At 42.6% G+C, this 57,001-nt stretch overlaps 1 protein-coding gene across 2 annotated transcripts; it reads right to left on the bottom strand.

Annotated features, from left to right (window-relative positions):
• Window positions 1-13,260: 13,260 nt before the first annotated feature.
• LOC148003315 (putative sperm motility kinase W) lies at window positions 13,261-31,110 on the bottom strand. 2 transcript variants are annotated; one of them, XM_087567994.1, is made up of 7 exons: window positions 30,996-31,110; window positions 21,246-22,820; window positions 20,319-20,811; window positions 18,671-19,065; window positions 17,539-17,673; window positions 14,122-14,359; window positions 13,261-13,575 (listed from the first exon to the last, which is right to left on the bottom strand). In XM_087567994.1, the coding sequence occupies exons 2-3, from the start codon at window positions 22,760-22,762 to the stop codon at window positions 20,790-20,792; spliced, it is 1,539 nt and encodes a 512-aa protein (XP_087424120.1). In that variant the 5' UTR covers window positions 22,763-22,820; window positions 30,996-31,110; the 3' UTR covers window positions 13,261-13,575; window positions 14,122-14,359; window positions 17,539-17,673; window positions 18,671-19,065; window positions 20,319-20,789. The 2 variants fall into 2 exon arrangements, with proteins under 2 accessions (XP_087424120.1, XP_087424119.1); XM_087567993.1 differs by having other exon boundaries at window positions 17,539-19,065; window positions 30,996-31,067.
• Between the last annotated feature and the right edge of the window lie 25,891 nt (window positions 31,111-57,001).

Below are 57,001 nucleotides of genomic sequence, written 5' to 3'. Positions count from 1 at the left end.
GTGGCCCATACATATACAGCCACCAAACTAGATAAGATGGATGAAGTAAAGAAGTGCAGGCCTACAGGGACAGGATGTAGATCTCTCCTGAGAGACGCACCCCGAATACAGCAAATACATAGGCGAATGCCAGCAGCAAATCACTGACTGAGAACAGGACCCCCGTTGAAGGAATCAGAGAAAGGACTGGAAGAGCTTGAAGGGGCTCGAGACCCCATATGTACAACAATGCCAAGCAACCAGAGCTTCCAGGGACTAAGCCACTACCTAAAGACTATACATGGACTGACCCTGGACTCTGACCTCATAGGTAGCAATGAATAGCCTAGTAAGATCACCAGTGGAAGGGGAAGCCCTGGGTCCTGCCAAGACTGAACCCCCAGTGAACATGATTATTGCGGGGAAGGTGGTAATGGAGGGAGGATGGGGAGGGGAAACCCATATAGAAGAGAAGGGGGAGGGGTTAGGGGACGTTGGCCCGGAAACCAGGAAGGGGAATAACAATCGAAATGTAGATAAGAAATACTCAAGTTAATAAAGATTTTTTAAAAAAAGGAAGGTAGAAGTAAGCAAATAAAATATGATGCATTGATGGATTTTCACATCCAAAAAAAAATGACCTTGATTCAACATCATGACACAGAAAACGTCCGAAGATGCATTTGAATTTGTTTTGTCTTGTTTGTTTTTTGTTGACCATCTATAACTAAGCACTGGGATTGCAGTGAGACTCTCATGAAGAAAACTAGATTTCTATTATTAAGAGACTATCGATCAGAGTCAAGAATGTGTTCACTTCTCTCAGCTCTAGGACCCCTCCTAATACAGATGAATGCCAGCCCTGTGCGTGCTGTCGCAATCCCTGTGAGTTCATATGTGTTCTAGTCCTGCTGTGTCTAGAATGTCGTGACTGTTCGGGGTCCTCCGTCCCCTCTGGTTTGTACAGTCTTTCTGTCTCCTCTTCTGCAGTGTACCCTGAGTCCTGAGGGGAGGCATTTGATGCTTGCCTCTCCTTCTTTATCCTGCTTCTTATCTCAAATGATCATGTCCTTTGCTCTTCTTGTTCAGAAGATTTTCAATTTCATTTTGTTCCATTTATTAATTTTTAGTTTTAATGTTTGTGTGACAAAGGTCTTCTTCAGAAAGTTCTTTCCTGTACCAGAAGATTCAAGATTTTCTATTATTTCTTCCATTGGGTTCATGTTCTTAAATCATTTATTATTTAGATTGGTACAGGGTGGGAGATAAGAGTCACATGACATTCTTCTACATGTGGACACAGATTAACCAGCACCATTTGTTGAAGATGCTGTTTTGTGACAATGTATATTATTGGCTTCACCATATAAAATTATGTGTCATATAGGAGGGTGGATTTACATATAGAAAATCAGTTACGGTCCGTCAGTCAGTGAGTTCCTTTTTATGGCCACACCGTGCTGTTCTTATTACTATATCTCTGTAGTATAATTTGAAATCTGAGATGGTTATACATTGAGCGATTTCCTTTTTACTGGTTAGAATGGTTTTGGTGTTACTGGGTCTTTTGTGTTTCCACTTGATATCCAAAGATTTTTTTCAATTTCTGTGAAGAATTCCATTGCTGTTTCAATGACAATTTCCTTGAATCTATATATTGCTTTTGCTAGAATGGCTATTTTCACCATCTTAATTATACCAGTCCATGAGCATAGAAAGGTCCATCTTCTGGTGTCTTTAATTCTATTTGAGAGTCTTAAAGTTTGCATTGCACAAGTCTGTTATTTCCTTAATTAGATATATTCTAGATTGGTATTTATTGTTTCCCTGCTTTCTTCCCTGGTATGTTTGCCATTTATATACAGGAAAGTGTGCTCACTAGTTTATGTCAATGTTACACCAGCTACAGTTATTTGAAAAGGGAAAGACTCAATTATTGCAATTTCATATTTACATATCTATATGTTTACACATTTATATATAATTAATTTATATATAGTATAATTTCTATATTTGATATATAATTATATATAATATAACATACATATAATTTAACGTGTGTGGTTTATTTACAGGGGTACTTATACATTTAAGAATATATATATACATACACACATTTATGTGTATGAGTGTGCATGTTTGTATGTATGTACAAATTGGGATGGAAAAAAATCAAAGTATCACAATTTGCAGATGATATGATAGTGTGTATATGCAACCCCGAAAATTCTACCAGAGAACTTTTACAGGTGATAAACACGCTGTAAAACATTTCAGAAATATTGCTGAAAAAATTAACTCAAAAAAATCAGTAGCCCTTGTTTCTATGAATGATAAGCTTTTCACTCAAGTGATTTTCATAGAATTGAACTTTCACAAACTGTTGGACCTTGACATAAAGTTAGTTTCCCAGGTTTTCAATTTAGCTTTTGGTGTTTGATATCTATTGACTGGATTTCTTGACAATATTGGTTTTAGTTTTGAAATATGGCTGTACGTTCTATCCCTTCATTGACTAAGACTTTCCAGTTATCAGTCTCACAGCTTTGTGAGAGTTGGCTTTGTAATTACTTACTTTAAACTGGTAAGGTATGTATGTCCAGACAGGAATTTGATCATGATTTCAAGATCCAGCCTTCCCAATCCCAGCACTGTAGTCATATTCACCTGATCTGTTGTGTTTCCCAACCCATTTCTTTTTTTTTTTTTTTTTTGGTTCTTTTTTTTTTTTTTTTCCGGAGCTGGGGACCGAACCCAGGGCCTTGCGCTTCCTAGGTAAGCGCTCTACCACTGAGCTAAATCCCCAGCCCCCCAACCCATTTCATATGACCATTTGTCCCTAAGCGTAAATATGGACACAGGTAAGCCAAAGTGATAATTGTGTTTGTGGAAAGGCCTGGCTGCAGTAAAACTTTCTATACTGCCATGTTTGTCCTTGGCCATGACATTTAATTCCTTGGCATCCCTCAATGCTGTGTGTATGCTATGCTTTTTGCCAATTTGGCCCATGGAATGATCCTTGTGTTCCCAGTGAAGACCCCTGGACCATAAAGAATGCTCTTCTTTACCATATCATTGGCTATGGGGTAAAGCATCTATTACCCTCATTAAGGATTTTATCATCTTGGTAATCAAATGTGTTGTCAGATACTTGGAGGTTTTCAGTGTGTAGTGTGTTTACTTGGTTAGACAGTAAGGGTAACACTTGTTTGATTAAGAGTGTGAAAAACAATGCCAACAAACCAGAGCTTCCAGAGACTAAGTCACTACCCAAAGACTATACATGCACTGGCCCTGGGCTCCAACCTCATAGGTAGCAATGAATAGCCTAGTAAGAGCACCAGTGGAAGGGGAAGTTCTTGGTCTTGCCAAGACTGAACCCCCAGTGAACGTGATTGTGGGGGGAGGGTGGTAATGGGGGGAGGATGGGGAGGAGAAGTCCATATAGAGAGGGAGGGGTTAGGGGGATGTTGGCCTGGAAACCGGGAAAGGGAATAACAATTGAAATGTAAATAAGAAATACTCAAGTTAATAAAGATTTTTAAAAAAGAAAAAAGAAAATAAATAAAAGAGTGTTAAAGCGCTTCTTTCCTTAGGTTTATGGACTACTGGAATATTTGTGGATCACTGCTATTAGCTCTTTAATTTCCCTGTTAATTTCCCTGGCTATAATACAAGACTATTTTGATGCATTAGTTCTTTTAGAATCTGTTGCCTGGTTTTATTATTCAGATTGTAAGTGTTCCACTGATTCTTTTCTCTCTCAGTGTTGTGTGAATTTGTTTCTATTCTGGGTGAGCAGGATAAAGAAGATAGATACACAGGGACAGTGATGCTAGGAAAGATCTCCTTTCAGGCAAAGAGTCTTCAGTAATGAGGCTCACTCTGCGGCAGTCTGAAGGAGACAATTTCTGATTATTTTTGCTCTCATCAAATAAAATAGGTCTCTGTAGACTGAATGTTTCTGATGGAATAAGAATTCCTGTGCTACTAGGTTCACATGAGACCTATGCTACATGACAGAGGATGAGGCTAGAATTGAGGCTACTTTGTAGGGCTGCTTGTGTCTCTGGAAGGGTTGTGTAACTGTGTGACAGCAATGAATCTGCCTTGAATTCTAGGCAATATAGATAGAGTGGAGATGAGCAGTAGCTCTCTTGTCTAAGGGTGGATATATTGATGACTATTCTGTTTTGTGTGTGTGATAAAAGTTCATGAACATGAGGTAGAAGCATGGCAGTTAGCTGGAGCAGCCATCTGGGAGCATCACAAATAAAGACTAGGCTTGGCTCCCTCAAGGAGACTCCAAGTGATGAGCTTCTGCTGCCATGGCTACACAATATAATGTTCCATAAACTGTTTAACAACTGGTGTACATGTGTCCAAATGCACTAGATAGTGGGAGAAATTACACATTCAAAACCACACTGGTTGTTTTCAATCATCTCAGATGTTTAAACATTTGATTTCTAGTGTGTGTTTTTGTGGAACAGAGGGAGATGGAGTTCCTTAGCTAAAGGAACTGCGTCATTAGGTGATAGAGAATATCTAATGCAGTGTTACTTTGACCAGATAACTACATCATGTATAGTACAAGATGCTGACAGCAGTATGGCTTCCTTGTCTCTTCAAAGCCAATGCACAACCAAAACCTTCCTTCTTAGAGGTGATTCTGGCCAGGGATTTGGTACAGCCATGAGAAAAATAACCAGGGCACCGGGTGTAGCACAGAACCTGAGGAAAAACACTGTCAGCTCTGACAAGCCATCATTGGTTGGTTGCTTGAGATGTCATAACAAGAAGGAATAATGAAGAATGCTAGCAACAAGTCAATACTAGGCACTGCCTGCATATTCCTCCTCTCCTTGTATCCTGGAGTAGCTCCTGATGCCTACAGAGCAGTTGGACTTAAAATTCATCCTTATGGCTTGGAATCTCCAGTCTACTGAGTTTGTTCCTCGGATTGTTGGTTTTGTGTCCAGGGTTTAACTATGGTATTCCATGTTTTCTAATTTATATTATTAGGTTTTGTCTGAGTTTTGATTTGTCTATGTCTTATCTCTTGATTATTAGGCAAATTCTGCTTTAAAAACTCATTTGGTTACTCTTTTTAATTTGGTTTCTATTTCCTCCTCTAAAAACATGTAGAAGTTATGTCTGGTTCTACTTCCTAGCCCCATGTTCTCAGAAATAAAACTCAGACTTAAATACTTTGTCCATACAGCTAGTCTCAACTCTGAATAGATCATAACTAAAATATCCTATATATTTTATACTACATTCTGCCACATGACTGGTTACGTGGACTCAGGCACCATGCATCCATCTCCTCACATCTTTCTGGCAAATCTAACAGGCCTAGCTTTATCCCTGAATATTTTCTCCTCCATGATGGATGTCCTTCCATTTCCTGACTAAGTCATAGGTCACAGGCTATTTGGTAAGTGATACATACATATAATACATAAGACATTCTATACATATGTGTTGCTAAAATACTGACAAATTGATTTCCAGAGTGGTTGCACAAGTTTTCACTCCAATATAAAACCACATACACAAAATTTAATAGAACACAAAGTGGGGGAAAGCCCTGAACAAAATGATACAGGAGACAACTTCCTGAACAGAACATCCATGGTTAAGGCACGAAGATCAACAATAAGTGGGACTTCATGAAACTGAAAAACTTCAATAAGACAAAGGACATGGTCAAAAGGGTAAAATATCAGGCTACAGAATGGGAAAATATTGCCCTAAATCCCATATCTAATAGAGGGCTGCTGTCCAAAATATATAAGTAAATCAAGAAATGTAACATCACAAAACCAAATAATGTAGGTAAAAATAAGGTGCGGATCTAAATAGACAATTCTCAGCGAAGGAATCTCTAATGGCATGGCTGCAAAGCACTTAAAGAAATGTTCAACACCTGAAGATATCAGGTAAATGCAAATCAAAACAACTCAGAGATTTTATACAATATTTGTCAGAATTGGTAGGATCAAAGACACAAATGACAGTGAAAGGAAAATTATACAGATTTAAGGTTTAAAAATATGAAATTAAAAGAGTAAGTTTCAAAATTCACAGACTCAGGCCTAAACATTGTGAAAAGCAAGTTCTGGCAGCCCCGCCCTGCCACTAGGACTAACAGACGATAAAGATAAAGAAAAGGAATGCAGGAACCAGCCCAAGTTATCAGGACTGACCCAAACCATCTGGCAGAAAGGCACCTCCCCCAGCTTACTCAGAGTCACACCTTAACCAGATGTCCTTCAAACCCTGATACGCCCCTAGCTTCTAAAATTCTGTACGCTCCAGTCAATACGTACTCTCCTGCTGTGCTGTAATCTCACTGCCATGTTTAAATGAGCCAATTACTTATAGCCGCACCAGAAATTAGCCAATTGTGTGTAACCACGCCAAAACCCCTAGCCTTCCCTATATAAACCCCTGACTTTTGAGTTTCTGGGTCGACACCTCTGTCTCCTGCACAGGATACGTGTCGACCCGGAGATCCCCGTAATAGATCTCCGTAATAAACCTCGTCTTTGCTTATTACATCCAAAATGGTCTTTCTGTGTCTGGGGTCCGTGATTTCCCGCGACTTTAGAGAGGGTCTCTCTTCGGGGATCTTTCAACAGCTCATGCTACCGAGGATGTGGACCAAGGGAAACACTCCATTACTGCTAAATAGATTGAAAAGTTATATAGTCACTTTGGGAATAAATACGGCAGATTCTCAGAAAACATGCAATCGGTCTACGTCAAGAACCAAGTGTAGTAATCCTGGGCATATATCCAAAGGACACCAAACCTCAAGGACACTTGTTCAAGTATATTCATTGCATTTTTTATTCATAAGCCAGGAACTGGAAACAACTTAGATTTCCTCAACTAAAGAATGGATAAAGAAAATGTGGTGCATTTATAAAATGGAGTATTACTCAGCTGGTAAAAATGATAACATCATGAAGTCTATCAACAAAAGGATGTGAGTAAAAGGATGTAAGTGCAGTACCCCAGATACAGAGAGCCAAAAATTGTATGTATTCACCTGTAAATGGATATTTTCTGTACATAAAGGATAACCATGCTATGACCCACAGACCTTAAATGCTAATCAGCACAGAGGACTCAGTGGAGGACAAGCATATCTCACTGTGAAAGAGAAACCAAACAGATGATGTCAGTGTTGGAGATGTCACAGGTGAATGGAGAGGGGCCTGGATAGGATTGGGGGTTAAGGATGGGACCAGGAGGGATCAGGTTTAGGTCACACAAAGGGAGAGAGTACTGAGAGGAACAACAGGAATGGAAGAGAGACACATCTCCAGGACAAACTAGAAAGCTAGGGCAATGGAAACTTTGAGGAATCAATGATGGTGACTCTAGCAAGACTATTAGCAATAAGGGAATATCAAGACTGAACTGACCATCTCCTGTAGCCAAGGAAGACTTCCAGTGGAGATACTGGGACACCAACCCTGCCACTACATCTCCAACCTACAATTTATCTTGCCTAATAAATGTGCTGGGGTAATGGTGGTTTACAAAAATGTGGAACTGGCCAACAAATGAGACCCATGCCATGAGAAGGAGTCCATCCCTGACATTGCCTGGAAAGCCAGGAACCTGCCTTGGCAGACTGATACCCACAGGAGGCTCGCCCTTTTTTTGAAGAAAAACAGAGGAGGAGTGAAACGAGGACCAAGAGGGGAAACTTTAATCATGACATAAAAGAGAGAGAGAGAGAGACAGAGACAGAGACAGAGAGAGAGAGAGAGAGAGAGAGAGAGAGAGAGAGAGAACCCTCACGCTGTCTTTGTTTGCCAAGAAATTGACTTGCAATTATTTTCCATCATTACATTATCTCAAGATTTCTATTTATCTATTCAGTATTATGCTAAATACCTGTATCCTAGCACTCAGGAGGTAAGGCAGTAGGATTCAAACACTGAGATTTCTCTTAGGATAGTCCTAGTATAATTTGTATTTCTTATAGACACCAATTAATGTGGGGTAAACGATTTTATTTGGCTTACTTGTTTTGATCAAAGTCCATCATTTATGGAGGTTGGGAGAGGAATTTATACAGCAAGAGAGCCAGAAAACAATGAGGAAACCAGTCTACAGTCTTGTTCTTTACGCCTTCCACGCATACACACACACACACACACACACACACACACACACACACACACACAACTCAGGACCAACTTAAAGAGGTGGAATCACCAACAGTAGGCTGGCCCCTCCACATCATTAATCAAAAACAATGGGTTTGTAGCCTTCTACCAATTGTAAATTCAAGCCTAGTTTCAGATGTTCAACTCCTTAAAGCTCTTTGTTTCTGAGCCATATTTTTGGGTAAAAGGATGGATAAAGGAAACATATTGAGTCTGGGAACACATATCTAGATAGACAATTACCAGAACGTTTGTTTTAAATACACACCAACTTTATTAGAATAACAGAAACTTCCAATTTACAAGACAGAAAACACCATGAACCCAGCACTGCCTGGGAAGTGTCATATCATATTACTATTCTGATGGCACCTGGTCACACTGAGGGTCACAGGAAAACCCCATCATAGCTGCTGCAAGACCACACTTCTAAGTGACAGTCAGGGCTGCACACAGACTTGTTTTGAAGCTTGGGCCGTGGAAAGGATGAATGAGGAGAGCACAGATTTCCTTTTCCATTTAATTACAAACAGAGTCCGCGAGAGAGTTGTATGGGAACTCGCTTCCATTTCTGCAACACGGGGAGGGAAAGAAGGGATGACAGGGGTCCAGGACACTAGCACTAGCAGGCTGCTCTGGTGACACTCTGAGCTCCCTTCTCGTTCTGGAGGTGGTAATAGGTGTCTTTCCTGGCAGCTGCAGCAGCTTGATGGGGGAAGACAGGGCCACCCAAGCACTACCTTTCTTGAAGCCGTATTTTTTTAACTTATTTTTACAATACAGATTTATTCCTGTCCCAGTCCAACCCCAATTCCCCAACTGTTCCACATCCCATACCATCTCACCACCCTACCCCATGTCTCCACAAGGATGTCCTCACCCCACCCACCCCACCAGACCTCTAAACTTCCTGGGGCCTCCACTCTCTCAAGGATTAGGTGAATTTTCTCTGACTGAACCCAGACCTGGGGGGCCTCCGCTGTATATGTGTTGGCGTCCTCAACTCGGCTGTTGGAGGCTGCCTGGATGATGATCCACTGTCTGAGAGATGGGTGTATAGGTTAATGGAGACTGCTGATCCTCCTACATGGTGGTCCTCCTCCTCAGCTTCCTCCAGCTTCTCCCTAATTCAACAACAGGGATCAGCAGCTTCTGTTCATTGGTTGGGTGCACATATCTGCATTTGACTCTCTCAGCTGTTTCTTAGGTCTTTCGGAGGGCAGTCAAGATAAGTCCCTTTTTGTGAAAGCCCCATAGCCTCAGGAACGGTGTTAGGTCTTGGGCACTCCCCTTGAGCTGCATCCCGCTTTGGGCCTGTATCGTTTGTGCTCATAGAACAGGGCTCGCTTAGAGCTCCCCAAATTGACAAATTTTGGGCAACAATCTCTATCTTTCTCCAGAATGATACACTGTTTACAAGAGTAGGCATCAAAGAATTCGGAACCTTCAATGATCACACAACAGCCTGGTTAGATCCAAAGTCACACTCATCACATATGCAAACGAGGGTGCAGGGCTACACATAGGAATCACAGATCACACATTTGCCATCCTATTTTTCACACAGTCTTCTGAAAGCTACACAAGCCTGCTTGTAGCAGAAAAATCTGGATGTTTAGCCATAACTCTATTCCAAGCTTGTGGCCCCAGAAGATCTTTATATCCTCTGTTCCTAATCCTGAGATGTGAATATAAGACATGGAGGGAGACACAGTTAAGGGGTTAACTAGAAGGACTTGACACCTATTCTTATTTTTGAGCTTTTGCTGGAGGGAAAAGGTTACCAAGCAGGACTCAATACCTAGGTTCCTGTTTGCTTTGGGACTTTAACTGTAGGGAAGAAGGCTCTTAGCAAGAGCTGAAACTTAACTCTATGTGTATTGTGGCTTTGGCTGCATGTGAATGCCATGTAGAACCAGACAAAGCCATGTATTGTATGAGGCTTTTAGTTACAGGTAGGAGACACATAATTGAACCTACATCTAAACATGTGTGGAGAATTAGTTGATTGGGAAGATATCAGTAACTGAAACCCAGCTCATGTGTATGTGTATTCATACCTAACAGGCCAAAAAATGTAGCCATGTGTATATCTGTGTGCATACATGGACCTTTGTCCATAGCACAACCCAACTGGTTGCCATGACAGCATGCTTGCCTCTGTATAGGAATCTATGTATCTGTGCTTCTGTTCTATTTCTGTCTCCCTCCCTCCCACGCCATCTCTTTTCAATCTCCTGGGGTGTGTGTGTGTGTGTGTGTGTGTGTGTGTGTGTGTGTGTGTGTGTGTACATGAATGCATGTGTGCATGTTCCTAGTGTGGCTCTAGGGACAGGTATACATGTATCTGAACATGTGAGGATTTGTAAAAGAAGATGTTACTGTGAGGATCTGAACCATAGCTGTGTAAGAGAGCCTTTGGTTGTAGGGAGGTATACCCAGCAGACCCTAGCACCAGGGGTGTGTGTGTGCATGCATGGATGTGACTTTGACTATAGGGAATAAGAACTTACCAGGACCCTATACCTAGAAGTGTTATGGAGATCTTTGTCTATAGGGCAATATCTTGAATGACATGAAAGTCAATTTAGGGCTCTGAATGGGGTTAGATACCTAGCAGAACCAGCTACCTAGCCATGTGTTCAGAGACCTAAATTGACTTTCACATTATTCAAGATATCGCCATGTACACAAACATCCACATCCCTAGGTATGGGGTCCTGGTAAGTTCTTATTACCTACAGTAAAAGTGATATACGCTCATGTACACACACACACACACACACACACACACACACACACCCATAGTGCAAGGATCTGCTGGGTATACCTCCCTAAAGTCACAGGTTCTCTACACACACTGGCTAACATCCATTTCACTGCTTTCCAAGGATCGATGTCTTCCATGATATCAGGTTCCAAGGAAAACTGACTAAATCACCTCACATTCACAGATGTAATCCAAAGTGCATTACAATCCACAACAACAGATTTTAGGTTCATATTCACTGCAGGTGAAAACACCACACCAAACTTTATAACCCCTCACAATACACACACACACATACACACACACTCACACACACACACACACACACACACACACACACACACACACACACACTGTTCCATATAACATCATAATTACCACCTGTGCTCCATACATACTATTGATAAGTTACTGCTGGACAGCACCCTGGTCCCCTGCACAGACCAGTATATCTCAGGTCCCTACTGCTGGAACTCAATACACATTACTGTGTTCATAAGACATTACAGAACATCTTGCTAATGCTCTGGAAATCAATCATTTCAGTATCAGGAGCTTCTACCACTATCTTACTAGATACCCTCAATCCTACTGCCAAACCCACTCAGGCACTGCTATTTATCAGGTCCACAAGATAATCCATCCCCTGCCACCGTAGCTTGGTTTCAGGTTTCACTGGACACCTTGTTGAGCCCTTATGCACTACTGTGTATCAAATTGTTCAATCCTGCAGTCTTGAGACTTATGTATGACATAGTTGGTATCAGCAACGCTAGACACAGAGGATAGATAGTACATGGGGCTTTGTACTGGAGGTGTCCTGATGACTCTAGTACATTTGGGGGTGTCATGGGTGGGGACATCTGGCTAGCACAATTACTTGCATGGGTGTTGGAGCACAGCAGCTGAGGACAACATATCTGGCACGTCCTGAATCCTACTGGTGTGTGTTGACTAGAGTGGTAGGAGAGGGTCATATAGAACAGGCACCTAGTAGTGGATGTGGAGTGGCTATGTCAGAGGACAAGTGTGAGGGCAAGGCCAAATATATAGAAGTATATGTGATACGGGGGAAGCAAGTGTTCCCAGGTCCTGACACCTAGCAATGCAGAGGCATGTGGAATGGACAGCACAGGTTGGTCCCTGGCATGGATTGAGCAGCAGCAGCTGGCTGAGATGTTTCATGTGGGTGATATGTAGCAGCATATCTGAATCAGTGGACACTTGCAGCTCTGGCCTTCCTGTTCTCCATGAGCAACAGCAAGACACACCAGGTCCAAAGAGTCCTATATGTCTCCCATCTTAAACCTCTTCCCTCTATTGGCTTCGGGTATTTGGGAGCCAAAATGGTGCTGACTGTCAGAGCTGGAATTAATCACCAAGGCTTGAATAGTGATCATTTTCGACCTCTACCCCTTCTGCTTATGCAGTAATTATTAGAGTTGCATGGATGGAAGAGAGTGTATGTTAAAGCACTTCTACTTGTTAATCTCTAGGTAGTACAGGGATGTGTTGTCTCCTGGGGTGTGTTAGGAGTCAGGTTCCTTGTAGGTGCCCTAGGGAGGCTTTTGCTCCAGCCATTGTCTGGTTCTTGATTTTCTTAAGGATTTCGTTTGCACAGTTCATCTTCTACATTTTCTCTGATCATCCTACTTATGAGACAAATTCATATATGCCTCTTCTTTAACATGTATATAAAAATTATATCGTGTGCATTTGGAGACACAAGTAACTTTGTTGACTGTGTTCTGTTTTTCAATGGATTTTCTAATATTTGCTTTAACACAATTCAACATTTTTTGACGGCAGCTCACTTTTTTGTGCCTTGATTTCCCTGGTTGCCTTTGACAAAATTAGCTGGCCTGATTTAGGTGGGTCTATTGCTAGACTATGTGCTCAGTCATATCTGTCCAGTCTCTGTTCTTTTTCTGGAGCACTTCCTCTAACTCTGAGACAATGTGGGAAGGGATGGAATGAGAAGGGCCGGGTAGGGAGGAATCTCGTCTTCATTCTGTCAGATCTTCTAGGTTTAGGACCAGCTGTTTGCTCCATTTGGTGTTTGGCCATCGAAGTGGTTTTGCTGAGCATATAGATGATGTATAAAAAGGATGTATGCAGTGCTGCTGAGACTACATGTCTCAGGGTGGAGTGGTGCCCAAAGGAGGCTCCCTCTTTCTCTGAAAAGAAGGTAGATGGGGCAATGAGAGGAATGATATGTAAGGCCCTGACTGGGAGCACAGGAAAGAAGGTGGCTGTGATCAAAGTGTAAAGTGTATAAAAAATGAACTGTTGAAGAAAAGAACAGTGACTAGGCAGGCATAAGGGTTCAGGTCAATTTGTATTTCTCTCAGCCATGTGTGAAAGTGTTCTGAATACCAATTCAAAGCTGATTTTGGAATTGTACTGAAACACTTTAGTACTTTTTGACTGTGAATATTATCTACCCAACACCACTAAGACATGGCCCAACAGAACGCCCTCAATTTCACCATCTTCCTGTAAGTGGTCCTTGGGTCCATGGCCACTGGCCTTCTCAGGAGATCCAGTCTAGACAACAGACATGGAGGCACATTCACTTGCTCAGGCTCTGCGGAGACACATACTTCATCTGCTCAGGAGTGATTCCTTGAATATCTGTGAGAATAGAGAAGCATAGGTGAGAGTTGTTCACAGCCAAAATGCAAACTATCTAAGATGGGCAGTGAATCGGCTATATCTACCCAGTGGGTGGTTTCACGAAGAGATCCTCCTGTAGAGTGCCCAGATATGGTTGGAAATGTGGAGTGGTTGTGTGTAGTTGGATGGTAGAAGGGCATTTCATTGTCTTCCACAGCATGTCCTCCTGGTGTTGTGTGAAGCCTCTGAGCTCCTCTAGATCTCAGGCAATGACATGATACTCATTCATGAGACGTGTAGGTGGGAGATGCTCTCCACAGCCAGTGTCATAGTAATGTGTGCCACATCCTGAGGCAGGAATTTTCTGGGTACATGTTTCAAGATGTGGACAGACGTCTATCTACTAGAGAAGGCTCATTGAAGATACATGATGATGTTGCCAGAAACATTCACTGTCCTACCTAAGACTTGTGACTATTCAGATCACACAGCCTGTTCATTTTGGGTGGACTTCAGTACCCAATGAAGCAGGGATAATGTTTATTTTCCCCTTATGTGACTTACGTGATAAAGAACTCAATGGTTCTCTTCAGGAAATAATGTTTTCAGGGACTGGTCTGGCTTGTTTGCCTGCATCTGTCCCATAAACAGGAACTAGGAGAAAGGAATTAAGCAGTTTCCCAACATTCTATGTGGATTGGACACTGCATTTCCTATACCATCTTCTTTAACAATTTTCTAGATGAGTCAGAATGCAAGGACGGTGAAAGGATCTTTGACCACAGATCTTGTTCAGCAGAACCTGCAGATTAGAGAAGACAGAACATGGCCAGTGACTGTAGTGTACACAGTAAGACTACAAGGAAGTCAGTGTGCTTGTGGTCATTATGTCTGAGTCAAATATCTGGTTGGGTTTCTATAGTATATGAGCCAAACATACATTGTACAAAAGAGCAAGCTACGGATCATCTCTGGGACTCAGTTTTCTTCTCTGGGAGATGAGTATTACTGGCCTGTAATGTCATGTTTGGATAGGTCCTGGTTGAAATAGCTTGTGTTGACTACACCTGTCCAGGTGTCTCTCTCAGGCAGGCTGTGTGGAAAGGAAGGTGTTGAGTCTGTAAGCTTGGCCCTAAAGAGCTGACTTCTCTTCTCTCAGGTAACAGGCAGCAACGTGCTCCCTCTAGTGGCTGCAACACAAAATGTCCACTTTATACTCTTCTGGTCTCTTGGGCATCAACTCTGCACTGGGAAATTCACATACTTGGAATCAATGGCAAATGGTGGGGCCAAACATTCATTTCTGCTGTCTCTCCTGGGATTTCGTGACATGGCTACCTTACTAATGTCTTTTTTGCTCTGGTCTGGCTTTCCATAAGGTGCATCAGTATTGAAGACTACATTAGTGGTCACTAAAAGCAGACCAGCTATGGGCGAAGCAAAAAATGACCAATTGCCTCTTGGCTATCTTCTTCTGAAAGATCCCCGAATGGAGACCCTTACTCAAGTCTCGAGAAGTCGCAGACCCCAGACACAGAGAGACCATTTTGGATGTATACACAAAGGCGAGGTTTATTATGGAGATCTACTAAGGAGATCTCTGGGCCGACACGTATCACATGCAGGAGACAGAGGTGTTGACCCTGAGTGGCTGGGAGAAGGGCTTTTTAAAGGAAGAAGTCACAAACTCCAGGAGATGAGAGGATGTCAAAAGGAAATACCAAAAATGTCACAAGGGAAAACTCTCAAAATTACAAGATTGTTCTTAAGACTCTAGGACTTAAATGAGGGGAAAGGGCAAGCATTCTCCTGAGAACAGATCTTGATTGTCCTTTAGGGTAAATGTTTGTCAGTGTTGATGAGGCATCTGCATCTGAAACACATCTGGTTAGGCTTGGCCAGCCTGTTTCCTGGAATACTCTCTGCAGGACTCAATGGCTGGAGGGCACAACCGGGACTTGAACAAGTATCTATCACAGGGGCAGTACAGAACTCATTACTCATTTACTCATATCTGGTGATAGGGGGAGGGTCAGTGAGTCTCGATAGGTTCTCCTGCATTTTTAACAATCTGTCTTCCTGAGTCAGATCCTGTTCCTGAGTTTTGAGCTAATTTGAAACTCTATCTTTCATTTCTGGTAGGTTATTTGTACCCTAGCTCTGGAAGCCAATACAAATGCAGTAAAAGTCCAGTGGCAGTATGAATGTCAGGACATAGATGTGAGTGAAGATGTTTGCACTCTTTGTTTCAAAGTTTCCTCTTCAACTGTTTTAGTACAGAGAATCGCCTACACTAAGTTATCTCATGTTCCCTGAGAGCCACTCCTTAGTGTCTGTGTCTCTATCTCTCACTATCTCCCTCTGTCTTTCCATCACTTATCTTGGGATTGAAGGAACCCTTCCAGGGCATCCTCATGGTTGCTAACATGTAGTGCTAAGTTTAGACAAGATTCCAAGAATTTATCTTCTATTATCACTGTGCTCCTGGCTACGTAAACCCACCCCCTCAAAAGGGAAGCAGGATCCAAGTATTCCTACTAAAAAGGATTCCTATTTCCCTTCATTGCTGGTACTCCCCTGTTAGGAGACAGATACGGTCCTGATAAAACTCCCCACCGTGAGTCTCCTAAGCATACAGAAAAACTGAGGCAGCATGCAGTGAGCTATGACTTCTGTGATGGGAGGGATACGGGGATACAGGGAGGCTGCAAATGCAACATCAGAGAGGGGACCATGAGGAAAGAGGGATGGAGCTGGTCTTTCCTCATGTGGGAAATCTGATGAGAAAAGCAGAGAAATGAGTATTGCTGTAGTATTTCTGTACAGATTTGCCCAAAGAATTGGCACATTCATGGGCAGATTGGACATGGTATTGGCTCAAGGTACACTCTGAAAACAATGCTGTGAGAGGGTAGGCCTGGGCCATGTTTCCTTCTTAAATATGGTTTCCTGTGGAGAAAACACTCATAGATGGTTTACCTGGTCCTGTGTTGGATAGAGGCCTCTATATTGGGTAAATCAGTAAATGGACACAGACTCTATGGATTTCCTACAGGATTCTTCATTCTGTTCTCTCGCTCTACAGCAGGAAACCCCATGTCTCACAATATATAGGGCTCATCCCTTCAAACAAGGAGGATATATGAACCATGCAAAACATTAGTTCTCCACCCTCCATTTTCAGCAAAAGTTAATGGAGTTCATGCTGCCTCTGCAACCTGTGCTTCTCATCCTCGGAGGTCCATCTTGAGCTCAACTATGATGGTTTACAAAGAGCTAAAAGCTTCTGGGGAACGGCATTATGAAATCAGATTTTTGAATGTGTATACCCATCCATGGAAAACATTTAATGTTTCAATGGAATAAGACAAATTTTAAAAGAAAATATAATGAAAAAATTATATGAAGATGATATAGGAAGAAAACTCCACATAACCAGCCTCAATTATGAAATTTTGACATTTTTCAGAGACAGATAAAGATCAGGAGGACTGTGCTGTGTGTCACAAGCTTTCCCCAAGGACAGAAATGGCTTGTTTTCACTCAATAGAAGTTTGGTGGTTAGGAACCTGAACATAAATGACAAAGCTCTAAGGATATGGAATAGGACGGGGTCTCCCTAACATGTTCGACAATTCTTATGTGGAGAGTTTACCTGTCCCATCACAGACGTTCCATGAGGTATTGTACAGTGCTTTGGGTGATGCAGAACTCAGATTCTTACATCCCAATCTCCACATTAGCCTGCCAGGATCAACACGTTTCAGTGGTTTAAAACTCAATCCAAAGTGGTTTGACAAGCAAAGACAGCACTGTGGGACCCATGAAATCCAAACTAGTCATGAAAGTCAGCAACTGATCAGACTGTATCTTGGTGTTGAATCAGGAGAACAAGAGTCTTTCCTCTACCATAGATGACCATGAAGTGAAAGCTGTGCTTTCAATAATAAATGACAGGTACCAGTTGTCTCAGTGACCCACCTTATGTCTTCATCTATGACCACTTGGCTCAGATGGAAAGAATTCTGTCGACAAGACTGGCTAGGTAGTCTACGGTATCCTGAAGTTGTCACTTTGAGGTCATGTGACTTATGCCCAGAAGGCAGCTAAGGGATCCTGTGAAAGCAGGCAAGGTAAGAGAGTCACACTCTGAGGCCTATATCCAAATGGTGTCAAGCATGACACACAACGCCTATCCCACTGGCTTCTCTCCACAGAAGTATTCTAGACTGAATTCCCACCATCAGGTGTCCACTCCCATGGGAACATAGACTTCTATTCTGAAGGTTACATTTGAGGTTGGTTTGCTCACTGTTCCTAGTCGACCCTGGATGTCAGTGCCTCCAGCTCAATTCCTGGCCATGCACAAATGATGAAAGCTCAGGACTGGAATGGTTCTACATGGAAAGATTACAAGAATTTATTATTGCTGCTGTACCCATGTACAATCCTAGCATACAAGATGCAGTGCCATGGAAGATCTCACTGAGTTTTGGAACCACCAATTCTACATTATGATTTACAGAACAAAAAAAATGCTATGTACTAAGTTCTTGTCTCAAAAAATAAAAACTAAATGTTAGGACAAGAAATTTCACTGTCCCCTTTAAAGAATTAAAAAGAAGCCCATCCATTCAACAGCTCTAGCTTCCATGATGTGCAATAGAAACACAAGCTGACCCTGGTTGATGCCATGAAAGTCAAAATTACTCTCAACCACTATGAACTCAGCTTTCTGTTCTGTTGACACAGGACTCACCAGATGATACAGATTCTAGGAAGTATTGACAGCCAAACTTCCCATCATCCTGTTGGGAAGAAGATTTGACCAATGCTGTCAATGTGCCCAGGGACAGCTGGGCAGAATGGAAGCTGGATGCCAAGTATAAAGGAGCAGGCAGTTCCTGCCTTACCACAGCTCTGTCGTCCCTCATGTTCCCATTGGTTGTCAGTAAACAGTCAACAATTTCCCTAGGAGAAGGCGATGCTGGCATAAACCACCTTCTGTGTTCCTTCCTTCACTATATGAAGACCAGGCTTCGGACACTCATGGTCTACAGCACACAGATACTTACTGGACTCCATCTTACTTTCAGCTGCATGATTCACTCACCTTAGGCCTCTGGATTCTCTGTGAAGCTCGGTTGCCAGGTCAACCCTGAGAGTTTCTCCTTCCCTGAAATGTGTCCTGAAAAACACCTCACAGAAACATTCATTCCATTCTCCATACCCCACCAGGGGCTGACATCTACAATTCCATGATCACCATTGTTCTTGTCTAAGCCTGGATTCTTGATTGGCAGTAGATACAATCCAGTACCATGGCTGCTGGCCTCTTAGAGGCAATATCTGGCATCAGGCTCGGTAATACCTATTTAACTTGCCATTGTTGAGCAAAACAAACATAGCTCAAATGATAGTTATGAATCAGTCCATGAGACGGGAGAATGATAAAAGATTCTTCAAACATGACATGGGAGGAAACGTGGAAGGCCTGGATGAAAGAGGCTGTGAAGAAAAAGACACAGGTACCAGATGAGACGTAGTCTGCATAAGACAAGAGCAGCAGACTCCCCAGTGCCACACCCTCCATCAGTCGCCCCAAACAGGAGAGTATTTATTGGGGCAAACTCCTACTTCTGTACCTTGACACATGTCAGTAACCATCAGAGCAGGACCACTTCACATGGTGTGCAGTGTCCTCACAACTCACATTGTCTGCGGTGGACAATGGTTCCTAGTCTTTCTTCATCAAACTCCTGCCCGAGACCACACATTCCCTCATTTCTGCTTCATCACTGACAGGAAGTGTCCCAGCACACTCTTGCTTTGTCCCTCTCCATGTCCACTCATTTCTTCTTTTCCCTATTCCTCCCTCTTATCTCCCTTTGTGTATCCGCAGCTCCAACAGTTCACTCGGGGTTAATGGCCTTCTTCCACAGAACCTTCAGAAGGGAGCTTGGGTATGATGAAGTGAACAGAGTGGAGTGGAGCCTGAGAACTACATGGATGTCTGCTTTGTTTGCAGAGGCCACTGTTCTAGATGCTCTCAAAGCCTTTTTCCACAAACATGACAAAACTAGGGACATAGAATTTTATCAGGTCACAGCTGCATGTGACTACTTAGGGAAATCTAGCAAGCAGGGCAGGCGCTCCAGGGAGGTGAAGGGTTTAAACACCGTAGCTGAAACTGTATATTTGGAGGATGGGTGCTATGACCTGTAGCCCTGGTATATTTTTACACAGCACCTCCAATATCTGACTTGCGTCCCTCTTGTTGCACATACAACACCAAAGGCATAGCTCAACTATGCCATTTCACTTTCCCCTCAAAAGAAACAAAGAATCCTGAAGGGCCTGTTATTGACATTGAAGACAGGACTTCCGGAGTCCTGAGCAGGATAGGAACCAACTGACTTTACAGGGCTATACCTTTTTCCTGCCACTTGACAGCTCAGGAGCATAGAACAGGATGATGCTTCAAGGCAGCTTCCTACTTGTCTGCCTTGACTCATGCAAGGAGCCATCCAAGCAGGCCCTCTTCTCCTCATCGTTGGCCAGGCTGATCTAGTTACATGCTGTACCTCTCAGGAACTCTATTCCTACTCTTGATTGCCCCAAGCTCCTGCCTAGTCCAAAACAAGCATCTCTTTCATGGCACTTTTTGGACAGGAAGTTCCTAAGGACAGAATCTATTCCTCACACTACACCCTCTCATTTCTGTTTCCCATTCCATCCCATTTGCCAATTGTTCCGCTTACCTCCTTTCACCTGTTTTCCTCCTTCCAGGGGACTTCCATGGTTCTTGCAGGCCTTTCCAAAGGACAGTCACAAAATAAGATGGAGGGTATAAAGTGACCAAGATGACACTCGTCCTCCTCAGGACTGAGTAAGTCCTGTCTTCAATGTCCATGACAGAGGCCTTGTCATGAGACAGGTCATTCCTGCCTGTAGAGGCCTCTGTTTTAGATGCTGTAGGCACTGGTCCTATAGCATGTCCAGAGCTGGGGAGGTGGAGCCTCCCCCGCTAGATGTTCCTTATGCGCACCTTTCTGTCCACGAAGCAGTGCTGGGGCTGGAGGAAACTGAAGGAGCTGCACACTGAAAGTTCAGACCCAAGAGCTGGAGAGGGACACAGAAGCGTGTAGCCCTGGGTTGGAGGAACACAGCAGCCTGGGGTTCTGTCCTGACTTTCTGCTGTGGCATCACTCCTCAATAGGGCCGGAATTCTATTAATTCATTTCAGTTTCCCCACTTCAAAGCAAAAGAAATATGAAAGTGCATCTATTACTGACCGTGACAGAGGTAGGACTTATTCAGCACTGAACTCACCTGATCTGCCATAGCTCTCACCTTCCTCCTTCCTCTATAAAATTTCTCCCCTTTAGCTAAACTGTCCTCTATCTCTTTCAACCCAATGTGCCCCATGCTATGCTATCTGCTTGTGACTCAACCCTCTAGACATTTAAATGAGGGTAAAGCTGTGGAATTGGGCCATTTAATGTGCTAGACATCTTATATTTTTGCCGTATTAGAGGGTCCATCTTATCGTTTGCAGAGGATATTAAAAGGCATATCCTAACCGCACAGGAATTGTGAATCTGGGTAGCCAGTCCAGCTGTGTTTTCTAAGGGACTTCACTATCCCATCTTTTCTTTGTTGCACCTAACACAGGGATTCAGGCTCACCATGGGGAGGGCAGACAGCAGCAGCAGCAGCAGGCTTCCAGGAAACGGAAAATTCGCTTCTTCATCAGCGTCCAGCCCCTAAGTGGCCTAGAAGCAGAAGCTATGGGTCCAACTTGGGGCTGGTCCCTGGAAATGTCGAGCTCTGGGGATGGTTCTTCTTCAAAAAAGCCCATGTTCACAAACCCTGTGGCTGTTCCATCCTGGGCTGATAATGGAGAGAAGTGTTCGCCACGTAGGCTGTCCATAGAATTTCTGTTGACTGCAATGTCCTCTGTAGCAGTATTAGTGATGTTAACTGCCAGAGAATATCCTTCTGGTACTGGGTCATCTGAACAGGGCATTAGGTCCACGGAGGAGTATTTGGTGAGCATGGGGTACCTTCTGCAACTCTCGCCTCTTTCTTCCACACCATCCTCCTGAAAGTAACTCTTGCCAGCTTCTATACGGGTTGAAGGAACAGGTTCACTCGCTCTCCTCTTCAAAGCTGGAAGTAGGCTAAGGGCACCTGCAGGGCTGCTGTTTGCCCAGGGCTTCTCCACTTGTTGATGGCTGTCCCCACAGTTCAGCTGGTATTTTAAAATATTAAAGGTTGCCATTACTTCACCTTTGACTTGCCTGTGTGTTAGGGATGACACAATCTCTTCACAGGTATAACCAATGGTGAACATTGTGTTCACGATCCTGGGAAGTATTCCTTTTGTGGCAAGCAGCCTATGTTCTTGAATGGGGCCCAGCCACGGTCGTTCCACCAGCTGATATATTGTCAACCTGTACCAGGTGGGGACCATGAGTAAACGTGCAATGATGATGTGACACGGTTTTGACAAGTGGTAAGGAATGGGACACATCGTAGTAGTGATGAGCCTGTGCATATCCTCAGTGGTAGCTTCTAGATATGGAAAGTGCCCAGTGACCAGAACATAGAGGACGATGCCCAAGCTCCACATGTCACCTGCCAGCCCATCATAGGGTTTCCTTGCCAAGATCTCTGGGGCCCAATAGAGCAAGGAGCCACAGATCTCCTCCAGCATCTGCCCTTCTGTGATTTTAATTGCCATACCAAAATCACAAAGCTTTGCATTTCCTGCCGCATCGACCAGAATGTTTTCTAATTTAATATCGCAGTGTGCAATGTGTCTTTGGTGGAGGAAGTGAACCGCCGACACCACCTGCTGGAAAATAGGTCTGGCCTCCTCCTCTTTCATACAGCCCAGTGATCTGAGGCAGCTCTCAAGGTCCTCTCCTGCCACATATTCCATGATAATGTAACTTGCTGTCAGTGTGTCGATCATGTGAAAAAATCGAACAATGTTTCTGTGTTCTAAAGATTGAAGGAGTTCCACCTCCAAAGTGATGTCAGCCACACTGTTGATGTTTTTATCAAGGACCTTGACAGCCACCCTTGTGCCTGTGGGAAGGTGACAGGCAAGTTTCACCTCTCCATATGAGCCAGAACCCAGAGATAGCAAGATCCGGAAATCTTTTTCAAGGATGTTCACTTCTGTGTGGCCGGCCATGATGCTTGCTTCAAGGTCAACCACCTAATCGCATGTGTTACACCAGGAACATACAAGGCTAGAAATAAAAATGAATGCAAGTTTGGAATGAAGGCTTACAACTAAGAATTCTCTGTCATGAACCCTAAGATATCCCAAACCACCCAATGATGCACCTCAAGGACATATAAATCCCAGAAGATCCCAACCGAAAACTGGTAGAGCAGGAGTCCTGGTAAAGAGCAGAAATGGTTCCAGTGAACTGGGCATGCAAAGCGAAATACTAACATGACATCAATAATGAGCTGGCACTCATTGATAAGTGGCTATTACCCAAATGCTTGAATTACCCTAGATGCCTAGAACAAATGAAACTCAAGACGGATGACCAAAATGTGAATGCTTCACTCCTTCTTTAAAAGGGGAACAAGAATACCCTTGACAGGGAATAGAGAGGCAAAGATTAAAACAGACACAGAAGGAACACCCATTCAGAGCCTGCCCCACATGTGGCCCATACATATACAGCCATCCAATTAGACAAGATGGATGAAGCAAAGAAGTGCAGACCGACAAGAGCCGGATGTAGATCGCTCCTGAGAGACACAGCCAGAATACCGCAAATGCGGAGGCGAATGCCAGCAGCAAACCACTGAACTGAGAATAGGACCCCGTTGAAGGAGTCGGGGTGGGGGACTGGAAGAGCTTGAAGGGGCTCGAGACCCCATATGTACAACAATGCCAAGCAACCAGAGCTTCCAGGGACTAAGCCACTGCCTAAAGACTGACCCTGGACTCTGACCTCATAGGTAGCAATGAATATCCTAGTAAGAGCACCACTCGAAGGGGTAGCCCTGGGTCCTGTTAAGACTGAACCCCCAGTGAACTAGATTTTTGGGGGGAGGGCGGCAGTGGGGGGAGGGTAGGGAGGGCAACACCCATAAGGAAGGGGGTAGAGGGATTAGGGGAATGTCTGCACGGGAACCAGGAAAGGGAATAACACTCAATTTGGCTAAGTGGTAGAGCGTTTCCCTAGGAAGCACAAGTCCCTGGGTTCGGTCCCCCGCTCTGAAAAAAAAAAGAACAAAAAAAAAAGATATACTCAAGTTAATAAAAAAAAATGAGCTGGCTATTTTCAAGACAACCATGCAAACAGTTAACCTGAGTTATCAAGTGGGACTTCTACATATTATAAACAGAAAACAATGAGATGATTTTTTTAATTTAAATATTACTCAATTTTATTCCTTGTACCAATATCAAAATTTACAGGGCAATACATCTGATGTAATAAAAAGAAAAAGAAAAGGCTACAACAAATGAAAGACCTCAGAAATATACATCTAATTGACACTCTTGCCTTAATCGGTGGCTGCACTATTTTGCAAACTGTGGTATGACAGTCCTGAACAAGAGGGGCTTCCTGTTTAAGCTGCAATGACTTCTCTGGCTATAGATCGTCGTTCCTTCTCTGGCAGATTTTTACAGTTCCTCCACTGCATTCAGGACAAGTGTCTCAAAGGAGCCTGCAGCTTTCCTGACGACTCCTCATTCTCTCTCCCACTAAGACTGTAGTAGAAAGTAGCCGTTTCTGTTTTATTTTAAAACCTTCTGCTGCCACATCCACCACTTCACCTCCAGAGTCGTAGGCACCACCATCGGGACTGCCTGAGCTTCTTCCACCAAAACTGCCCCCGCTTCATGGCTCCATAATTTGATGGCTGCTTCCCACTATAATTTCCAAAGTCATTAAACTTACCACCACTACCATAGCTACCTCAAGCAAAATTTCCTTCTTCATTGTAACCATCATGTCCTCCTCCACCATCACCATATCTACCACCTTGGTTTCCATAACCTCCTCTACTATTGTAACCAGGACTGCTACCATAGCTGTCACCATCACCTCCAAATCCATTATATCTACCACCACCGCCGCCATGACTATCTCTGATGCCACCACATTCATTACCGTAGCCTCATCTTCCACCAGTTTCCTCCACGACCCATCAAGTAGACAGATCCACCTCCATGACCTCTCTGTGATCCAGCAGACTGCATCTCTTGTTTACAAAGGGCCTTTCAGTTCACACTTATGCCCATTGATATTATAGTTTTTCTGAACAAGAATTGTGTCAACTGTGTCATGACCATCAAAAGTTATAAAAGCAAATCCTCTCTTCCTCCCACTCTGCCTGTTTCCATAACTTCTATGGTTTCAATCATGCCATACTTTTTAAAGTAGTCTGTCTGATTATATTCTGGGGTTTACTCTTTAATAACACCAACAAAAATTTTCTTCATTAAATGAGCACCAGGCTTTGCAGAATCCTCTTTAGAATATCTCTCTTTGGTTCCACAACACACCCAGCAACATGGTGTGGCTGACCACACATCGTGGTATATGCTTCTTTAACACAAGAATAGGTAATAAAAACAAAACCACTGGAAGGTTGTTTGAGCATCTCTCCTTACCACACAGTGTGTAATTGTGCTCCATTTCTCAAAATGTTCTCTTAAGCTATCATCTGTCAGTTCAAAGCTCAGACCACCAATAAACAGCTTGCTTCACTGCTCTGGTTCCTTTGGATAGTGGCTCTCCAATTTGAGACCAGACTCTCCTCTTCCAACTAGAGTGCAATATGGCTGACATGATGTTCTACAAATACTCTACTATGACTACAATCCAGATGATCTTTCAGGGACATTTCAAGTTTTATGCTTCCAGAAATAAGAATATACGAAAGGAGATTGTAGACCTGTGTGAATTTTGAAATAAGATGAAATAAAACACATAAACACAAGAATCATAAGCAATGAGTATTGAGTAGCAAAAATAGTAGCTGCCAAATATTCAAAGAATTCAAGAAGTGAGGGTCCAGAGAGACAAATAACCTTATTAAAAAATGGGTTACAGAGCTAAACAAAACATTCTCAGTTCAGGAATATTGAATGGCCACGAAGCACCTAAAGAAATATCCAACATCCTTAGTCATCATGGAAATGCAAATAAAAATCCTGAGACTCCATCTCACATCAGGCAGAATGGCTAAGACCAAAAATTTAGGTGAAACCAGATGCTGGTGAGGATGTGGAGAAAGAGGAACACTCCTCCATTTTTGGTGGGATTGCAGACTGGTACAACTACTCGGGAAATCAATCTGGAGGTTCCTAAGGAAATTGGACATTGTACTACCTGAGGACCCAACTAAACCACTCCTTGGCATATACTCAAATGATGCTCCAACATACAACAAAGACACATGCTCCACTATGTTCATAGCAGCCTTATTTATACTATCCAAAAGCTGGAAAGAACCCAGATGCCCTTCAACAGAGCAATGGATTCAAAATATGTGATACATCCAGAAAGACATACATGGTATGCACTCACTGATAAGTGGCTATTAGACCTAATGGTTGAATTACCCTAGATGCCTAGAACAAATGAAACTCAAGACGGATGACAAAATGTGAATGCTTCACTCCTTCTCTAAAAGGGGAACAAGAATACCCTTGACAGGGAATAGAGAGGCAAAAATTAAAACAGACACAGAAGGAACACCCATTCAGAGCCTGCCCCACATGTGGCCCATACATATACAGCCACCCAATTAGACAAGATGAATGAAGCAAAGAAGTGCAGACCGACAGGAGCCGGATGTAGATCGCTCCTGAGAGACACAGCCAGAATACAGCAAATACAGAGGCGAATGCCAGCAGCAAACCACTGAACTGAGAATAGGACCCCCGTTGAAGGAATCAGAGAAAGAACTGGAAGAGCTTGAAGGGGCTCGAGACCCCATATGTACAACAATGCCAAGCAACCAGAGCTTCCAGGGACTAAGCCACTACCTAAAGACTATACATGGACTGACCCTGGACTCTGACCTCATAGGTAGCAATGAATATCCTAGTAAGAGTACCAGTGGAAGGGGAAGCCCTGGGTCCTGCTAAGACTGAACCCCCAGTGAACTAGACTGTTGGGGGGAGGGCAGCAATGGGGGGAGGGTTGGGAGGGGAACACCCATAAGGAAGGGGAGGGGGGAGGGGGATGTTTGCCCGGAAACCAAAGAATTATTATTAAGTATTAAATAAATTTAAAAAAAATATGTGATACATCTACATAACAGAGTACTACTCAGCTATCAAAAACAATGACTTCATGAAATTCTTAGGCAAATGGAATGAACTGGAAAATATCCTGAGTGAGGTAACCCACTCACAGAAAAATATACATGGTGTGCATCCATTGATAAGTGGATATTAGCCAAAAAGCTCGAATTACCCAAGATAGAATCCACAGGCCACAGGAAGCTCAAGAAGAAGGATGACCAAAATGCAGATGCTCCCACTCCTTCTTAAAAGGGGGAAAATATTCATAGGAGGGGATATGGAAGCAAATTTAGAGCAGCGATTGAAGGAATGGCTGTTCAGAGGCTTCCCCACATGTGGCCCATGTATATATAGCCACCAAAACTAGATAGGATTGATGAAGCTAAAAAAAATGCGTGCGGAAAGGGACCGGATATAGATCTCTCCTGAGAGACACAGTCAGAGCATGTCCAATACAGAAGTCAATGCTAGCAGCAAACCACTGAACTGAGAACAGGACATCCTTGGGGGGAATTAGAGGAAGGATTGAAAGAGTTGAGAAAAAGTGAAAGAAAGAGTTGAAGGAGCTTGCAACCTCATTAGAACAACAATGTGAACCAACCAGAGCTTCGAGGGACTAAACCACTACCAAAAGATTAGACATGGACTGACCCAGGGCTCCAACTGCATAAGAAGCAGAGAATAGACTTGTTGGTGCACTAGTGGAAGGAGAAACGTTGGTCCTGCCAAGGTTGGAACCCCAGTGCAGGGGAATTTGGGGATGATGGGATAAGAGGGGGTGGATGTCGGACAACACCTATATGGGGGATTGGGAGGGCATGGGAGGTTATGGGCCAGAAACCACGAATGGGAATAACATTTGAAATATAAATATAGCAATATATCTAATAAAAAAAGACAAAAATAAATCAAAAAAATTATTATTTGTTAACTTTTACGTATCAACTGCCTGTAACATAAGTGTTTACCCAAAGTAATAAACTCGTGTTTTAGATGAAAAAAAGAAATAAAATAAAAGAAACTCAAAAAAAAAAACAAAAACAAAAACAGTACTCCCAACAATCTGAGGCCCGCCCCCGTGGATTACCCAAATGTGTAAAAACATTGGAGAAAAATATATACCAGAGTTACAGAAATTATGTCATGAACGAGAAAGCAAAGGACTACATCCAAACTCATGTCTGTTAGTATTGCCCTCTTCCTCCAACCAAATAATCACGATGGAAAAGAAAGCATAAGCTAGCTCCCTTCCTTGGTGAACATAAACATGAAAATTGTAAATGAGAGCCCTCGGTATTTCACATCCATTTCAACAACAGACTACAGAGCCCTTCATTCACAATCAAAATGGCCTCATTGAGGAGCAGTAGGACAATTTGTATCAAAAATAAATTGAACAACAGCAAAGCCTGTAAGGAGTGACTGGGGAAGAGTACATGTAGTAAGCACTGTGACAGTGAACTGTTGACGGACGAGGAAAGTCGCTGCACATACACAAATTTTTACTTGAAAGAAAGCAGTTCCACAAGCAGAAATGGGCTACATTTTTGTCTCTTGTGCTTCAGGAGAAAGGAGAAGCCTGAGTACAAACACATGGTGGACAGAATGTGGTGTTCAGGAGATAATGATCAAAGTCCACTCTACACAAGCCTTGGGGTTCCCAGAGAATGAACCACCAATCCAAGAGAGATCATGGGCTAGACCTAGGTGCCCCGACTCCCTGTGCACAAATATAGCATAAGTACAGCTTGGTCTTCATGGGTGTTCCTAACAACTGGAGAAGGATTGGGAGAAGATATATGAGGGGGTATTGGGACGTGAGGTAGGCTGATATTGGTATGTATAAAATAAAATATAATGGCTTGTTTATTTTTTTATCTTTATTAACTTGAGTATTTCTTATTTACATTTCGATTGTTATTCCCCTTTCAGGTTCCCGGGCCAATATCCCCCTCCCCTTCTCCATTGGTTTCCCCTCCCCATCCTCCCCCCATTACCACCCTCCCCCCAACAATCACATTCACTGGGGGTTCAGTCTTGGCAGGACCAAGGGCTTCCCCTTCCACTGGTGCTCTTACTAGGCTATTCATTGCTACCTATGAGGTTGGAGCCCAGGGTCAGTCCATGTACAGTCTTTGGGTAGTGGCTTAGTCCCTGGAAGCTCTGGTTGGTTGGCATTGTTGTTCATATGGGGTCTCGAGCCGGTACTTTCTCTGATTCCTTCAACGGGGGTCCCATTCTCAGTTCAGTGGATTGCTGCTAGCATTCGCCTATGTGTTTGCTGTATTTTGGGTGTGTCTTATTGATAATATATTTATAATACTTTTAAGTGCAATATAAATTTAGTGTAGTGTATTATACTTGTTTTATAATCACAATATATATTATGATATTACAATTTCAGCCTGTAATAATTTGTAGTCATAAAATAGTATATTTATAGTTTCAAATAACAAAATACTTTGATATATAATATAAGCAATTACCATAAATATCATATTATATAACATATAACATATATGTCACAACTAATATATATCCTGTGTACCATACATATTGAGGCTAAGTATGCTTGCAGACAGGAGTCTTGCACAGTTGTCCTCTGAGAGACTCCACCTACCAACTGACTCAGACAGATGGAGACACCTGCAGCGAACAGTGGATGAAGATTGGGGACTCCTGTAGAATAATGGGGGAAGGACTGTGGGGACCCAGAGAGAATAGGAACCCTACAGGAATACCAACAGAATCAACTAACCCTTGAGAACCCTTGGGGTTCTCAAAGTCTGAACCACCAACCAAAGAACATATACAGTTGAACCTAGGCCTCGCCTCCACATATGGAGCAGATGTGTGTAGCTTGATCTTCATGTGGGTCATGAACAACTGGAGTGGGGGCCATCCCAGAAGCTGCTGCCTGTGCATGAAAAATGTTCTTCTAGCCTCGGGTGCTTTGTCTGTGTCCGTGGGAAAGGATACATCTAAGCCTGCAGAGACTTGATATGCCAGGGTGGGTGGATACCCTGGGGGCCCACCCACTGAAAGGGGAAGGGGAGAGGATGGGAGGCAGGATTGTGGGAGGAAGTGATCAGGAGGGGGACAGTGAGCAGGAGGTAAAGTGAATACGTTGAAAATAAGAAAAATATATGTTTTATACAAGGAAAAGGTAAGGAAGGAAATTACAAACTTGGTTTTCAAAATGAAAATTAGGTCATAATTAATGAAGAAACAGATACCATAGGTAAGTTAACCCTAGAAGAAAATCCAACAATACTAAGAAAGGCTTCTTAGACATCTAGTTCTGCCATGTTCCGTCACTGTCCACAGGAGGCCACCTCTCTGAAGGAAATGGGAGCAGGGGGCCCGTGGGGACTTTGGGAGACAGAGGAAGCAAGGGGAAACCTTGGAGGAGTGAGTGAGGTGAGGATGCTGTTAGGAGGTTTGGAATGAGAGAAGAATCAAAGAAAGTAAAAATATAAATGTGAATATAAACTTACGTTTACATGAATATAACTATGAAAGACCAAACACAAACCCCAAGAGCAAAACCAACAAACTGTGAAACAACTCCTCAACAACTAACAGCAATGATTGGCAAGAAGTTCAGTACTCTGTGAAACTGAGGGAAGGCACACTTTCCACCTCTTTTCATCATCAGGAAACATATGAGATGAAATAACTTTGTCAGGGCAATGTTTCAGGAAAACGAGTGGAACTAGAGAAGTGTGACTTCAAACACGCCGATCCCACAAACACAAGTGTCTCATTTTGTTTCCTACAGGCCATGAGTAGGCAGGGGGATTGCACCCTTGAGCTATGGGAAGTATTTGTGACATCCAATGGAAGGGAAATGAAGTAAAGCCAATAAATAGAATCCAAAGGCAGGACAAGCAAGATGTGTGAAGTCATGATGATTTCCTCATTGTGTACAGTTAATACAGACCACCAAAGGTGTAAAATAGACAGAAACAAAGGCAAACAGGACGAGTAAATGAACTTGATCAAAGGAATAGCAGTTGAAATGAAGAAAAAGAACATAAAAGTATCCTTAAAACCCAAACCAAGAATGTAAATAAATAAAAAGTAAATGAACGCCAAATGCCAAAGCCCAAACTGAAAACCTAGGAAACAAACTCACTATGTTCAGATCCAACAAGTTGAGGAAAAGGCCAAATCTGTGAGAAGCAACTGAGTCCAACTGCTCTCTCACAAACCAACTGCCTCTCTGAAGCACAAGGACAGAACCCAGCCTTAGAGAGAACCCTGCTATTGGCTGGTATCTAACATTCTAGCAGTCTCATTATGATGTCACATGCAATAGGCCAATCAGAGATCTGATGGTTTTTTTAATGTATTTCCTCTCACATTCTTGACCCCAACTTCTGTAATGCTGTTTCCTTGTGATTGTGATCAAATGCAGACAAGGATCTACTTATAGGAGCAAGGTTTTATTTAGCCTCAGATCATCAGGAAACATAATTCACCATAATGGGAGCCGCCAATGCCATGCAGATCAGCATAGCTGTGCAGTTGGTTCCATGGCATTTCCAATCCCGGACGTCCTCTGTCATGTCCCTGTCTTTTCTATGTAGCACTAGCGCAAATCTTAAGTCTGTTTCTCTCCTCAGTCAGTGTGACCTCCTCAGTCTGCACAGGCTATGCAGACCTTGAACATGAACCCAGAAAGGCAGGAGGAGCAGACCTTGAGCTGTAGGTTTCATCAGACAGAACAGCAACACCTGCCTTGGCTGCAGCTGCAAGCTTTGATGTGCTGGAATTCACAGACTACAAAGATATGGAAACCTGTTGCATAGACAGATGTGCTGTTGCTATGCTGTTCTGGGGATGGGTTTTGTAGTTGTTCCCTTTATATACACTGTGCTGAATATTAAAACTTTGAGCCTTAATCAGAACACTCTATTGGTTCCATGTTTCTCTCACCCCCTGCCCTTTTCATTTCCACTATCGTTTTGGCTGAGCCCTGCTCAATGTTAAGCTGCTGGGGTGAGGCTCTATTCTAGCTGCCATGACCCTCACAGTCAGTCAACCAGTCTGTCTCTCTCTCCCCAAGCCTTCTCTCCTTTATCTCTAAAAGGCACATCTATGACCTGAAACTGTTCACGTTTAATAGTGTATCCTCCTCCAATGGTTATTCTCATGCATTTAATCATGTATGTGAAAATGTGTACATGTTCCCTGTTCCAGGAAGACTCTACATTCTAAACAAGGCCCATTCAATCCCCTTACCTACTACACTTGTAAAATTTCCCCCTTGATCACTGCTTCCTGGGATTTTCAGGTCACCAGCAGGAAAGCCTTTTGTGATGATTGGTATATGTTTGGCCCAGGGAGTGGCACTATTGAGAGCTATGGCCTTGTTGAAATAGAAGTGTCACTGTGAGCCTTTGCCTTAATACCGTGGGCCTAGCAGCCTCCAGATGAAGATGTAGAACCTGCAGCTCCTCCTGCACCAAGCCTGCCTACACACTGCTATGTTCCTGACTTGATTATGACAGATGAACCTCTGAACCTGTAAGCCAGCCCCAGTTAAATGTTGTTCTTTATAAGATTTGCTTTGTTCATGGTGTCTGTTCACAGCAGTAAAACCCTAACTAAGACACGCTTTGTATTCTAACACAGTGTCTTCAAAAATAATCAGTGTATCTACACGCAGGAGGAATCAGTGTTTCTCTTCTGTAATCTGTTAAAAGATTGTGATGTTGCACTATGTCTAACCTCTTGTCTAACCTCTTCTTGCCTCTTTCTGGACAGATTTATAAGAAAGATATGTAAGAGATGATCTACCTATATGAGGAAAACTGTACTGTATTCTAGAGAAATAAAAAAGTTTCATCCAAGTCCTATATTGAGCAGAAAGAAGGCCTTTGGGCAACACAGGGAACAGGAAGTTCAGGTATGCAGCTGTCCTGAGACTCAAAAATGGTATGGAAAAGCCCATCTACTCTTTGTGTTCATTCAGGAGGTCGACAGAGGGTTTGCCCAGAGGTCACTGACTGCTGGGATAAGCTTGGCCTGGATAGGCTAGCTGCTCTCCTGGCACTAGAACCTGCTTCCTGCCAAAAGGCCTGAACCAGGACCCTGAGCCTCCTACCCCACTTAGTTTCCCATTTGAAACAGAGAAAACATCTTCTTATGATGAGCTTCCATCGGGAATTATTTTTTCAGCTCCATCTTGAGAACCAATAACCACAAGACGGCCCTTTGAGAGCCTGAGAGTTTATCTTGGTCCTCCAAGGGACCCAGCCAGCGGCCACATGGTATCATAGCTGAGCCCAAATTTCTGACTCAGAAGTGACACTCCTCCTAGTTAATCCTGAACTCCCACAGATTCCTCCTCTATCCTGAGTCCTGGGATAAAGGCATACACCACACTGCCAGGGGAGAAGGAACACAGGCGAATGGCCCAGAAAGGAAGCAAACTCACACACGCTCTACCTCCATTTGTCTCTCCCTCATAGAGCTAGAAAAGACAGTCATTAACTGCTCCTGTATTCCAGTCTCTTCATACACATTAGACAAGCAGAGCTCTCAGGTGTCCACCTCACAATGGAGGAAATATTAGGGATAGACTCAGAGCAACTTAACTACCTTGTTCATGAAGGGTATAACTTCAGAGTTCCTGCCATGACAGAAGCCAGTCTATTCAGCCAAGCTACTGCCAGCAGTCAGAGGCCGCTGGGCAAACCCTCCTTCTGTCTACCACCATAATTAACACAAAGAAGTATTGAGACATTGAATCTGCCTTTTTAAAGTCATTCTGACCACCTGTCCCTGGTCTTGTATCAAACACTGAGGCATATTGACAGCATTAGCCAAATCTTCCCGGGAATGTGACAGGCTGGTAGTATGTTCTACAATGTGACAGGCTGGTAGTATGTTCTAGAATACAGATTATCTGGTGAGTCCCATATGGACAGAAAAGAAAACTGCTTGCTTAGTGGATGAGAGGTAATTATATCTTTTGGAGTATCAGCTGGGGCCAGCCTGTTGCACATCAGGGAAGCTAGAGCTGTCGAATGGATGGGGTTCTAAATAAAATGGGGAAATTTCTGGTCCTGAACTTTTATTGATTAGGTGTTGAGGAAAGTCCTCACAATACAATCCTTACTAGCCTGGCAATTTTATTTAGAATTGGAGGTTCTAAAACTCACACAGAGATGTCTCAGGCCTCTGTACTGCCCTGCCTGGCTTCATACTGTACAGCAGCAGTCAGGAATTCTTTTAATCTTTCAATGTAAAACTCTACCAGTAGTGAGCCTTCTTCATTTGGCACAGACAGCAATTGAACTGGAGGCATTTCCATCCAGTGCATCCAGGGTGGACTATGAACAGGCAGGAAACCAACCTCCAATTTCAACTTCACAATAGTATTCTATGTTCCCATGGGAGTGGATACCTGAAGGTGGGAGTTGACTTAGAATATGTCTGTGGAGAGATGCCAGTGTGCCCTAGCGGGCACATCCTGGGAAATAAGGCATAGGCCTTGCCTGCTTTCACTGGATGCCTCAGCTGCAGTCCAAGTACAAGTAATGTAATTTCAACATGACAACCTAGGACACTCTAGACTGGCTAGCCGGTTTGATTAGCAGACTTCTTTTGATTGGAGCCAAGAGGCCACAGATGAAGACCAATGGTCCTCTGAGGCAACTGTACCTGTCATATATTATTGAAGTCACAGCTTTCACCTCACAGTCACCTAGGGTACAGGAGAGCCTCTCGTTCTCCTGATTCAACACCCAGATACAGTCTGATCAGCTGCTGGCTTTCATGAGCAGTCCAACTTTCATGGGTCCCACAGTGCTTTCTCTCCTTGTCAAACCACCTTGGATTGAGTTTTGAACTACAGACATGTTCCTCCTGACTGGATACTGGGGAGACAGCGATGCTGGAATCTCAGTTCTGCACCACCCAAAGCACTGTGCAGCACACCCTGGAATGTCTGTGATCGGACAGCTGAACTGTCCAAATACCAAAAAGTTGTTGAACACCTCAGGGAGACCCACGTCCGATTCCATGTCCTTAGACCTTTATCATTTATGTTGAGGTTCCTAACCAATAAACTTCTATATGAGTGAAAAGAAGCTAATTTTGTCCTTGGGGAAAGGTTGTGACACAAAGCATAGTCATCCTAATCTTCATCTGTTTCTGGAAAGTGTCAAAATTTCATAATGGAGGCTGGGTATGTGGAGATTTTTTTCTGTATCCCCTTCATATATTTTTTTCATTAATTTTTCTTTTGAAGTTGCCTTATTCCATTGAAACAGAAACATTATTTCAAAATGCCAGTTCCCCAGAAGTTTTTATGTCTTTGTAAAACAAAATAGTTGAGCACAAGATGGACATCAGAGGATGAGAAGCAGAGGTTGCAGAGGAAGCACCAACTGCATTCAGTTTTGCAGAATTAGGAGGGTGGAGAACTACAGTTTGCCTGGTCCCTTTCCCATGTCACTCTTTTTGAAGGGATGAACTCTATATATTGTGAGACATGGGGTCACCTGCTGTAGACTGAGAGTACAGAAGAGTCCTGCAGGAAATCCATAGAGACTGTGCACATCTACCGATTTACCCAACATAGAGGCCTCTATTCAACACAGGGGGATGTAAATTATCTATCAAAGGTTTCTCCTTAGGAAACCAAAGTTCACAAGGAAACATGGCCCAGACCTACCCTCTCATAGCATCGTTTTCAGTGGGCACCTTGAGCCAATACCATGTCCAACCTGCCCATGAATATGCCAACTCTGCGGGCAAGTCTGTAGAGAAATACCACAGCAATACTCATTTCTCTGTCTTTCTCATCAGATTTCCCACATGAGGACAGAACAGCTTGATCCCCTCATTCTTCCAGGTCACCTCCCTGCTGTTGTGTTTGCAGCCTCCCTTTATCCCTGTATCTCTCCCATCACAGAAGTCATAGTCCACTGCATGCTGCCTCAGTTTATCTGTGTGTTAATGAGCCTCACTTGGGGAACTTTATCAGAACCGTATATTTCTCCTAACAGGGGAGTACCAGCAATGAAGGGAAATGAATAGCGTTTTTTCCTGCTTCACTTTGGAGGAGGATTAGGGTTTATCTAGCCTAGAACACAGTGATAATAGAAATACATTCTTGGAATCTTGTCTAAACTTAGCACTTGCCTACATGTTAGGAACCATGAAGATGCCCAGACAGGCTTCCCTCATCCCAAAATATGTGACAGAAAGAAAGAGGAAGACAGTGTGAGATAGAGACAGGGAACCTAAGAATGGCTTTGAGGGAACATGAGATAACTTAGTGTAGGTGATTCTCTGTACTAAAACAGTTGAAGAAGAAGGTTTGAAAGAAAGAGTGTAAACATCTTCACTCACATCTATGTCCTGACATTCATTCTGCCACTGGATGTTTACTGCATTTGTATTGGCTTCAAGAGCTATGACCTTTAGGGTACAAATAACCTAACAGAAGAAGCTAGCTAAGAGGCACTTTGTTGTGGTTTGCCCTTAAGTTTTCTCTATTTTGATGCTAATTCCACTGCCCCAAGGACAGCTGCCTTGTCACATACTCAGAACTCTGGTGACTTCACCAGAACCACCTCCCCATTGAATTTGTAAAGTACAGTTGAGGGGCAGGTACTGGATAGAAGGAGGCCTGTCATTGGAGGAGAAGGAAAGATGGGCAGGAGAGAAGTTTGAAGGAAGAGGAGGAGACTGGATCAGAGAGGGGACACAGGACTGAGGAGAGGGTGAGAAGCCTTGGCAGGTGATGTTAAGATTCTGCTCTGTGTGTGTATTTACAGGTTGTTATCAATGTTCCTAAGGGATAGATGGTACCGGGCTTTGTATGTTTAAGTGGGCAATTATATCTTACCAATTGCGTCAAAGATTAATGTGTTGTGTGTTCTTTTATGTGAGGGTTTGGGTGTAAGAAAGTGTGTGGCTGGGATGTGTTTCTGCCAAGATATCTAGTGGATATCTTGAGACACCGCGGTGCAGAACTAGCGGAGTAAAAGACAACAATACTACTTTTTATTTTTATACTTTTACAACAATAGCACTTAGCCATTTTTTGCTTTGCCCATAGCTGCTCTGCTTGTTAGTGACTACTAAGGTGGTCTTCAGTCCTGATGCACTTTACTGAATGCAGGGACAGGGCAAAGGAGACTTTAGTAATGTAACCATATCAAGGAATCTCAGGAGAGACAGCAGAAGTGAATGTTTGGCTCCACCTTGTGGCATTGGTTCTAAGTATGTGAATTTCCCAGGGCAGAGTTGATGCCCAAGAGACCAGAAGAGTATAAAGTGGACATTTTGCTTTGCAGCCACTAGAGGGAGCATGTTGCCGCCTGTTACCTGAGAAAAGAGAAGTCAGCTCTTTAGGGCCAAGCTTACAGACTCAACACCTTCCTTTCCACACAGCCTGCCTGACAGAGACACCTGGACAGGTGTAGTCAACACCACCTATTTCAACCAAGACCTGCCCAAACATGACCCTAAAATTGGCCAGTAATCTTCATCTCCCAGAGAAGGAAACTGAGGCCCAGAGGTGCTCCGTAGCTTGCTCTTTTGGACAGAGCATGATTGGCTGCTACACTGTAAAAACCCAACCAGATATTTGACTCAGATATGATTCTCAGTTCCTGCTAAGGATCTTCTGTCTTACAGGAAAAGACCAACATACACATCCAAGTTTATGCTACATAACTCTATCCGAACCCAACTAGCTGTTACAACCTTCTACATACCCTCTGGCTGGAAGCAACGGTGACAGTGTTGCATATTTGGACTAGCCAAGTGTCAGGTTTGATTTCTGTCTTCCACTACATCCAGAGCATCACGTGCTTGTGCGTGTGGCAGACCTGGCACCCTCTTCTATATCCAAAGACATACAATCACATGGTATGCTCGGTGTCAGGTCCTCCCGTATGTACCTTCCCCTATAGTTAATGCCTTCACACACACAGCTGTGTCAACTCCTGCTAGCAACACACTTCCCTATAACAGAAGCTGCAGCACGAGGTAAGACCTTGACTATCTCAGGAACACAGCCTCTTTGTTCTGTCAGAAAACACTTCCCAGAAGATTTCGCCTCAGTGATGCTGGTCTCTTCATAATCACCATTAACTTAGCTGCAGCTAAAACAGCATCAATTGTTTCAGCAGTCCCTTCAGGTCTGGCCTCTTAAAGCAGAGCCATGTGGACAAACCTGCCACATTCTGCTGCTTGCAAGAGCTGGAACATGTCCCCCTTGTTCTATCACATTATCACTAACTCTGATTTCCAATTCCTTCACTGCCTAAGGTTGGCTGTCCCGGAACTTGCTCCATAGACTGACTTTGTACTCAGAGATCTGCATGCCTTTCTCCTAAGCACTGGAACTAAAGGTGTGGTCCATCAACCCTAGACTTAAGTTTTTCTTCATCTGGAACTTGCCTTGTTCTAGGCTGGCCTTGAACTCAGAGATCTGTTTGTCCTTGCCTCCTGGGTTGAAAGGCTTGAACTAAGGTTCCTGGACCTAAATTTAGCTAGATGGGATCTTGTCCCAAGGTCTCCCTTAATTCAATTTGATTTCCTTGAACACAGGATTCAGCTCCATTTTATTGTCTGGTGCCCCTTTAATACCATATATTTTATATTTTCCTTTCTAAGCTTGCTACACTTGTTCAAAATGTTCTTTATGGGACCTAACCAGAGAACAAAACCTTTCCTGGATTTCTTTGAGATTTTCTTTGTCAATGCAATTAATATGAATCTCTTTACATTAGCCTAAGGCAGACTTTTCAGACAAGGGCAAAAAAGTAGCCACATTCTTCACCAAAAGACCCCAAAACAATCTCTAGGCCACATGTTGAAATTTTCCACTGAAACCTCTTGAGCCAGGTTCTCACAGTTCCTACGCAGTAACTAAGCCCAAATTCCTACTAGGATAGCCCTTTAAACCCCATTTAAACCATTCTACTGTTTTTCCAAATTCAAAACCCAAAGTCCATATTCTTCCAAACAAAAGCATGGTCAGGCCTATGACAGCAATGCTGCAGTCCCTGGTACCAACTTCTTTCTTAGATAGGGTTTTACTCCTGCAAACAGACACCTTGACCAAGGCCAATCTTATAATAACATTTAGTTGGGACTGGTTGACAGGTTCCGAGGTTCAGTCCATTATCATCAAGGAAGGAACATGGCATTGTCCAGTTGTAGGAGAAGGTATAGGAGAAGCTGAGAGTTCTATATCTTTATCTGAGAGCTGCATTAGAATACTGGCTTCCAGGCAGCTAGGATAAGGCTCTTAAAGCTCACACCACAGTGACACACCTATCCCAACAAGGCCACACTTCCTAAAAGTGCCACTCCCTGTGCCAAGCGTATTCAAAGCCTAACTCTTAGATACCTAGATTCTCACATGGATGTGAGTGTGCTGTCATTGCAAGCTGTTATGTCATGCTAGATACAAAGCTCCATGCACACACACACACACACACACACACACACACACACACACACACACACACGGCTACTTTTCTGGTCTTGTAAGATACAAAGGTTCTCTCTCTCTCTTTCTATCTCTCTCTCTCTCTCTCTCTCTCTCTCTCTCTCTCTCTCTCTCTCATTCAGGCTGCTTCGGTTATTGCTGGATAGCTTCCCATTCATTCAATCAACGCTTCACACAAGCACCTAGATGCAAGCCTAGGTGGCCCCCACCCTGTAACCAAAACCCTCATACGATATATGGCTGTGTCTGGTTCTACATGGTATTTTCTCCCACAGAGCCAAAGGCACACAGGCACATACAGCTTGGGGTTCAGTTCCTGCTAAGCACCCCTTCCCTACATCCCAAGTCCCAACACCTAAACCTAGGTATAGAGTCCTGCTTGGTAGCCTCTTCCCTACAGCAAAAGTTCAAAATACAAAGATAGGCATCAAGTCCTGCTAGTTAACCCCTTCCTAATCTCTTCCTTCATGTTTTATACTCACAGCTAATGATTGGGGTATAAAGATAATAAAGAACTAATGGCATTTAACTGTCTAGATCTGGGTTCACCAACTCAAAGTAATGCTTTCCTCATCCAACCATTTCCCCAAAAACATGGATCACATCACAGAGGTTTAATGTGCTGAGTGCCTGAAGCTGGGCTTATGATTTTTCAGTTGGTGGAATTAATGATGTGAAAGATCCCACCCTACTATGGGCGACTCCACCATTTCAAGTTAGTCATGAGTTGTGTGTGTGTGTGTGTGTGTGTGTGTGTGTGTGTGTGTGTGTTAGTCAGGGTCCTCTGGAGTCACAGAACTTATGGAATGTCTCTGTATATTAAGGGAATTTAATGTAATGACCTTCACAGTCTGCAGTTCAACTAATCTAACAATGGGCAGCTGTGAATAGGAAGTCCAGAAATCCAGCAGTTGCTCAGTCCACAAGGCTCGTTGTTTCAGCTGGTCTCCTGTAGAAGCAGGAGATAGGTTCCAACAGACATGTTGGCAAGTAAATGCAAGCAGGGGAAGAGTCTTCCTTCTTCCAATATCCTTATGTAGGCCTCCAGCACGTGTGGCCCAGATTAAAGGTGTGTCCACCACACCTGGATCTGGAAATTGCTTTATCCCAGGCTGACCTCGAACTCAGGGATCTGCTGGCCTCAATCTCCTGGGATTAAGGGTGCATATCATCTTGCCTGGGCCTAAGCTTTTCATGGCCACTATGCCTCAAGATCTCCAGGTCAAGATCTGGGTCAGAAACCTGTGTCTTCTAGCCTCAAGATCTGGATCACAGGTATGCCCTCCATTTCTGGATTGTAGTTCATTCCAGAGGCAGTCAGGATGACAACCAGGAATAGTCATCACAATTCACCCCTTGTCAACTTGGACACAAATCATATCTTATGTCCAAATTAAACAATAACCAGATCATAAATATACCTAGCATGATATTACTGTCCCTCATACAGTCGCAAAAGCATTGTAAATTTAGAAGACTAATGTCCCTAGGGAACATCCTTTTAGTATCTCAACTTAAATACTGATAGATAATCTCTTAATTGATGCTAAAGAAACTAGAAGATAGTGTAAATATCTATATAAATGTCTTCCTAACAAACTAAAACAGAAGCATTCATACCACTTAAAACCCTCACTTCTACAACTGGACACATCGTCTTAGGTGATATTTATAACTGCCTTCCTCTACTACCCATTCTGTATTTTCAATACCCTCCGAGAACACCTCAGCAGGTCTTGGCTCTTTTCCTGGAGAAGTGACCTGATGGGTCTGTGCCCTTTGTCATTCTGCTTGGATTAGGCTTTTGTAGTTTCCCATTGACTTTAATCACAGGTCAAGATACTACTCAGCGACACCCTAAAGGATCTCCTGCATCCAGACATAATCCTTCTAACCTCCACTGAGGAGAGGCAATCCCATTTCCCCATGGCAATCTGGATCTCTCTCACTCCCTCCTAATACTGTTATTCCTTTCTTAGCTTGTTGGTTTAAAGGCCTTAGAAACCCAAAATGACCAGGGGGAAGACTGCGCTTCAGTTCAATGGAATGTTTGTTGTGGCTCCTAGTAGAAGCACCCTTTGGCCATTTGGAGAAATCTATCCACATACTTCTTTCCCAGATGTCTTTCTCACTTATTTTCCAATTATGACCTTTCCAAGTCCCTGACCAACCAATCCATTGGCTCCAGTCCCTGAGTCAGTGAACAATCCTACATCTGGCCATTTCTTCCTCCAAACAAGCTGTAGTACCATGTTTACTGCCCAAAGTTCTGCCCACTGTGAAGATTTCCCTTCACCGGTATCTTCCAGGGTTGTCCTGGAAAGGGGTTTTAAAGCTGCAGCTGTCCACTTCTGGGCAGTGCCTGCATATGTGCAGAATTGTCAATAAACCAGGTACTAGTCTAAAACCAAGAAAGTCATAAAGAACAAGTCAGTGTCCAGCTTCCCTCCAGGTTTTCTCTTTCCTCCTGTTTAAGTTCCCGCCCCTCTTCCATAAATGATGGGCTTTGATCACAAGCTGCCAACTAAAATCACATCCTCACATTGATTTTTGTCATTATGTCCATCAGCAATACAAATTCTATGAGGAAAATATCCAAAGACTAGTCTTAATTTTGGAGTCCTACTTCTCTACTTCCTCAGTGCTGGGATACAAGTGTGTACCACAACACCAAATAAATAGAAATTTTGAGATGAGATTGATGCCATGGTGAAAAGTCATTGTAAGTCAATTTCTTGACAAATAGAATTTGCCTCTTCACAGGGTGAGGAGGTTTGTTTTCCAAACAATACATTGTTTATTATTTCTTGTCTGTCCTGACTACAGTTTCCCTTCCCTCCTACCCCTACTTCTTTTCCTACACCTCCCCTCTTATCGTCACCTTCTGCTCTTCCCTGTTTCTCTTCAGAAAAGAGCAGGCCTCCTGTGGATATCCATCTGCCATGGCAGTTTTGTGACCTTCCAGGCAGTGTCAGCGGTGGAGTCCCTCTCATTGCATGGGTCTCAAGCTGGACCAGTCATTGATTGGCCACTCCCATGATTTCTTTACAACCTTTACCCCAGCACATCTATTAGACAAGATAAATTGTAGGTTGAAGATTTAGTGGCAGGGTTAATATCCCAGTACCTCCAGTGGAAGTCTTCCCTAGTTATAGGAGATGATCAATTCAGGCTCGATATACCCTCATTGATTCCTGAATGTTTCCATTGTCCTAGCTTTCTAGCTCATCCCAGAGATGTATGCCCTTCCCATTCATTCCAGCTGTCACTCCCAAAACTCTCTCCCTTGGTCCTCCCCAAACATGATCCCTCCTGGTCATCCCTCTCCTATCCAGTCCCTCTCTCCATTCACCTGTGACACCTGTTTGGTTTCCCTTTCTCAGTGAGATTTGCTTGTCCCCCATTGCGCCCTCATGTTACTTAGCTTTTGGGGGTCTATGGATTATAGCATAGTTTTCCTTTACTGTACAGATAATATCCATTTACAAGTGAGTACATACAAAGTTTGCCTTTCTGTATCTGGACTACCTCAGTCAGGATAATCTTTTCTACTTACATCCTTTTGCTGGCAAACTTCATGATATTATCATTTTTACCAGCTGAGTAATACTCCATTCTAGAATGCACCATGTTTTCTTTATCCATTCTTTAGAGGAGGAAATCTAGGTTGTTGTCCCCGCCAGCGGGGACCCAGTTATTCAGGGTCCCGAAGAGGCTTTCTACCTGTGGGCCAAAATGGGGGTGAAGAGAAGAAGGAGACCAAGCAAAAGTTCTGTTGTCAAGGTCTCGTTTATTGGGATGAACATTGCAGCTTTTAAGGCTTTCAGGTAGGGGGAGTGACCTTTGTGAAATATGAAGGAGGGGGAGATGAGGGTATAGGCAGTGATAGCTGGAGGCAAAGAAGTCAGGCGATGAGGTCAGGTGGTGGAGACACTGGGTGTTGACTGAAGAGATAACTGGTATCTGCTCGAGCTGAGGCATCCCTTGAATGTTATACTCCTGTGCCGTAAATTCATGGGAGAGGCTTTATCCAACAATCTTAAGATTTATGGCAGTCATCTTCGGGGTGAGTCTCTGTGGCCAAACAGCCCAGAGTCACTTTGAACCATGCAGTCAAAAAGCGGCTAGGCCCAAATCCAATATGGCTCCGTGCAGGTTGTTTCCAGTTCCTTACTTATTATGAATAAAACTGCTATGAATATACTTGACCAAGTGTCATTGTGGTTTGGTAGAGTATCCTTTGAATATATGCCCAGTATTGGTATACCTGCATCTTGAAGTAGATCTGTCCCCAATTTTCTGAGAATCTGTCATATTGATTTCCAAAGTGGCTGTATAATTTTTGCAATCCCATCAGGGACAAAGAAGTGCTTCCCTTGCTTCACATGTGGCAGCATGGGCTGTCACTGTGTCTTTGATCTTACCGATTCTAACAGGTGTATCTGATGGGAATATTATTTTGATATTCATTTACCTGATGGCTACAGATGTTGAACATTTCTTTAAGTGCTTCTCAGCTACTAGAGGTTCCTCTGCTGAGAATTACCTGTTTAAGTCTCTACCCCACTTTTAACTGGATTATTTACTTTGTTGGTGTCCAGTTTGTTGGCTTCCTTATATATTTTGGATACCAGCCTCTGTCAGATATGGCACTGGTGAATGTATTTTCCCATTCTGTAGGTTCCAGTTTTGTCCTTTTGAATGTGTCCTTTGCTTTAAAGATTTTCAGTTTCATAAGGTCCCACTTATTAATTGTTGATCTTAGTGCCTGAGCTATGAATGTTCTGATCAGGAAGTTGTCTCCTGTACCAATGAATTCAAGGTTATTCCCTACATTCTGTGTTATTAGATTTAGTGTATGTGGGTTTACTTTAGGAGTGGAAACTTCTACAATCACTCTGGAAATCAATTTGGCCGCTTCTTGGTAACACATGTTATTACAGAAGAAAACAGAATTTTACCACATTAAAAAGAGTAACTAGAGGGCTGGAGAAATGGCTCACACTGGTTAAGAACACTGACCCTTCTTCCAGAGGTCCTGAGTTCAATTCCCAGCAACCACATGGTGGCTCAAAATCATTTGTAATGAGATCTGGTGCCCTCTTCTGGTGTATCTGAAGACAGCTACAGTGTACTCATATAAATAAAAATAAAGAACATTTTTAAAAAAAGAGTAACTAAATGAGTTTTTAATAGGAAATTGAATAGTAAATAATGAAGAAATAAATAAGACATAGCAAAATCAAATATCCCTCTATTTCAGGAAATAATCAAACTCATGGCTGAAATCAATCAATTAGAAACAAAGAAAACAATACAAAAAATCAAGGAACCCAAAAGCTGGTTCTTTGAGAAAATCAATAAGATAGATAAAGCCTTAGCCAGACTAACCAGAAGGCAGACAGTACCCATATTAACAAAAACAGAAATAAAAGGGACATAGAGCAATAGACACCAAGGAAAGACAAATAAACAAACATTAGGTCTAAATTCAAGAGTCTATATTCCACAGAATTGGAAATTCTAAATAAAATGGGTGATTTTCTAGAGAGATACCACTTACCAAATTTAAATAAAGATCAGTAAGCAGATCTTTAAATAAAGATTGGTAAACAGAAGCAGTGATTAAAAATCTCCCAACCCGAAGAATCTCGAACACATGGGCACTGGAGAAAATTTCCTGAACAAAACACCAATGGCTTATGCTCTAAGAGCAGAAATCGACAAACGGGATCTCATAAAACTGCAAAGCTTCTGGAAGGCAAAGGACAATGTTGTTAGGACAAAACGGCAACCAACAGATTGGGAAAAAACTTTACCAATCCTACAAGTGATAGAGGGCTTATATCCAAAAATACAAAGAACTCAAGAAGTTAGACCGCAGCGAGACAAATAACCCTATTAAAAAATGGGGTTCAGAGCTAAACAAAGAGTCCATAGCTGAGGAATGCGGAATGGCTGAGAAACACCTAAAGAAATGTTCAACATCTTTAGTCATAAGGGAAATGCAAATCAAAACAACCCTGAGATTTCACCTCACAACAGTGAGAATGGCTAAGATCAAAAACTCAGGTGACAGCAGATGCTGGCGAGTATGTGGAGAAAGAGGAACACTCCTCCATTGTTGGTGGGATTGCAGACTGGTACAACTGCAATCTGCAATCTGGGGTAGAGTACAAACTGCAAAGTGCGTGGCTGGGATGTGTTTCCGCCAAGATATCTACCAGATATCTTGGGACACCGAGGTGTAGGACCAAGTGGGATAAAAGACAATATTTTTTTGATTTTTTTTTTTTATATTTTTACAACAACAGATAATTGCTCAGGTGAACCAATGTGATGGGCCAAAATCCACTAATAATCCTAAGAGTTGAGAAACAGTTTTTATTTCCTAAGTAAGAGGAGGCCAGAGCCATGTTAAGTCATGTGATATCTTAAGGGCATTAATTCAAACAAAGAAACAGGAAGCCACCTGGCCTGGCAGGCTATAGGTCCCCTGCTGTGTGAAAAGTAATGGCTGCTCAGAGAGTTAGAGATTAAAAGCTGCTTTTTTTTTTTTTTCTTTACTGGCTTCCTCAGCCTGCTTTCTTTTTTTTTTTTTTTTTTTTTTTTTTTTTTTTTTTTTTTTTATTAACTTGAGTATTTCTTGTATACATTTGGAGTGTTATTCCCTTTCCCGGTTTCTGGGCAAACATCCCCCTCCCCCCTCCCCTTCTTTATGGGTATTCCCCTCCCCATCCTCCCCCCCTTGTCGCCCTCCCCCCAACAATCTAGTTCACTGGGGGTTCAGTCTTAGCAGGACCCAGGGCTTCCCCTTCCACTGGTGCTCTTACTAGGATATTCATTGCTACCTATGAGGTCAGAGTCCAGGGTCAGTCCATGTATAGTCTTTAGGTAGTGGCTTAGTCCCTGGAAGCTCTGGTTGCTTGGCTAAAAGCTGCTTTTTTAAGAAAGTTGTTTAAAAGGCTTTCAGGAAACTCATATTCTTTTTAACTTGGGCTCCTTGGGAATTTGGGGTTGAAATCCTAGCTAGACAAGCTACTTCTTAATTACAGGTACTATTAAAAGGTAACAAGAGATTACCTGAATCAGGTGGAGATTTTCATCCACGGTTTGGAACTTAGATAGGGAAAAATTAGTCACTAACTCCAAGTACAGAGTTGTGATAAATGTCTGTAACACCAGGGAGAATGAATGCAGACATATATTATAGAAGTTATTAAGGTTAAATAAAAATCTGTGGCTCCGAGAAGAGAACTTAACAGATTGAGATATTTTGGGCAAAAGTCCTGGTTTGATGTGTTGCTTATCGATATTGGAATTGATAAAAGGTATTTGGTTTATTTTATGAATTACCCCACTAAAGGCCATATGGCTCGTGGATCCCGACTAGCGAGGGTTTGTGGTTACTTTTGATATTTACCACAATAGGAAGCACAATTTTCTTGACATGGGCTCCACAGGAACTTTGGGTTCATTTCCTGATATTATAGAATACAAAAGCCTATCAGGCTCATTGTTTAGCTTACTTCCTTTTGTAAAAATCGTTTAATCTTCATAATGGGTGTGACTTTGAGTTTTATGGTTATATTATTACTCTGGGAGAGAGTGCAAGATACAAACTTTTCTGTTCACAGACTAAGGAACACAGTATTTGGGGAGAAAGATTTTGTCTTTGTGTTTTTAAAAAGTGTGATTAGGCTCAGAGTCATACTGATCAGATTTGATAGAGGGAGACCACCTGAAAAATTGATTCAGGAGAATCAAACAAAAGATATCTCGATTGTAAACTTTTGTTTTGAGAGTTATATTTTACAGAATGTGCCTACTTGGATTCCTGGTCTCAAGGACTTTCAGCTGGGTCAAGTCAGGACACGTCTTGCTACTGCATTTGCTTCATTCTTCCTACCACTTACCCCCAAGGATATCTCAACGCTCATGTACAGCTTGAAGAAGTTATGGAGGTGTCGTCGTCCCAATTCCATGGACTTTTGGGGGACTAGAAGTGGTTATTCTAAAGTGGTTTTTATGAGGAATTTAAAATTGGTTGTAATTGAACAGGGAGGAATTAGCTAGATTGAGTTGTACAGTCATAATCTCATTTGGTAACAAACCTAAAATCATATCTTTGGTTTTTTTTTTTTTTTTTTTTGGCTTTGAATCTTTTTATTGGATAATTTTAACTTACGTTTTTTTGTTGTTGTTTTCAGGGTTTTTTTTATTTATTTAATACTTAATAATAATTCTTTGGTTTCCGGGCAAACATCCCCCTCCCCCCTCCCCTTCCTTATGGGTGTTCCCCTCCCAACCCTCCCCCCATTGCCGCCCTCCCCCCAACAGTCTATTCACTGGGGGTTCAGTCTTAGCAGGACCCAGGGCTTCCCCTTCCACTGGTGCTCTTACTAGGATATTCTTTGCTACCTATGAGGTCAGAGTCCAGGGTCAGTCCATGTATAGTCTTTAGATAGTGGCTTAGTCCCTGAAGGCTCTGGTTGCTTGGCATTGTTGTACATATGGGGTCTCGAGCCCCTTCAAGCTCTTCCAGTTCTTTCTCTAATTCCTTCAATGGGGGTCCTATTCTCAATTCAGTGGTTTGCTGCTGGCATTCGCCTCTATATTTGCTATATTCTGGCTGTGTCTCTCAGGAGCGATCTACATCCGGCTCCTGTCGGCCTGCACTTCTTTGCTTCATCCATCTTGTCTAATTGGGTGGCTGAATATGTATGGGCCACATGTGGGGCAGGCTCTGAATGGGAGTTCCTTCAGTCTCTGTTTTAATCTTTGCCTCTCTATTCCCTGCCAAGGGTATTCTTTTAAAGGAGGAGTGAAGCATTCACATTTTGATCATCCGTCTTGAGTTTCATTTGTTCTAGGACTCAAGGGTAATTCAAGCATTTGGGCTAATAGCCACTTATCAGTGAGTGCATACCATGTATGTCTTTCTGTGATTGGGTTAGCTCACTCAGCATGATATTTTCCAGTTCCAACCATTTTCCTACGAATTTCATAAAGCCGTTGTTTTTGATAGCTGAGTAATATTCCATTGTGTAGATGTACCACATTTTCTGTATCCATTCCTCTGTTGAAGGGCATCTGGGTTCTTTCCAGCTTCTGGCTATTATAAATAATGCTGCTATGAACATAGTGGAGCATGTGTCTTTTTTATATGTTGGGGCATCTTTTGGGTATATGCCCAAGAGTGGTATAGCTGGATCCTCAGGTAGTTCAATGTCCAATTTTCTGAGGAACCTCGAGACTGATTTCCAGAATGGTTGTACCAGTCTGCAATTCCACCAACAATGGAGGAGTGTTCCTCTTTCTCTGCATCCTCGCCAGTATCTGCTGTCACCTGAGTTTTTGATCTTAGACATTCTCACTGGTGTGAGGTGAAATCTCAGGGTTGTTTTGATTTGCATTTCCCTTATGACTAAAGACGTTGAACATTTCTTTAGGTGTTTCTCAGCCATTCGGCATTCCTCAGCTGTGAATTCTTTGTTTAGCTCTGAACCCCATTTTTTAATAGGGTTATTTGTCTCCCTGCGGTCTAACTTCTTGAGTTCTTTTTATATTTTGGATATAAGGCCTCTATCTGTTGTAGGATTGGTAAAGATCTTTTCCCAATCTGTTGGTTGCCGTTTTGTCCTAACCACAGTGTCCTTTGCCTTACAGAAGCTTTGCAGTTTTATGAGATCCCATTTGTCGATTCTTGATCTTAGAGCATAAGCCATTGGTGTTTTGTTTAGGAATTTTTTTCCAGTGCCCATGTGTTCCAGATGCTTCCCTAGTTTTTCTTCTATTAGTTTGAGTGTATCAGGTTTGATGTGGAGGTCCTTGATCCACTTGGACTTAAGCTTTGTACAGGGTGATAAGCATGGATCAATCTGCATTCTTCTACATGTTGACCTCCAGTTGAACCAGCACCATTTGCTGAAAATGCTATCTTTTTTCCATTGGATGGTTTTGGCTCCTTTGTCAAAAATCAAGTGACCATAGGTATGTGGGTTCATTTCTGGGTCTTCAATTCTATTCCATTGGTCTATCTGTCTGTCTCTGTACCAATACCATACAGTTTTTATCACTATTGCTCTGTAATACTGCTTGAGTTCAGGGATAGTGATTCCCCCTGAAGTCCTTTTATTGTTGAGGATAGTTTTAGCTATCCTGGGTTTTTTGTTATTCCAGATGAATTTGCAAATTGTTCTGTCTAACTCTTTGAAGAATTGGATTGGTATTTTGATGGGGATTGCATTGAATCTGTAGATTGCTTTGGGTAAAATGGCCATTTTTACTATATTAATCCTGCCAATCCATGAGCATGGGAGATCTTTCCATCTTCTGAGGTCTTCTTCAATTTCTTTCTTCAGAGTCTTGACGTTCTGATTGTACAGATCTTTTACTTGCTTGGTTAAAGTCACACCGAGGTACTTTATATTATTTGGGTCTATTATGAAGGGTGTCGTTTCCCTAATTTCTTTCTCGGCTTGTTTTCTTTTGTGTAGAGGAAGGCTACTGATTTATCTGAGTTAATTTTATACCCAGCCACTTTGCTGAAGTTGTTTATCACCTTTAGTAGTACACTGGTGGAACTTTTGGGATCACTTAAATAAACTATCATATCATCTGCAAATAGTGATATTTTGACTTCTTCTTTTCCGATCTGTATCCCCTTGACCTCCTTTTGTTGTCTGATCGCTCTGGCTAGAACTCCAAGAAGTCTATTGAATAAGTAGGGAGACTGTGGGCAGCCTTGTCTAGTCCCTGATTTTAGTAGGATTGCTTCAAGTTTCTCTCCATTTAGTTTAATGTTAGCAACTGGTTTGCTGTGTATGGCTTTTACTATGTTTAGGTATGGGCCTTTCATTCCTATTCTTTCCAGGACTTTTATCATGAAGGGGTGTTGAATTTTGTCAAATGCTTTCTCAGCATCTAATGAAATGACCATGTGGTTTTGTTCTTTCAGTTTGTTTATATAATGGATCACGTTGATGGTTTTCCATATATTAAACCATCCCTGCATGCCTGGGTTGAAGCCGACTTGATCATGGTGGATGATTGTATTTGATATTAGAATGGCTTCTCCAGCTTGCTTCTTCTGACCATTTGCTTGGAAAGTTATTTTCCAGCCTTTCACTTTGAGGTACTGTCTGTCTTTGTCTCTGAGGTGTGTTTCCTGTAGGCAGCAGAATGCAGGGTCCTCGTTTTGTATCCAGTTTGTTAATCTATGTCTTTTTATTGGGGAGTTGAGGCCATTGATGTTGAGAGATACTAAGGAATAGTGATTATTGCTTCCTGTTATATTCATATTTGGATGTGAGGTTATGTTTGTGTGCTTTTCTTCTCTTTGTTTTGTTGCCAAGACGATTAGTTTCTTGCTTCTTCTAGGGTATAGCTTGCCTCCTTATGTTGGGCTTTTCCCTTTATTATCCTTTGTAGTGCTGGATTTGTAGAAAGATATTGTGTAAATTTGGTTTTGTCATGGAATATCTTTGTTTCTCCATCTATGTTAATTGAGAATTTTGCAGGATACAGTAACCTGGGCTGGCATTTGTGTTCTCTTAGGGTCTGTATGACATCTGTCCAGGATCTTCTGGCCTTCATAGTTTCTGGCGAAAAGTCTGGTGTGATTCTGCTAGGTCTGCCTTTATATGTTACTTGACCTTTTTCCCTTACTGCTTTTAATATTCTTTGTTTATTTTGTGTGTTTGGTGTTTTGACTATTATGTGACGGGAGGTGTTTCTTTTCTGGTCCAATCTATTTGGAGTTCTGTAGGCTTCTTGTATGCCTATGGGTATCTCTTTCTTTAGGTTAGGGAAGTTTTCTTCTATGATTTTGTTGAAGATATTTACTGGTCCTTTGAGCTGGGAGTCTTCACTCTCTTCTATACCTATTATCCTTAGGTTTGATCTTCTCATTGAGTCCTGGATTTCCTGTATGTTTTGGCCTAGTAGCTTTTTCTGCTTTACATTATCTTTGACAGTTGAGTCAATGATTTCTATGGAATCTTCTGCTCCCGAGATTCTCTCTTCCATCTCTTGTATTCTGTTGGTGAAGCTTGTAACTACAGCTCGTTGTCTTTTCTTTTGATTTTCTATGTCCAGGGTTGTTTCCGTGTGTTCTTTCTTGATTGCTTCTATTTCCATTTTTAATTCCTTCAACTGTTTGATTGTATTTTCCTGGAATTCTTTCAGGGATTTTTGTGTCTCCTCTCTATGGGTTTCTACTTGTTTATTTATGTTTTCCTGGAATTCTTTCAGGCATTTTTGCGATTCCTCTCTGTAGGCTTCTACTTGTTCTCTAAGGGAGTTCTCCACGTCTTTCTTGAAGTCCTCCAGCATCATGATCAAATATGATTTTGAAACTAGATCTTGCTTTTCTGCTGTGTTTGGATATTCCATGTTTATTTTGGTGGGAGACTTGGGCTCCAATGATGCCATGTAGTCTTGGTTTCTGTTGCTTGGGTTCCTGCGCTTGCCTCTCGCCATCAGATTATCTCTAGTGTTACTTTGTTCTGCTATTTCTGACAGTGGCTAGACTGTTCTATAAGCCTGTGTGTCAGGAGTGCTGTAGACCTGTTTTCCTGTTTTCTTTCAGCCAGTTATGGGGACAGAGTGTTTTGCTTTCGGGCGTGTAGTTTTTCCTCTCTACAGGTCTTCAGCTGTTCCTGTGGGCCTGTGTCTTGAATTCACCAGGCAGGTCACTTGTAGCAGAAAAGTTTGTCTTACCTGTGGTCCCGAGGCTCAAGTTTGCTCACGGGGTGCTGCCCAGGAGCTCTCTGTGGCGGCAGCAACCAGGAAGATATGCGCCGCCCTTTCCGGGAGCTTCCGTGCACTAGGGTTCCAGATGGCGTTTGGTGTTTTCCTCTGGCGTCCGAGATGTGTGTGCAGAGTGCAGTTTCTTCTGGTTTTCCAGTCGTGTCTGCCTCTCTGTATGTTTAGCTCTCCCTCCCACGGGATTTGGGTGCAGAGAACTGTTTATCCGGTCTGTTTCCTTCAGGTTCCGGGCGGTGTCTCAGTCGCAGGGGTCCTGCCGCACCTGGGCCCTCCCCTACGGGAACCCAGAGGCCTTACACAGTTGCCTCTTGGGCCAGGGATGTGGGCAGGGGTGGGCAGTGTTGGTGGTCTCCTCCGCTCTGCAGCCTCAGGAGTGCCCACCTGACCAGGCGGTGAGATCTCTCTCACACGGGGTTTGGGAGCAGAGAGCTGCTGCGGGCCGGGATCCGCGGGTCGCATTTGCTTCTTTTTGTTCTAGAACTTTTAGGTGTGCTGTCAAGCTGCTAGTGTATGCTCCCTCCAGTTTTCTTTTAGAGGCCCTCAGATCTATGAGTTTTCCACAGCACTGCTTTCATTGTTTCTCATTAGTTTGGTTATGTTGTGCCTTCGTTTTCATTAAATTATAAAGTCTTTAATTTCTTTATTTTTTCCTTGACCAAATTACCATCGGGTAGAGTGTTGTTCAGCTTCCATGTGTATGTGGGCTTTCTATCATTTTTGCTCTTATTGAAGGCCAGCTTTAGTCCATGGTGATCTGATAGGGAACATGGGATTATTTCAATCTTCTTGTATCTGTTGAGTCCTGTTTTGTGTCTGATTATATGGTCAGTTTTGGAGGAGGTACCATGAGGTGCTGCAAAGGTGGTCTATTCTTTTTTTTTTTGGATGAAATGTTTATAGATATGTTAAATCCATTTGGTTCATAACATCTGTTAGTTTCTCTGTGTCTGTTTAGTTTCTCTTTCCATGTTATGTCCATTATTAGAGTGGGTTGATGAAGTCTCCCACTATTATTGTGAGTTGCAATGTGTTCTTTGAGCTTAGTAAAGTTACTTTTATGAATGTAGGTGCACTTCCATTTGTGCTGCAAGGTTATAGCAGGGTATTACCTAGCATGGTCCATTAAATAGCAGTGTGCTTTGGGTGGCAATGAGATGACCTTTGTGTCTAGTAGGGCCCCAAGAAATGGTTCAGTATGTGGGGTTATGGAGGGTGCCTAACAACTGCTGATACACAGTTCATGTAGAACTGCATGGTTGGTGAACAGAAAGGCTTGTCATAGAGTATGTTACGTGGGGCTTTGTGGGGAAATATTCAGCTGGTTCTAGATGAGCAATACATTTGAGGAGATGGTTTTGGGGGATGGGACTTCAAGCTGGGGCAAATACTACTAATGGTATTTGAGCAGAGCAGCTGGAGGACATATGTGTCAAGTCCTGACTTGCTGGTATGTATTGAATAGAGTGGTGGAGAGAGAGGCATCCATACCTGATACATTGTAATGTTTGTGGAGTTTTGGTATGTGTTTGTGTGTGCGTGGAAAAAGGTCTCAGTTAAGACCTAATATCTAGAGGTATATGTGGTATAGGGCCACAAGTATTTGCATGGGCTGGTACCTATAGTGTTGGAGCTGTGCTGTGACCAGCAGAGCCTGGTAACTTGAAGTCTTTGTGGGGGAGCAGGAGGATGTCTGCACGGGTTGATAACTAGCAGTGTGTATAGAGAATTCATAGGACACCTGCAGCTCTAGGCTTTCTGTTTTCTAGGAGAAGCAGCATTGAGACACTCAAGCTACAGAATGTTCCATGTCTTTCCCATCTTTTACCTCACTCTTCTACTTTCCTGAGGTATTTGGAAGTCAAAAGCAAAGCTAACAGTAAGAGCTGGTAGGGACAACATTCTTCTATCCCACATTCTTGTGGAGAAATCTTGGAAGTAGATAAGGGAGTCTTGATTGTAAAACATCAGTAAACACAGCACATCTGCTTGTCTGCCAGGGCATTCCCTTGGTACTGCTAAGTAGTAAATCAGTATCTTGGCATAGGATAGGAAATTGTGGCACCTGGGTGTTGCAGTGATGAGGCTCACTCTAGATGTCCTAAGGAGGTGTTTGAACAAGCCAGGCTCCACATTCTGTATTTTCTTGTCTGGTAAATGCAGAGCTCCTGTGTCCATAGTTCACCTTTTCTGTGTTATGTTGTTACTGAATAATCCTCTTCACAACGTCACAGTTAGGTAATTCTCTTAGGTAACTTTTATATGAACACTATAGTGTTTAGATTTTGGGACAGTGTAATATTGGTGACAGTGTTCATTATTTCAATGGCTTTCCTACTTGCTTTTTTATGCTTCTTTTGCAACCCTTGTGGATAAACAATGTTATCTGCCTTGATTTGCCTGTGTGCCTTTGACAGAACTAGCTGACTTGAATTAGGTGATCTGTTGCTGGTTTTTGTGGTCAATCTCATGTGTTCAGTCTTTGTTCCTTCCTTGTAGCACTTTCTGTTTCTTGGAGGCTTTGTGTGGAAAGTGCTAGAACCAGAAGTGCAGGGTCTTGAGGAATCTTTTCTGCCCTCTTCCAGTAATTTGTTACATTTGGTATTTGAGCATCAAACTAGATTTGGCTCAGTCTATAGATGAAGTGCAAAAGTTCCCTCATGTTAACAACTTTATATTTCTATCAACCAAGTGTCAAAGTTTTCTTAATGACAATTTACGTAAGTTATGTTGGGATTCTTGAATACTTCAGTATTTAAATAGAATTTTTCAGTGAGAAATTGTCTAATAGGATGACCTCCAGTTCACCCTCTTCAGGTTAGTTGTAGCCAGGCATAATTGGACCATGGACATTGCCTTTCTCAGATCTAGTCTAGAGGCCCAACAGATGTGCGTTCCCTTCTCAAGACTCTACTGAGACACGTTCCTCATCTGATAAGGCCAGTTTCCTTGGTAATCCAAGAGGACATAGATGACCGTCCTGCACTGTAGAAAGCATGAAAATGAATTGGGGATCTCATCTCCTGAAAGGCTTTCACAGGGGGTCTGTTATCTCCAGATACTGCTGAGAAGTGAGGATGGTAGTCTATAGGTAGATGATGGAATAGAAACCATTTCATTGTTATTCACAACATGTCTTTCTGATCCTGTGTAGAGCCTCTATGATCCTTTAAAGGTCATGCAATGGCCTGCTGGTCTCCCAGCAGAAGGGTGGTGTGACATGTTATCCTCCATCTCTTGACTAGTGCTGAGTGTGAAGGTCCTGAGATTGGGAAGTGGAAATGAACTTCAGGATGTGGTCAGGGACCTACAAGAGAAGAAATATTATGGATCAATGAAGAAGCTGGCCAAGAGTTGCACATTCCCCAAGCCCAAGAACTGTAACCCTGGCAGATAACAGTAGGCTTATTTTTTTAGTGGAATCAGGACTAATGAGCCAGATATAAAATTTAGTGTCTTCCAGTGTGACAGTTGCTACAATGACATCATTATTGTCTCTTCTGTCACCTCTGACTACAAGTTAATGATTTCTCACGGATGCCCTGTTACTTTCCAGAAATCAGGCCCTAGAAGCAAAGGAGGTAAAGAATTTCTCACCAAAATGTCTAAACATATGCACCTAATTCTTGCACGACAACTCACATATGTTTACATGAGACTAAATGCATACATGCTGAAAGTAAACCTCCACAATAGCATATGTCCAAAAGAGTCTGAAAATATTAGAAGAGAAAGGACAGCCAATGAGAGATCTGGATTTGGCCTCTGAGTCTCCAAAGAAGCCAGGTGCACTGGTCACATATGGTCAAAAGGTTTACTGGGTACAACTTAAAACACTGTCCCAACCAAAACTGATCTGTCCAAAAAAGCAAGGTACAGAGCATCTCAAGGACTCAGTTTTGTCTTCTATGAGGTGAATACCTGTGGAATGTTTTGAGATGATCTTTGTGAAAACCCTGCTACAAATAGCTGGACTGACTGCCCCTGCTCCTATTCCCTCCAGCAGATAGGGAAGGAAGGATGTACTGGATGTGGGGTCCTGGTACTCATCTGATTTCTCTCCTATCGGGTAAAAGTCTACATGGACCAATGCTCCTCACTGAGTAGCAAGGGTACACAAAGTCCCCATCAGATTTATGCATTTCATTTCTTGCTATTGAAATATATCATCTTAGAGACATTTAGCTGGATCTGGAGCCAATGATTCATGCTGGTGAATTATGTCAAATGCTTTCTCAGCATCTAATGAAATGATCATGTGGGTTTTTTCTTTGAGTTTGTTCACATAGTTGATTATGTTGATGGATTTCTGTATATTGAACCATTCCTGCATTCCTGGGATGAAACCTCATTGATCCTGATGGATGATCATTTTTATGTGTTTTGGGATTTGGTTTGCGAGAATTTTATTGAGTATTTTTACATCAATATTCATAAGGGGAATTGGTGAGAAGTTCTCTTTCTTTGTTGGGTCTTTGTGTGGTTCAGGTATAAGCTTAATTGTGGTTTCATAGAAGGAATTGTATAGTGTTTCTTCTGTTTTTATTTTGTGAAACAGTTTGGCCAGTATTGGTGTAAAGTCTTCTATGAAGGTCTCATAAAATTCTACACTAAACCCATCTGGTACTGAGCATTTTTTGGTTGGGAGATTTTTAATGACTGCTTCTATTTCTTTAGTTGTTTTGGGCCTGTTTAGATGATTTATCTAATCCTGATTTAATTTTGGTACCTGTTATGTATCTAGAAAATTGTGTATTTCATCCAGATTTTCCAGTTTTCTTGAATATAGGGTTTTGTAGTAGGATCTGACGATCTTTTGAATTTCCTCAGAATCTATTGTTATTTCTCGTATGTCATTTCTGATTTTGTTAATTTAGATACACTCTCTA

The sequence above is a fragment of the Rattus norvegicus genome, chromosome 9 (assembly GCF_021556685.1).
Source record: "Rattus norvegicus strain SHRSP/BbbUtx chromosome 9, alternate assembly SHRSP_T2T, whole genome shotgun sequence".
NCBI classification, from domain to species: Eukaryota; Metazoa; Chordata; class Mammalia; order Rodentia; family Muridae; genus Rattus; species Rattus norvegicus.
This window is presented reverse-complemented; position numbering and strand designations above follow the sequence as displayed.

Coding starts and splice junctions, on each gene's coding strand:
- LOC148003315 (XM_087567994.1), bottom strand. CDS start 22,762: ATGGCCGGCCACACAGAAGTGAACATCCTTGAAAAAGATTTCCGGATC. Junction 20,812..21,245: donor TGCTGTCTGCCCTCCCCATG/GTGAGCCTGAAT, acceptor TTTGCTTTGAAG/TGGGGAAACTGAAATGAATT.